This window comes from Parus major, chromosome Z (genome assembly GCF_001522545.3).
Source record: "Parus major isolate Abel chromosome Z, Parus_major1.1, whole genome shotgun sequence".
Lineage (NCBI taxonomy): Eukaryota > Metazoa > Chordata > Aves > Passeriformes > Paridae > Parus > Parus major.
In genome coordinates, this window is record NC_031799.1 from 7,032,927 (window position 1) to 7,103,943 (window position 71,017).

The window sequence follows — 71,017 nt, forward strand, 5'->3', positions numbered from 1 at the left end:
CCTGCAAATAAATTACATAAGAAATCTCTGATTACATAAAGTGCATTGCACAATGCATTATATAAAGCTCAGGTCATGGCTTAATCAACCATCACTCAGCTCTCTTACATCAAGAAAAATTAATCTGAGGAGCAGCAAGGAAAGGGGAGGAAGAGGAGGATGCTCTCCCTCTCTTAAGGAGGAGTATGGCCTGCACGTGGCACACGTGCCCACTGAGCACGCCTCCACTCCCCAGCCAGCCTAAAAGGAGCAGCTACCAGCCAAACTCTAGCTTTTGGCTCAAAGGCCACCTGCAGAATACCTGAACAGGGGGGGAGATTTATGCATCACTCAGAAAACAGACCCATAATCACAACCACCTCACCATTAACCCTGTCTGGCTCTAATGGGATCGCCCAGAGGCACACGGTGCCCATCAACCACTGTAATGCACCTTGGAGGGGAGAAATGAGAAACTCCTCATGAATGCGTTGCTCAAAAAGGCCTGGTTTTCTTTTCTGACACTTTTTGATTTCAAATCAGCAGGAAATAGCCAAAGGGAATGTTTCAATGCTGAAAGCGATAGAGAAAGTTTCACATCAGCAGATGGAAACCAAAACAAACTGGGAATTCTGTGCTGAATCTAGTGGCAGTGGTGCCCCTAAGATACATAACAGAAGCCAAAGGTCCCACATCTCTGCCCTAACATACATGTTTTTCCAAAAAAATAATTTGTGTTTCATAATTTTTAAAGCCCAAGAACGACATTAAATCAGTTCACTACATTTCCAATCAATCCACCACAGGGCTGGGTGGTGGGACCTGCCCCTTCTCTTGGAAAACTTTGCTCTTAGAGAGCCCTGAGGCAACCTGTGGCTTTAATACAACTCTTTCAATCAGTTTCAACAGGTCTTGTACAGGTTTTTGAGCGTGCAAGTATTTCAGGGTAAGAAACATCTGCAAAAGTTCCCACCACATCTTGCAGAATCAGATTGAATCAGCAGGGACATCAGTGAAAATCGTTTTAGCTACAGCAGGTTTCTGTGATAATAGCATCCATTAAATAGCAAAAGCAATAAATCTATAGGGAACATATGCTGAAAACAAACAGCAAGGTTTCAGGCATGCTTTGAAGTAGCATGGAGTGGCCCAGAGGCGAAGAATTGCTGAGAACTGCTTAGTCCATTGTGCCAGACAGGCAGAGAATTTTTGTGCACCAGGGGAGAGGCAGAAAGTTGCAAGAAGAGGAGAAAGGCCCTCTTTGATGGTTGATTTTGCAGCTGGGATGTTTCATGGAAGGTGAAATTCTGAAAGGAGAGATGGGGATGCAGGAAACAGCAAGGGCAGTGCAAAGAAATCCTCATGGAATATTTCTGAGCTTTGGAGACAGACGTTTTCCAATAGTTCTTCCCATGAGGATGGCCATAAAGGAACCTAAGAGGAGATAGGATTTTGTTTTCTGTCACCTTTCCTTTTGGTCACAGGAGCACCAGCTGTCGCCAGGGGAATACAAGAGATGGGCCAATTGTATAACACACAGATGGAGAGGTGTTATACCTCCCTGGCACTTCCAAACACAGCTGTCAGCACATTTGGGGGGGAAAAAAAGCAAAAAACCAAACGAGAACCTTGCCCTGTGTGATAAAATCCTAAGGGAAATCATGAGAGGTGAGAGGGGAGCCTGAGCACATTCCCTGTGACCAGCCATTCCCAGGGAGGGAGTTCCCACCATCTCCTGCAGAAAGAAATGAGTCAAGGAGAAGTTACAACAGACACGACAGGGCATGCAGGTGTGCACATGGAGACAGCTTTCCTCCTTGGGTGATTGGAATGGGGAGCATAACTCAGGAGACTTCTCTTGCAGCCAACATCTCCATGGGTGAGGTCAAACAGGTCCTCAGGAGCCAAGGATTCTGCAGACAGTTCAATGTGCTGAAACCTGGATGTGGCATTAGGAGAAATTCAAACACTTGGAGCCTGCCCATGCCCAAAAGCCATTGCAGTAGCAATGGGTTTGGGTTGGAGGAAGAGGATAGGGAGTTGCTCCTAGCTACTCCTTCCACCCATCCTTCTTTTCTTCCAAAAATGGTGCTATCTAGGGGTTATTCAGTACACAAAGGCTCTCTGTGCCAACGCTAGATTTCTGAGTCACTAGATGAAAAGCAAACCTATGCCACCAGGGAGATAATGCAAGAATGAGAGGGCTCTTGCACAAGGCACTGGGTTCCCAACAATCACTGCCCCACACCTGGCCAAAAGCTGTGGGCTTTAGTGCTCCACATAAAATACCCTGGGTAGACACAAGATGCCAACCGGGACGCTCAAGCTGGCTACATGTCCTGTTTGTCCAGTTGGGAAACTGGTTCTGCAGGGTGACCAGGGAACCCTGGCCCTGGCAATGCCTGCACCAGATCCTCCCTTTGTGTGAAATGGCCTTGAACAGGTGCCTCCACTCAGGCTTTCTCCAAAGAGTCTCTGCCACACACACCTCTATCCCACATAAACTGTGTGTTCAGGGAATCCCAAATAATCCCCAGCACAAACAGACTTTGCACTGTGACCTGGGGAGATAATCACTTACAGAATTCTCGTTAAGATCAGGCTTTGCTGCTTGTATTAACACAAAGGCTCCATCAAAGCCACATGAAAGAAAACAGAATTTGACCAAAAGGTCTCCTAGTTGATCCTGGCAAACTTCAGTTCCAGTCAGGCAATACAGAATAAAATTTTTGATGCACAGGCTGACAGCTCACAAGGCTTTTTGTCACTGTGGGTTGTAGCACAGGATTGCTCAGATGCAAAAGGGAGGTGAGACCCCCTGGCTGCAGAGGAGCCCTCCATGGGCCATGCAGCACCACAGAATTCCTGGGTCAGGGAATGGATGGGGATAAATACACTTTGCACCAAAGAACAGGGCTCAGAGGAGAAATCTGCTTAATCTTAGGGACAAACCATGTGCCAAAGCCAAGTCACAGATAACACAAATGGCACTTTCCTGGCCAAGAAACAGCTGTGTTGATACAAGATAGGCACTGCACAGTTAGGGGTCCTGGCAGTGCACTGGCCTGTCAGGCAAACCCTTAAAGTTTTGTCAGGCCTCAGATACAATACTCAGATACTCAGGGGAGTCAGCCCTGACCTCCTTCAGCCTATGGTTTTCTCCAGAGGACACGGGGTTTCCATGCTCAAATCCCTTCTCTCCCCCAAGAAATGAGACACAAAACTGAAGTGATCAACCCCCAAGTAAACAGCGCCTGTGAGTGTCAGACACGGCTGAGATATCCATATCTCTCCTTTGGAAAGCTCTCTCACTTTGCACAAAACAATCTGAAAGAGAACATACAAATGTTCCATTGTGGGCATAGCAGAGGGCTTTCAGCAGGGGAGCTGGCAAGAGCCCTTGACCTCTGCCCCCTCTCACCTAAGCATATATGAAAGGTTTGAGTTCTGGCCTCTCTGTGTGGGAAGGGAGCCTGACCTGTATCTCCTGAACCACAGGATGGGATAGAGAGGTAAAAAAGTAGAAAATGGTAAGACAGCCAGGGAAGGAAAGGAAGCCAGCTGTAAGAGAGCACGGACCAGGACTACATACCTTCCCCTTGATGGAATAAAAAGGGATAGAAATGGTAGATATTTGGCTTAAAGAGTGTACTCTCAGCCTGCAGTATTTTGGGAATGTGGAGGATTCCCCTGTTGTGCAGTGCACAGAGTCCAGGACAGCTAATACCATGTGAGTAAAATCCACTGGGGTTAGAGGTGCTGTCCCACAGCAGTCCCCTTCCCCAGGCATCCCAGGGAGCACCATCCCCAGATGCACCCCAGAAGCCCCACAGTGAAGTCCACCCCTCCCCAGACTCCATCATGATGAAGAACGTGGTTCTTCCTCCCCTTGTTTGTGGTGTCCCATGCCTGGCTAAGGAATGGCATTGGAAAGTGATATATGTATACAGAGGGAGACAGGTAACAGTGACATTCTGGGTGATAGCTACCACTGGACTTAATCACACAGGCATGATTGTACACTTTTGGCCACAGTAAAATATTTACCAGCACTTTTCTGTCATGTTTGTTAGTTGCCATGAAACTTAAGGCATTTTCAGGGTCTGATCAATATGCACAAGATCAGACACAGCATGAAACTGTGATGGAAACAACCCATACCATGTGAAAAGAGGGATCCCAACTGATTTGCACCAAGGAAGAGCTGGCCTGCCTGGCTCAACTCAGCCAACAGATCTCTGATTTTAGTGACATCCTGCTGCTCAAAAGCTCTGTCTTAGAAAGGATCCATTGCTTGGGGAACACCCTTTGCTAACAAGGTTGTATGTCAGGTTTTGGCCAGAGGAGAAACAGCAATGTTGACCCAGAGCTCAGGTGAGAAGTTCCACGGAGCCAGCCTGGGATGCTGTGTGCATGATTTGAGACAGAGAAGGCTTTTCTGCACCACCTTTCCTTGTTGCCTTCCTTCTAAAGCAAGGGAGAAACACCAGCACAGTGCTGAGGGCCAGAGGAGGCAGGTTGTCAGGCAGCTCAGTAAGTGGGCCTCTTCTTCGTAATACTTTTCAGCCTTTTACCTTTTCAAATCTATTGTTTATCTGCTGGGAGAGCTTTGGGGCACCACTTGCTGCCCAGCTGTCTCCTTGTCTTCCTTTGTATGACCTCTTTGTTCAAGGGCAATGAAACAATCCAAGGCAAGGGAAGCTGACATCTTGGAGGCATGAACAGAGTACAGACCATGAAGGTAACATGGGAACACTCACCTTCCTGTCCTTGGGTCACCCAAGCACACCTTGCACCTTCAGCTGTTGCTGTGTACTCTCCTCTCTCTGCTTGTGGGGGTTGGCTCCATCTCACATCAAGATCAGTGATAAAAGCAGGGAATAAATAAATACAGTAAATTGAGAAAGATCAGCTCACCAGGCCAAGTGCAAATGCTACAGAGTCATCCAGAAAGCATCCTGTAGCATGCAAACAGGAACTGATAGAGATCCTCTTCCAAGGGCTGAGCTTGTTCATAACTGATGGATTCCCTTGGCCAAAACCACCTCCTGAATATCTGGGTGTGAGCACTGCTATCTGCTGCTGCATCGTGCACAGCCCAGATGTCTCCTGGGCCGAGGGCAATTCTCAAATTGGAGAGAATGGAAGCCTCAACAGGGGCAGATGTGTTGTCCTCATTAGCCCTTCCTGTCAGGGAGCATTTCAGGATGAAAGTGAGGGAAGAAACATGCCTTTTTATCTTGTCACATTCTTGCATATGGAAGGGAATAACTGAATCCCTGTGGCAAGTTCTGCCTAGCAGAGCAGAACCTCACACTGCAGCCTACATAAACATCATCCAGCAAAGATCTCTTGGGAGTCACAGCACAAAAGGGCTCTGTGCCTGGCAACAACTACAACAGTGGAAAAAACCCGTCACTATGGAGCCTGGGTCTCAAGACACTGTAATCAATTAGTCTCACCAACTCATTTCCTGACCCTGGGGAAGCTACCTGAGTCCTCTCGTAGGAAGTGCTATGATGGGGAGGGTGCTCAGCAAATCAGGTGGTACCCCACCTCACCTGCACTGCACAGGGCATTGCTGAAAAAAAGGACATCTTAGGAACTCCTAAGGAGGGGTAATGAGGCAAGACAGCAGCAGGATGAAGCAAGAACTTGGGCAGCAAAAAACATGAGCAGGAAAATCTGCTCTTGGGTCAGATTCCATAGTCCAGGCCAGATCATCCTTCTCTATTCCATTCCTGTCATTACTGCTGGTCATCTTTCAGAGCAAGCTCTGGCATCCAGAGATCTGCAAGGCGGATGGACAGTAACCATCAAAGCTGGCCACTGGCATCACTCAAGCTGAAGAGCTCCACACCCTGTCTGTCCAGTTTGCATGGCCAGCTTGTGGTAGCAGAGGGGCTACAGCAGCAGCTTCTATGAGGAGCTTCTGGAAGCTTCCTCCATGTCTGGCAGAGCCAATGCCAGGCAGTTCCAGGATGGACCCTGCACTGGCCAAGGCTGGGCCAGCCAGAAATGACAGTAATGCCCTTGTGATAACCTATTTAAGAAGGGAGAAAAAGTTATTGTGCAGACACAATTGCATCCAGAGAAGACCAAGGTGAGAACATGTTTGAGGAGCATCCCTGCAGACAGGCTGGGCAGGGCAGGGCAGAAGGAGGGGCAGGAGCTGCTCCAGGCTCTGCAGCTCAGATTCCCCTGCAGCCCCTGCAGCAGCCCATGGTGAGGCAGCTGTGCCCCTGCAGCACAGGGAGGGCACGGGGGAGCAGAGATCCAACTCAGCCCCTGCAGGAGCCCAGGCTGGAGCAGGGGGATGCCCAAAGGAGGCTGGGACCCCATGGGAAACTTGTATTGGAACAGGTGGATGCCCAAAAGAAGACTTTGGACTTTTGGGAAACCTGTGGTGGAGCAGGCTCCTGACAGGACCTGAAGACCTGTGGAGAGAGCCCAGACTGGAGCAGGTTTGCTGGTAGAACTTCCCCTGTGGGGGACCCATGCTGGAGCAGCCTGCTCCTGATGGATTGCAGCCATGGAAGACTGAGCCACAGCCACAGGATGGACTCACATTGGAGATGTTCATGGAAAACTGTCTCCTGTGAGAAGGTGGTCACACTGGAGCAGGGCAAGGACTCCTCCCAGGACCAATATGTGATGAATTGGCCATAATCTCTATCCCAATCTCCCTGCAGCACTGTGGGAAGAGGTAGAGCTGGGAAGGAGGGAGGAGTGGGGGGAAAGGGGTTTTAATATTTATTTTACTTCTCATTATCCTACCCATAACAAATACTATTTATTAATAATAAATTCAATTAACATTTTCAGTTTGAGTCACATTTTGCCTGTGACAGTATTTAATGAATGATCTCTCTGGATCCTTAGCTCACAAGCTTTTGTTATATTTTCTCTTGTCCAGCTGAGTAGTGGCAGAGCAGCTTTGATGGGTGCCTGGCATCCAGCCAGGGTGAGCCCACCACCCCCTGCAGTTCCCAGCCCAAGCCTGGCCATCCTCAGGGGTAGGATTTGGTGAGCTCCTTGGTGAGGCAGTAGCGTGTGCTCACCACCTCAGAACGGCACCCAAAGAGCTTTTGCTGGCCAGGGTCTGCCTGTGGGTATTCAGGGTTCTGAGGGATGGCCCAACAAACCCTGACTCCTTGCCTTTGCTCCTTTAGGATTCTGTGCTTTTCCCTGCTGTTGTCATCCCGACCATCCCATCTCCCCACAGAGTTACCTTTCCCAGCATGGCCATTTCTCACAGCACATGGGCAGGGCATGGCGGGACCAGAGCTGGGATTTTGGACACAGGATGCTGAGGCCTGGGAGCAGGGGATTACCCAGAGATGGGGTAAGGGTGGAGAAAAAGGGTAGGAGGTACGGCTTCCCCATGCCTTTTACTTGAGCTGTTCCAGTTCAGATGGCAAAAAAAAAAAAACAACAAAAGAGCCATAGAATGCAGAACAGTGACCACAGCTCCACTGTGAGTCATCTCTGCTTTGAGACAGGACAGGAGGGCTGAAGTTTCCCACAGCTTGAACATACAGGACAGTCTGGCATTGGTACTCCATGTCAGGGAAGCATCTCCCACAGGGTCAGAGACACACAGCCCTTAGGGACAGCCCAAGCCAAAGCTCAGCCTGAGAGGAGCTAACATCATGATACATGATTCTCAGCTGCTTGTTTTATGTGACATTCAGCAGGATCCCTTCCAAGACTTATGGAAGCTGTGTCTGCCTGTGGTAGATCACCTGGGAAACAAGATGATCTTTTAGGTCCCCTCCAACCAAACCATTCTGTGAAATCCCAGCTTAATGTGGTCAGGTAAAATCTCTGCAGAGCCAGGATCCACCCTGTGCATAGAGAGCACAGCTAGTATCTGATATCCACTGGAGAGGACTCCTTGCATGTGTTACTGCTGAAATCCCCAGATGAATACAGGAACTTCTCACACTGGTGCCACAATCCCACTGGAAAGACTAAAGGCAAATTCTACCCTTGGATCAGCCCATGTTCTTTATGCTGCTGTAGAGAGAGCAGCATGAGAAGTTTCCACCTGCCCTGGCCTTTCCAACATTTCCCTGTGTGTCCCTGGAGATGTAACATGGCACAGAAGCAGTACCAAGGATGATAGTGCTTGTGGGACCCACTAGATTCAGGATCCCAGCTCGAGCCTCTCTGCTCCCATCCCAGAACCAGATAGTGGTCATCCAGCCCTGCTAGGAGGTGTGCAGGGAGGTTGGTGCTGCCCTCCAGCCCTCCCAGCTGGTTTGCCAGATGCATGAACTGAAGGCATAAGCTGAAGAAGTATGGCTTGTGCAGGAAGTTTCCCTCTGAGTGCTTTGCAGCCCTTTTTTGGGGTAACACGGATTAAGGCTATCTTAGTGGGCAGTACAAGGGTAACCTCAAGCCCAAGGGTTTCACTGGATATGAGTACACTGTAAAGGACAGCATGGAGGCAGTTTGGGAAAAGCAGGGGGCAGTGCAAGCCGTGTTCCTCTCAATGCCACATCCATGCCCATCTATCTCCTAGGTCAGCTATTTTGTTGACAGTGCACAGGGCTAGATCCTGTCTTCTCAAGAACTTGGTGTGGGTGTTCCCCAAACAGACCTCAGATTCTCTGTCACCAGTGGGCACAACATTCCTGCTGTGCCCACTGAGCTCTGCCTCAGCAGTGCTCAAAACCTCAGCAGTTCAGGGACAAGAACAAGAAATTTCTTCTCCCAGGATCCCCAGAGAGCTGCTTCGGTGGTTCACTCACCTTTGTTGTCTACAGCAACTCCCAATGGAGGCTGTGCTGATCTTTTTCCTAGGAGATCCACACCTTCTGGAGGGCAGCAGCGCATGCGTTGGCACGGCCGAGGTCTGCCCTGACTCACACCGAGACCTGTTTGCCCCAGGGGTACCAGCTCCAGCCATAAATCCCAGCCTGAGTGAGGCCTGCCAGTACACTAGGCCCAGCCAAAATTCCTGTAGAAAAGCTAATACTAATAAATGAATGTTTGCTGTAAGTGTTGGCACGAGCCAACAGGATGTCGCTGAGCTGTGCACAGAAACCTACCAACAGCGTTGTGGTTTCAGATGAAACTCAAGACATGTGAGTCCTCCGGCCAAATTTCACCACTGGGTTTCAGTGTCTCCCTGAGCAACAGAAGTCAGCCACCACTGCAGGACACCAGGATATTGGGCTGCACAGCCAGATTCCCAGCACATCCAAGGCTGGAGCAGTGGGCTGGTTCAGGAGGCAGAGGGGAGCTGGTCTCCCCTGTACCAGCAATGACAGGGTTCCCTGGCAGCCTGCAGGTACCGGATTTCATCTCACTGCCCAGAATGTGGTAGGCCACACTATGCAGCTGGGACCTGGGTGGGCGGCCCACGGGCCTCCACACCAACCTGAACTGCTGCAGTGACTACTGGACTTCAGGCAGCCTCCATGCTGAGTGACCTCTCCATCCCTGTCAGCAGCACTGCCACTGGCTGCAAGCCTCCTCAAGCCTCTCCATCCCTCACCCTGCATCTCCAAGACTGCAGCTTGTGGATTCAGGGCTGCTTGCTGCTGTGGAGGCTGTTTTCTCCAGTTGCCACCACCAATAGATTTTTGCCCATGCAAAACTGCAGACAAGCCAGCCCCTATTTCCAGGGCAATAGGTTTGGGGGGGAAATCCCTCCAGTCAGGCAGGGCTCTTCTGTCCTCATCACAGGAGGGATGGCAGCTTTGCAGTATCTCCCATGGAGCTGCCTCACTGAAGAAGTGTGTCACAGGCTGATAGTTTATCTTGGACCACTCCTGAGCACTGGAAATACCTCAACCATTGGAAGAAAACCCTCATAGCTGCTTTGAATATTATTGTTCAAGCATAGCAGCAGGCACATGGAAATAATTTCATGCTCAGGAACATGTCTTGTTGGAAGAGGGGGAAAGAATGGCTGGATTCATGTCCCTGCTTCCACCACTGCTGGGGATTCATCCTGTGACTTGGGTCCCATTGCTCCACAAACCACACCACATTCAGCTGAGATGGGAAGATAAAGGCAGCCATATCCCCACACTGCCAGTCCATGGCTATGAGGCATTTTTACAGCACTTTACACACAGGTGGTAAAGACTGCAGCCTTAGAAGGGAACTAACAGGTTTGTCCCCCAGCCTGGCTCTGGGTAGGTGAGGGAACAGCTGCTGCACTGTGGAAATGGTGTAAGCCCAGCCAGGAGCACAGGAAAAGGCCTATATTTTTCCCCAGGGTGGATGCATCAGTGACAGAGCTCCACCTTGAGATGGACAGCATATCACTGGGGTGAGCAAGGGGTGCCAAATGCAATTTTGGATGCTGCTTTGGCTGATGGCTGAGATCCATGTGCATGACATGGAAAAAAGCAGGGGAAGGAATCCTGGCAAGCCCACATGGCTGTGTATCAGCATGCCAGCCATCCTCCTGCCATGCAAAACAGGGAGTTGACCCTCTTTCCAGGGTCATTCCCAGACCCATGGCTGTGATGTCCCACCCATTCCCTGCCCAGACCCCATGCTTCCCCTGAAACTCCCTCCGCATGTGCTGCTCACACCCTCCATGTCTCATCCTTCCTGCCTCCAACCGTCAGTGCTTGGGGGTAGGAAAAGTATCTCATTGCCTCCTTTCAATGGGCTGTGGCACATTGCTGGTGCTAAACAAATTGCAGTTCCTGCCAAAAATCATCACTGTTGTGGGGCAGGAGCTGGGAGCATTAATCACCCAGGGAATTGTATTTGCCTGTGTCCAAAAGGGCTGGGGGCAGTAGCTGCCTCTCTTGCTCTCTGCTACAGGCCACTGGTGACATGGCACAGGCCACCAGTCCTGCAACTACATAGTCAGAGAAAGGCATGTCATTCCCCAGGTCCTCACCACCCTCCAACAAGTACCCAAAAAAGTGAAGGGAAGGCATACCTATACAGATACATGGTATGGGGCAGGCATAAGGCAGGGCATTGTAAACATGCAGGGGAGGGCTATGAAGTCTACTTTGAAGGGCATAAGGGACAGGAAATGTCCTTGGGATGGGACCACCTGGGGAAGAGGTCCTGGTGCTGTGGCAACAGGAAGAATGTTAACCATCTACAGCCCCAGGCTGTACTGGGAGGGAGCATGGGATTTGGTTACCAATTATTCCACCTGGCTGAGCCTTTAGCAAAGATAATCCCCACTGACAAGATCTAACAGCAAGGGCTGGCTCAGCCCTGCAGTGTAGGACACACTTTGCACCATACAGTCCTGCCCTGTGAGCCCTGATCCCACTGGATGGAGAATCAGGAGACCAGAGCCCCTCTGATCTTCCTTTGGTTTGGGGAATGGCCTTGTTTTGGGACAAGGTCTGCTGATCCCTCATATCCTTACAGAGCTAGCTGCCCAACTGCAATACATAGCCCCTCATCCCTTCCCTGTAACACTGCTAGGGTCTCCCACCATGCAGAAGGACATGGTTACCCCATGGCAGTATCTCCAACCCACAGCCATGGTCCTGCCCTGAATCAACACAAAGCAGGTCAGCATTCCACCAAAACAATCCTGGCTATCATATGTGTTCACAGAATCACAGAATAAGCTGAGTTGGAAGGTGCCCAAAAGGATTTTTGAGTCCAGCTTCTGGCCGTGCACAGAACCATCCCAATAGCCACACAATGTGACCAAGAGCATTGTTCAAATACTTCTTGAGCCCTGGCAGGCTTGGTGACCCGTTCCTTGGGGATCCTGTTCCAATGCCCAACCACCCTCTGGGTGAAGAACCTTGTGATGATATCCAACCTAAACCACCCTTGACACAGCTTCAGGCCATTCCCTCAGGTCCTGTCACTGGTCACAGGGAAGACATCAGTGTCTGCCGCTCCTCTCCTTCTCATGAGGAACTTGTAACTACAATGAGGTCTCCCCTCAGTCTCCTCCAGGCTGAACAGACCAAGTGACCTCAGCCTCTCCTCACACAGTTTCCCTTCAAGGCCCTTCATCATCCTTGTTGCCCTCCTTTGGACACTCTCTAATAGCTTCATATCCTTGTGTTGTGGCACCCAAAACTGCCCCCAGCACTCGAGGTGAGGCTGCCCCAGTGCAGAGCAGAGCAGGACAATCCCCTCCCTTGCCCAGCTGGCCTGATGCCCCCAGGACAGGGATGTCCCTCCTGGCTGCCAGGGCACTGCTGGCTCATGTTTAAGTTCTCATCAACCAGGACCCCCAGGTCCCTTTCCCTGGTACTGCTTCCACATCTCATTCCATAGTTTGTCTGTACATCCAGGGCTGCCCCATCCCAGGTGCAGAATCTGGCACTTTCCCTTGTTGAACTCCATGTGGTTGGTGATTGCCCAGACCTCTAATTTGTCCAGATTTCTCTCAGGGCCTCCCTCCCTTAGAGGGAGTCAACAGCTCCTCCCAGTTTTGTATTATCTGTGAACTTGCTCCAGTTCTGCATCCAGGTAATTTATGAAGAGCAGAGTGCCACAGATGGAGCCCTAAGGAACCCCACTAGTGACAAGTCCCCAGTCTGATGTCACCCCAGTCACTATAACCCCTTGTGCCTGACCTGTGAGCCAGCTGCTCTCCCATCCCATGATGTCTTTATCCCGCCATGGGATGGACATTTTGTCCAGAAGAGTACAGTGAACTAGAGTATTGAAAGATTTACTGAAATCCAGGAAGATTGTATCAACTGTCTTCCCCTGATAACTAGGCAGGGAAGAGCCAGAAAATGACAAAGCCTAGTTGGGCCTGCAGTTTACCTCCCAGACACTCTGATCCTCAGTGTTTTAACATGCATGAAACAATGTGATGTAGCCAAAAAGGAGAGACTCAAGGCTAATAAATAAGTACAGCACCAGGTTCCTGCCATGCCCTTTTCTGGCACCTCCCTTAGACTTCCCATGCATATCCAGGAGCAACATTAACAGGAACAGTCTGTCTGGCACCTCCAGCAGTGCAGGAGTCACCAGCACAAGGCACAAGTGTTTCTCTGCAGGCTCACTGCCAACACAAGCTCTTGGCACCTTCATTTGTGACAGCAAATGAAACCCTGGGGAACAGATTCCCCCTTTCTTGCACTCTGGTGGGAAGAGGCAGAGTTTTCAGAGCCTGGTCATGATGCTCAGTAAAAAAGTGGAATAATGGGGATAACCCTTGATAAACCCCCAGTTCATTCCTCTGCCAGAGCTCACCATGGTATCACCAGCTACCCAGCACCTCCCCACTGTACTTTTGGCCAATGTTTATTTTTCTTTTAGTGGCTGCTGAGTCTTTAGCACTTGAGTCTAGTGCAAAGCCTTCACAGCACCAGAGAGTAAATTTTCTTTGTGACAGCTCATATGGTCTGAGCAACTTGCAGCTTCGTTCTTCTCCCCTCACTCCAGCCCTGGGATGCTAACAACCAGCATTACTTTTCCCACTACCCCTTGTGTCTCAGCCCAGCCTCTTTACAGACTGCATTTCTCCATTTTGCAATTCCCCCACACAGCATCTTGATTTCCCTTTCCCTGTGGTGCACCCTGCACGTACTAAATGCCACCCTCACCCCTTCAGCTGCATCACTGCCTTTCTGAGGAGACCACAAGCACTAAAAGCTGCCGCCTGCCAGAGCTGCTTTGCTGGGGAACCAGTACTTCCCAAAAACTGCTGCCTTGGCTGGGAAAAATCACTTCAGGTCCAGAGTATTTTCCTGATAACAGAAACTGCAAACAGGTCATTCCTCAGCATAGCAGAATGGTCATTGTGGGAACTGCAAACTTAGGGGAGATTGTTCCCTTTCTGTGTCAAAAAAAACCCCAAATCACTCCTTCCCGAGCCAGCTGTGGAAATTTAAGCTAAGGGTTTTCAAAAATTAGTAGTAATTATGAATGTCTGAGCAAGATATGTCTTTAAAGGCTCTTTATTTCCAGGACACATGTGCTTCTTGCTTTCAAGGGGTCAGCCTCACATCAGACAGCCCCACAGAGACCTCAAATAGCCTCTGAAAAGATCTCAGCAGTCCCAAAGAATGAACATCAAAGTCTGAACAATTCAGTAAGCACAAAAAACTCACAGCACTCAACCTGCTGTGGTCATCCCATCATCCCAGCTGTGTTTCATCAACCTGTTTCCCCTGCTCCCTTTCATAAATCTTGTTATGGTCACTCAGAGCTTCCAAGGGCACCCAGCAAGCAGGGTTTTGGTGCCAGAAGGCTCCATACATCTCCCCTTCTCCTGAACCTCCCAACAACTGCTGTCTGAGACATCCTTGCAAAGCATGGGCTGATCCTTTTAGGAGAAAGCTGCTCAAAGGGTGACTCAGGTAAAGGCCCAGGGGGACCCACCAGCTTTTGGAAAACCCTGCAATAAAGCAGAAAGCCTACATAAAGCATGCACCACTTAAGCCTTGTCTTGGCTGGCTCAATCCATACACTAAGCATATTCAACTAAGCATAACACCAGCCCAGTTTTGCATTCAGAAGCACTCCCTTGTTTGCACTGGCTCCCCATGCACAGGAGACCCCCTCTAAAGAGTTTCTGAGGTGGCTTTGCAAAACCAACACATCAAAGCCCATTGCTGTTGCCTCAGCTCTCCCTTTGCCCTTGTCCCAGCTCTTGCAACATGACACGGCATGGGCTCCCCAGGGCAGCTCTGTGTTTGTGCAGCTCTTGTTTATGGCTGGGACCACAGCTAATCAAACAAGCGAGTGCCCACTCACTGCTCTGGAAGTGGGAGCCTGGCATGGTTGTCAAACAAGTGCATTCTGAATAACCCAGGCCCTACCCCAGCTTTCACAATAGGAATTAGTCACAGTGCTCCAATGAGAGCAGCAAATCCAGCAACAGGAGATAAAGTTACAGCAGAGAACTCACTTGTCCTCTCTTGTGTACCTAAAACACCCCTTTCCCTTGGATCCTGCCTTTCCAGACCCCTTAGAGGTGCAGGGACCCTCTGCTCCTGAGCAAGGTGTTTTGGACTTTGCTTTAGGTAAACTCTCTCATGAAGTCAGAGCACAGCAATATCCAGACCCTAACAGCAACCAGTGGATGTCCAGGAGGCCACCAAATTGATTAAAGGGATGGAGCAGCTCACCTATAAGGAAGGGTGAAGAGAATTTGATTTGTTCAACCTGGAAAAAGAGAAGGCTTCACGGTGACCTAATTGTGCCTTCCAGTACCTGAAGGGAGCCTACAAGAAAGATGGAGAGGAACTTTATACAAGACACATAGTGACATGACAAGGGGAAATAGCTTCAAACTGAAAGAGAATAAATTTAGATTAGGTATTAGGGAGAAATTCTTCCTAGTGAGGGTGGTGAGGCACTCAAACAGGTTGTCCAGAGAAGATGTAGATGCTCCATCCCTGGACATGCTCAAGGCCGGGTTGTGGATGGAGCTCTGAGCAACCTGGTCTAGTAGAAAATGTCCCTGCTCACAGCAGAGGGTCTGGAACTAGATGATCTTTATGATCTCTTCCAACTCAGGTAGTCTCCTTAGATTCTATGGCTTTATGATCCCCAGGCTTTGATGAGAAATGGCAAGGTGGACTTTGTCCATGTGCATTGCCCAGAAGAGGCTGAGTTTAGCAGATGATAAAACATGACCAAAAGATTTGCAGTCTTTGACCAAGGTCTTCAGAACAGCTCAAAGGTGCCTTTAAATATTTGGATACTGAGAGATTTAAAGCAATGCAGAGTTATCCTTCCCCTGAAAGTAGAGGCAGGAGCCTGCGGATCAACTGCAGCTTTGGCAACAAGAGTATTGCAAGCAAAGCTGGGGTAATTTGTTATCTGGGTAACTTCTGCTGACACAGGTGTATCCCTTCCAGGTGATGTAATCTGGGCTAGCAGTGGTCAATATGGTGAGTCTTGGGTGAATTCACAAGATCTTTGCTGAGGTACCTATGGTTGTCAGCAAAACTGGGCTCACATCTGGCTGCTGGGCACAGTGGCACCACCTCATGAAACACCAGCAGGACTTGTACAAGGGTTTGCTTACCAGTTTCACTTATGATCACTTTATTGGGACCAGCAGATTTGCCTGAACATTTCCTGTCCTTTTGCTGCACACTGCAAACGGAAGGTGGAGGAGCACTTTTATGCCTTTTTAAAGGCAAGGAGGAAAAAGTAGAAATACAATACCCAACAGAGTAAAAGCAGCAGGTAAAAGCAGAGCTGGGCTGGGGAGAATAGGGCACAGAGGATTACAGCATTGTTCAGCTGAAAATGCAGAAGCCACCATCTCATAAATATTTACAGGCAGGGAATAAGCCACTGAGGGGCCACATCCCATGACAGCCCCAAAGAAAGGGGAGTAGGACCTTCAAGCCTGCCTGGTGAAGAAGGTGGCTGGAGTAGCTCTGCTGCCCTGGAAGCTAATGCAGGCTCTGGCACATGCCTGTGCCCTGGGGAAAAGCAGATGTATGCAATGGGGAGAATGTTACAGCATCTGCAGCATACAGCAGGGGGAAAAGCAGAGGCAGGATGGGGCATGGAGGCAACAGGCAGAACTCTAGCACAAGCAACTAGTGCACCAACTCCTGTGGTGTCCAACAGCTGTGTTGGCAAATTTACGTGATTCAAATGTGAAACTTCATGTTCAGAGTGAAGGCAAATGGACACAAAAAGCAGGAACAATCGAACTACTGAGGAAAGTTACAGCCATCGCTGAAGGCAGGTTGGGCAATTCCAACATCTAGAGGATGATAAAGCAGAACAAATAGAAGATTAAGAATTAATCCCTAATTAGCTGCTTCTGAAACCTGTTGAAATCACTGCCTGCATCGTTTGCTAATGGACTTGTCAGCAAGTTCTGAGGCTGCAGGGGTCACAGCAGCAGTAGAATATGCTTCTTTTTTCTCAGGTGAGAGGTTTGTTTTGCCCGTTAAGAGCTTTTTATGTTTTCAGTTTAGGTGTACTCAGAAAACTCTTTCCAGGCAACAAGGGGCAATGGATTCCACATGCAGCCCCCCTCAGCCACCAGCACACAGGAGAGAAAAATGATCCTTGTAATTTAAATATACCAGACGTATCCCAAAACCAGGGGTGCCGTACACGTATTCTTACCCCATAGAGCACACAGTGCCTCCAACACCCATCAAAGGGCACTAAGCAAACAGCACCAGCCCAGAGCTCCATCTCTGCCACAGCCCACTTAAAAATGATTCAGAGAAAACATCTGAAAAACAAGTTGTGAATTTCCTCAACAAAGCCCTGGGCTCACTACCAACAGCTGGAAAGGCCAGCAGGTCTTGAAGCAACACACCTAATATCCCATCTGAAATGCTCCTAAGCAAGCAACAACTGCCTAGTCATCAGGCTGTCTAATACTCACTTACCTTTCCAGGCTTGATCTACTTCTGATTTCTGCAAAATCTGCTGTCATGAAGTCTGCTTTGTTTGCTCTGCATCTGATTCATTCGTGCTTTGCTGTTGGAGTATGTGATCTGCCTCCACCAGAAAAGGGTATGGGACAGGTGCATTTGCTCCAACTTATTTTCTTCTCTTCCCTTATCAGGAGTCCTCACACTCATTCCACATGGGAGAAATAACTCAAGATCCCTGCTCTGAGTAGGGTCACCTGAAGCAGGTTACCCAGGACTACGTCCAGCTGGGTTCTGAGTATAAAGTACCAAGACTCCACCACCTCCCTGGGCAACCTGTGCCATTGTTTAACCACATTCATGGTAAGAAGAAAGCATTTTAAGCAGAACTTTCTGCATTTCAATTTACCCCTCTCACCCATCATTTGGCACCAATCCATCTTCTTTACTTCCTCACCAGGTATTAAAACACATTGGCAATAGCCCCTGGAGCCTTCTCCAGGCTGAATTAGTCTAGCTCTTGCACTCTCTTCCCTACATGACAATCTTCAATTCTTTTATTGTCTTTGTTGCCTTTCATTGAATCTGCTCCAGTATCCATGTCTCCTTTTTACTGGGAAAACCAGCACTGAAAACAGCATGCCAAATCTGCCTCACTGGGCTTCAGCAGAAGGGAATAACCTGGTCATTCTTTTAACTGTTTTTTTGGTTCTCCTAACCCTTACAGCAGCAGCATCTCATAGAAATTCCCTACCAAACCAGGAAACTGCCTTTCCATTGCACACCTTACCTATATTTTTCAGACCTTGACATTTTCATGTGAACACAGCTACACTGAACACAATTCCTACAATGAACAAGAAACAGGAATATTTTCAAAAACTTTATCCCATCTTTATGTTTTCTTCAAAATAAAAACACATTTGTATTCTTGAAAACAATAACAGATGCCATTGCTTTTCTGAACCATATATATAAAGATAAATAAGAGTAAAATACAGTTCTGGGATTAGAAAGCTAAAAGGCTCTTCTAGGACTGATTGATAGAAAGGAACAGACCCAGAGGAAACACATTGCTTCAGGACAGGCCACTCTGACACCTCTCAGTGGTTTCAGATAGTCCATTTCTCTGTATGAGCTTCCACACTTCTGACCAGGCCTTCTCCCAAAATCTCAAAGTCCTCCAGAATTGCCTCCACATTGGGAATGCAGACCAGCTCGTTGTTCAGAGTTGTCACCTTCCTTCCTTTCATGCTGGAGGCCTGCAGGACACAGAAAATATTGCACAAATGGGAGCACCTGCTCAGAGTTGCATTGCAACCTCCATCAGCCCCAAGCAAGAGAAGTGTCTCTCCTGCCTTGTCACATCCAAACCCTGCTTCACCACTGCACCCAGTTCTACAAGTTTCACTTCTCAACAATATCAGTGCTCATTTTTAGAGCTAACAAAGTGCAAAAGTGACCTTTCAAGCCCCTTTCAAGGTTTACCCTGGAGTCACAGTCCAAAGACTGAAAGGAATTCAGGAAGCAAATTAATGGCCAAAGGTATGGTGGACTGACAAGTGTGCAGATGCACAGCAGAGCCTGGTAAGCAGGGCACAAGGAGTATGCAAAAGGGATCATAGCACAAGGCTGAATAAGAGCTGCTTCTGCTCTGCTCTTTGGTGGGTGTAAAGACCTTGGTTCCAACAGTGGCGAAAACAAAACCCTTGTGTTAAATCCAGCCAGACTCAGCTCCGATGCAAGCATCTCCTCCTCTGCTTCACCACTGTGAACAACCGGGTTTCACAACAGCAGCCAGGCAGAATGGCCAATGCCTTCTGGCCATGAAGAGAGGGGAGATAAATCACCCAGAGACTGACAGCAGAAGAGCCTGGGCTGCCAGCTCCGAGCCATGAGTAACCGGTTTCTTTGCGTCTTTCCTTCATAGAAAGCAGCATGAATCACTCCAGCGTGCCTCACACCTGGTTTAACCACCCTCTAGGGTTTGCCAGCCCACACAGTGCAGCTGGAAAACAGCTCCATACATCAATGAGGACATGGGCACTCTGGACCTGGGCTTCTTGTGTGTTGGGTATTTCTGGTAAGATCCCAAAGCCACAAGAATGGGATAGTCTATTTCCCTTCTCAGTTCTGCTGATGACTGGAGGCATTGTGGCCGCAGCCCTGTCTTGGTTCCTCCCCTTCTAAGAAGCAGCAGAACTATGATCTCCACTTTTCAAATGGTTTTGGGGCTGATGAGAGCTGGACAAAGCAATCACCATGCAGGGAAAAAAAAAAAAAGCCCTTCAAACTTTCAGGGTATATAGGTAACATGAAGCTTAAAGCTTAAAGTAGAGACAAAAACTAACCTTAAAAGGCAGAGGCTTAAAGCTCAAAGGTTTCCACAAAACTGCAATCACTTCTCCACCATGCTTGTCATAGAAGAACAAGGCAAGATCATCAAAGGCATCCTGGGTAGAAAACAAACACAGGTTAAGCACAGTGACCCCTCAGAGACAATCCACTGAGTGTCCCTCACTGTGGACCTCCATCAGCCGATCTGGCACTACCAGGTTGTACTTTCCCAGTGTCCAGCAACCATATCCAAGATTTCACAATGCACAAGACAGAAAAAGCCAGGCCCTACCTGCAGGCAGTCCTGCCACAGTACATTTCATGGCACCAAAGACAAACCTTAAACCAGAGGCCAGCATCTCAAACTGCGATCCCTGCAACCAAAGTATCAAAGCTCCTTCTTCCACCAAGACAAAGCATGAGCTGTCAACACTTCATCCATAAAAGGACACATAAGAGCAGAGGTTTTAAGTAACACAATCTACTGTGGGGTGCAAAGAGGTGGAAAGGTCAAAGGAAGCACTGCAGGAATCTGTCCTCCTTGCCCCTTCTGTTTCAGCAGTGGTTTCAGTGAGCATCTCCTTTGGTGGTGCTGGGCAGCAGAGATCAAAGAGAGATGTTGCACAAAGGGATGACTAAAGCCCAGCCTGGCTTCCCCCAAAACCACACGAGCTGGATTCCCAGGGCTGCAAGGAGCATCACAGCAGAAGGAAACAATGCTGTGTGCAAGCAACTTCCCAAACCCAGAAGTCTGGCCCTACAGCTCATCATCCAACATGTTGAGATCAAGAGGTGTACCCTGAAAGAAGCTGGCAGCCAAGGAGTTGCTCCCTGATACATGTTTATCTCTGCGGAGATCAACATGAAGCAAGAAGACATTTACCAGGCTGAGAAAACAGTCCCCAGCATCAGTACAGGAAAAGCTTCTGCACAGGGTTTCACCAGCCTTAGAACAAACTATTGCCCAGAATACAGAGCCTCTGTTCCCTCTTCAGCCCTCTTTCTCCACCACTTTAGCTTCCCAGCTTTTACCAAGAGAGGTCTCAGCTGGCATCATTGTATCATGAGGTTTTCATGAGGATGTGCATGAAAAGAAAATCAACATTTTGATAGACAAAGACAAGTTTTGATGAGCTCTTGTACAGACATACCAGGATTGCAGTAGGGAAAAAAGGTGGACTGGGTTGGCGTTACCAGTGATCCTTGATAAGCAAGGAGGGGTGGTGGTGTCTGCAATCTTCAGATTGAGTTTGGACTGTTGATGCCCTCACAAAGGGCAACAAAATTAGGTCATCAAGATGGAAAGATCCCAAGAACTGCCAACTCATCCCACTCTATGGGCTTGCACAGGGGCAAGCCTGGTCAAGGCATTATTTCACTAACTGGCTAGAAACACCACTGTCTAAAAATACATTCAGAAAGAGTCAATTCACCCTGGCATTTCTATGCTGGGAGCAATGGGTTATGCTCAGAGCCCAGTCAACAGGGAAGACTCCTCCTTTATCCAAAGAGAAAAGAGCAGGAAGGAGGGGAAGCTGGAGCAGTAAAGCCCAGGGCACGCTGACCGCCAACGTGCAGCTTTCTGAACCAAAGGGGAGCAGAGCATGTGAGAACCTGAAAAAGCCCAGCTACTCTGTAGGGCGAGGTCTTCAGTGCCATGCAATGCTCCTTATGAGAACACTTTTTTTTACAGATGCATCTTGCTGGGCAGAAGCCAGGAGCATTTGCAGTAAAAAAACCCTCCCAGGCTCAGCTGATTTCCCAATAAAACCACTGTTTGGCCTGACACTCAGGACTTTTTTTTTTTCCCCAGACAGCAGGAAGTAGAGGGCAGATGTTAAAAGGATGGCATTCATTCCAAAATCCCAGCATTTGTCCTGCTCCCAGCATCATCCATGTAATAGCTTCAAAGTGGCCTGCCAAGCTGTGGAGTTCTTGGGAAATTGCAGCATTAAAAGGGTCAGGTGTATTAGTCACTGCACTCCTGTTTGTTCAGAGGCTTGGGGAGTAAAAGCAAACAGTTCACCCTCCTTTCCACATCCCATGATCTCTTCCCTGTGTCACTGGACTTGTTTGAGCCTGCAAACACCTTCTTCCAGGAAAAAAGTTTCAGAGAAAAGGGAGAAAAGGCAGGTACTACATTTGTTCCCTTCTTGAGCTGCTCTCTCTTTGGTTGCAGTTCAGTTTTCAAGGCCCAGGGAAATCCCTGCCATCAACAAAACCTACAGCTGGTTCCCATCTCAGACATACTGGGGGATCTACAAGCTCAAGGCTTCAATTTGGAAAGGCCTCATTGTCCAGGGAGAAGATGTACATGGCACCTGGAAAAAGATTATAACAAGTTCTGTAAGAAACCATCTGGGTTATCAGGAATGGAAAGGGTGGAGAAATGGAGTGTACCATTTCTAAATACAATGGTACACTCTAATACCTGTATCTAAAACGGGATTACCAGATTAAGCAGCTCCATGTGAAACCAGGATATTGCAAGGACCTCAGTGTAATTTAGTTAAGTATCTGCTAGGTATCTATATTGTTAAGTATCTACTTGTTGCTAGTTAAGTATCTATTATTTAAGTATCTACATTGTTGTTTAGCGATAAGGTTTTTTCCATTTGACCCTTTATCCACCCATTTTTTTCATTGCTCCTACCAAGAGATTAGGCTCATTGCATCGCAGCTGCTGGAAGAGCCTTTTAGGGAGGTCTCTGCACACAGAAATGTGTCCTAAGTAGAATTTCCTGGTTCAACAGCAGCTCAGAAGGCAAATGCATCAATAAACACTTGCTCAGTGTTCAGAGCATTTTAAGTGCTGTTACCAAGGAACCCACCAGTGTAAAGCCTATTAAAGCTTCCAACTACCTTTGTGGTTAACATTTTGAGGTCTCTGTCACCTTACTATGACCTGCCCTGATGCTCTTAGTTATGTGACACAGGGAGAGCCTCCCCCACAGCCCAACACAGCAAGCAGCACCGTCCAAAAAACCCCAGGCTGGGGCTACCTTTGTGATTTTCTTTCAAAAGACAAAGGAAACCATTAGCTTTGGGATTCAAACTGATTTCAAACTAAGCAGACTTTTTCATCTGAGAGCCAAACACACATCCTTGTCCTGGGGGTTTGGGGCAGCAGGAAAGAAATGTGTAAAGGAAAGAAGCAGCCATGTCCTCCTGGCTGCATGAGCAAACACATCAATCCACCAAGACTGAGACAAAAGTCTTCTGTCACTTCCTGCACAACAAAACCTACACAGCCTCTGTGAGGGCATCACCAACATAGAAGAAATGGAGCCACAAGTCACAGGACACATGGGGCTGATGCCCCTCTGAGCAGTGGGTACACACACATGTACATGTACCCTCTCCTAGCCCTGGGCACCAGGCTAAGGGTCTCGTGGCAGCTCTGCAGCCCTGAAAGCAGGTGATTGATTTCCTGACACCTCTGCCCTTCCAAGGGCACAGATGTAGACAGGAAGTTTCTTGCCTGACATGAGAGCCCACAAGAGTTTTTTCATCTTTTCCCTGTCTACCTGGTGCCACCATAGGAAGAGTCAGCCCTGTCAGACAAAACAGGAAGGGAGGAGACTGACCTGGAACGATTTCACCAATTCCAGCTACATCACATAATCATGGCTTACATATTTTAGGAGACATAGAATTTTTATTGTCATTAATTCTTTTCTAACATGAGCAAGAGACACATTTTTACACCATGGGAGGTAGAAAGGGTTCCAAGTCTTCCCGATAGGTCTTGAGGTGCAAGAAATGCAAAATATTACTTTAGTAATGTTTATAGTAAAGCAGGAAACATTTTCCTGTTCATCCACACAGAAAAGATCTCACAAGATGGACAGCTCCTCTGCCACAAGCTCTTTCTCATGTGCAGCCCAAGAAACCTAAATCTCAGTGAATGACAGCACATCCCATCAGTGACTTGGTGAGACCAAAGACCCAGTAAGAAATGTGAAGTCTGTTAACAGCCATAACAGACAGGCAGATGGACATGGCACAAGCAGCTTCACCCAATTTACCCTACAATGAGTGAACAGCTCAGGGAGGTGACCAGAGTCTTTGGCTTTTGTGAGCTCCAGAATGCAGGCAGATGGGCATGGCAGGCATATCCACAAGCCCTGTGTCCTCTGGATGGTCTCGAGTCCAGAGGATGGCCAAGTCACCCTGGAGCAAAAGCTGCACAGATTAAGCCCTTTCACACCACAACCCCAGCAAACAAGGGCATTCTGCAGCTCCACGGCCACCACAACACAGATCAGCAGTCACATCAGAGCCTCAACAGGAACCTTATTTGAGACACTTAAATTTAGCCTTTTTGGAGAATTCCCACCAGAAGCCAATCCAGGGTTTGCTCAACAAGGTGCTCTGAACTGCAAGTGGCAGGGAGGCTGTTGATGGGCTGAATTTCCAGGGAAACCCTCTCTGTGGGATGTCTGGCACCTGCTTTCCCTCAAAAGTGTCTGTCTGCAAAGCCTTCTTATCTGGACAGGATCACAGAACAGGCCTTTTCTATCAGATCTGTTCTGGAATGGAAGAATTTGCTGCCTGAATCCCACAGCCAGCCTTTCATCTCTACCCAGGGCATCCCAGGCACCCTGAGCAACTCAGGCCAGATCCTGCAGCACACCTCCTTGAAGCAGGAAAAATTCAAGCAGCCAGGACTCAACATCTCCTCTCATTTTCTACTCTGATTAAGCTCCCTGGAAGAGGCATACAGCAATCCTACAGCTCCAGAGGGCTGCTGCCTTGCTAAACCCTTTGACTTTAGAGGAACAGGGGCAAACAGGCTGGACAGAAGAGTGGATTTCCCGGTTACTAATCCAAACTAGGGGAAGAAGCTACTCCCTGCCCCTCTCAATTCAATCAAAACAACAAGGCATTTAAATCCTGTTTTCATGTGGAAATTTCAGTACAGGGAATATGTTTCTTTTCTGCCCACAGAAGAACACAAAATCCCAAAGCATCTGTGTGGCAGATGTCTCCTTTTGTCGCTACAAACCCACCATGGCTACAGCCCAGTTGCTCAATTCTGTGGTCTGTGCTGTTAAGAGAGAGCAAAGTACTCTGAATCAAGTCCAGTGAGTTCTGCATCCAAACTGCCTTCTCATCCAAGATCTCTCATAAGGATTCACTGCTGTCACCACGCTCCTTTCTGGCACCAGCTTCTTGCAGGGTTTGGATTACCCCCAGGGCACCCAGCCCACAGGACAAGGAGGAACTGAACACTGCTTAGAGCAGCAAGAGCCAGGGAAGGAAAAATAAAAAGGTGCTGGAGAGGCTACAAAGCCAAAGCTGATGAAAAGCTCTTGCCTTTAAGCAACAACATCAGTATACTGAGACATGAAGCCAGATGATTTCTAATGGAGGGAGTAGTTTCTACTGACAGCTCAGCATCACCAGCTAGCAGTGGTCCTGTAGTGCAAAATCAGCTTTTGAGGCCTTCTAACTTAACTGGATACAGCTAAGCTCTCTGAGACCATGTGCAGCATCACCTCTGCGATTTTTCCAGGAAAAGAAACACCTGTTTGCCTAGAAAAACAGATATTCATCCTCTCCTTCAGGACTGCCTGCTACTGATCTGGATGCTATGACTGACAAGCAAACTGTTACTGTAGGATATCTCCAAGATGATACAAGAGAACAGAACATATCTAAGAGCCTTAAAGACAAAGTAAAGCCCCACAGACAGGGATGCTGAGGCAGATTTCAGGCTCTCTGCCCCACAGCTCACTCTTCAGAGAAAGCAGAAACCAATTCCTGATCTGTTCCCTCCTAAGACCCTCAGATCAAAAAACAAGGGACACCAAGAGAATCAGCACTGCTTCCAACAGGCAATGTGACCTTTGCTCATATCCATCTTTCTTCATTTGGATGTTAGCATTCTGGACTTGGGAGCAGCTGTAATTTGCAACCTGACCAAACCCAATTCCTAGTCTATCATAAACTGTACTAAAAAATAACAGGCAGTGGAAAAAAAAAAGCAAAATGCAGGCAATTTGGATGTCACTATTGACTGGACCAAGTAAATCATAATTTGCTAAAGTTTAATGAAAGCTTCTTTCCAGGAAAATTTCTACCTTTCACTTCCAGAGCCACTTACTGACATCAATTTGTAATGCATAAAAAATCCTATAAACCCCAAGGAGTTTCCTGATTGACTGCCTCAATCTACAGCCAGACCTGCTGCAAGCACTTAATGGCCTCCCCAAAGAGATAGCTCTCCCAGTCAGCTCATCCAGCATCCTCCAGTTTCTCAAGCAAGCAGTCTTTTTTCTATCAGGTTTCCATGAAGGTTGCTTAACCCTGACCCCTTCAGAGATACAGAGGCTCTGTCCCCAAGCATCTCCAGTGCCCTGGCAGCTGCTGAAAAGCTCTGTTCAGTTCTAGAACCCACTTCCAGCACTAGGTGGAGAAGGATTTCAGACTTAAAAAACTCCATTTCCTACCCAAATCTGTGCATGGTTTCATGGCAGCCGGTCAAACATTCATCACTGAAAAGGGAGGGGCTGGTCTTGATATGACACCTCAGACACCAGGAAGGAAAGCGAAAGAGCAAATAGTTCCAAACCTGTTTCATACCCCCTTTTAAAACCCTTGTGAAGGTTGCTTCTTCCCTTCCTTCTTGCCCCAAGAAATCTCCCAGTGCTTTCTACAACATGCCTGCAGGACCTCCAGGTCCACCTTCCTTCTCAAAGGGAGGAAAGCACTGGGCACCTCCTCTCCCACATGTCCTTCCAGCTAAGGAAGCAGTGCTTTTATCAGGGAAACAAGAGGCCTTTCACACATCCCTGTCTGTCTCTTCCACACCACCCAAGACTGCCCCAAGCTGCTGTGGCTGACAGGAGGACTAAGCTTGCCCCTTGGCAGACCTTGTGGCACTGCTGAAGCCACAGCAGATTCACATGGGCACAAGTGACCATGCACTTGGGGGGTAACAGGGACGTTCCCAGGAAGAGGAAACCTTCAAAGAAACCCTTGCAAGTTTTCTTTGTCCTAAGGTACATAGTTAAGGTGAAAGGGGAGCTTGAACTGAAAGGGTCCAGAATCTTCCTGCCTAAACTGGACTTTCAACTCAGGCACCACTGAGTGGGGAACAGGGTCAGAGACCCCCACAGCCAGCCTAGATCCCCATGCTTACAGTTCTGACACTGCTCACAGCACTCCTATCAGTAAGGGATGATGGCACTTCAAAGGCAGCCTTTGACAAGAGGGCACCACAACCTCTCTGCACACCTGACACTAACATTTAACCCATCTGCCACATCTGAAGCTGCGAAGGGCCAAAGTGCCAGGTGCTGCACAACAGGCTCCAGGGAGCATCACTGCTGTCATCTAGCACCTTGCATATCTCTAACCTGCTTGCAAGGCTTTGGCTTGGCCTCATGGAGGAAAAAAACACAGCCGATGACTTTGGGTACTGATGTTCTCCATATTCCCACATTACCAATTTCCTCTGTTGCTATGCATGTGGCCAGACACAGAGAAACCACTCTGTGACCAATACAGATCTCCTTTGGCTCACACAGCCATTGGCCTAACAGCAGAAAGCTTACTGGGACCACATCACGGATACCTGTACATGCCCCCAGAAATTGTGTGTGCTTACTGCCAACATGCACAACACACAACTGGTGCAAGAAGCCATGAAAAGTGAATTAACTGACTGGAGACAAATGGATTAAAGACACTTTTGTGCTGAATACAAACTTCTTCAGCAAAAGCTCCTGGTGGTTTGCATCTGCATTCATACTCATGTCACAGCAGCACTCCCATTTCCATGGAGGAGACGGTGCACTCACCAAGACTTCTGCTGGAGAAGCAATGCCCATCCCATGCAAATACCTAAAGATGTAACCAGCCCCATCCTGCAGCAGCAGGAATCCAAACACCAGCAGGGAGCTCCCCCTTAGACAGCCCATCTGCCTCCCCAGCAGGCCAAGCTTACTCTCAGCTCCTGGAGGTACAACTGCACGGGGTCATAATCCACCACAGGAAAGAGGATATTTGCGGCAGAGCTGTTCTTCACCACGCCACGGGAAACTGATTTCACCGGCCGGTCCACGCTTTCCAGGTGCCGAGGAATCTGGTTTGGATTCAGGTGGATCAGGACATCATAGAAGTCCAGAGGAGGGCGGAAGACCATCTGCAGAGAGAAACAAACAGTGCTACTCAGTACAGGACACAAGCAAGCAGGAGAGGTAAGAGGCATTTCCCAAGTCCCTGTTTGCATTTTGTCTCCTTCTCCTTAGGAAGCAGTAAACCAAAGAAAAATTTTTGTGAGATTAATGTTAGAAGTTTGCCACAGACCCCAGGAAGCCTACCTAAGTAAATGCTAGTGGGTTGGGCAACTGAGAGAGAGACAAAGAGGTGAGCTGAAATAGAAAACTGTGCTGCACATGGCAGAGTCTCAGGATAAAGAGGGGAATCGAGAAGCCAACAGGATCTGAGCAACAAGGAGCTGTTTAGTAACAGGATAGCCCCATCTGTCCACCAGGATTTGCCCCAGAAGGCAACAGCATCTTCCATCAAGCAGAAAGAGGGTGAGTGCAAAACCCAGTTAATGGAGGGGAGCAGTCCCAGGGACATAAATATTTGGACAGGCAGGATCTAGCTGTGGATACAGCTGCATTAAAATGGAAAAAACCCAAAACTATGTGTACATTTTCAAATTGAACAAATGATGCAAAGACGTGAACAGAGGCATGGGACACTGCTCAACTTGGCACTGGAAGAAAACCCACTGCCTGGAACTGGTTTACAAGCTGGGGAGAATACACATGAAGAACATCAGTGACCACCACTGGGTCAGTCCTAGTCCTAGTCCTATCCCACAGACCCCCTGTCCCACCCAGTGACCAAGTCCATGGCTTCCTGTGTGTGTCCTGGGAGCAAACCCACCTCTGCATCTTCACCACACCAGGCATGTCCCAAATGCAAAGACAATAAAACCAGCTTCCAGCACTCTCTTAGATACAGGAGGCAACTGTAAAGGAGGCAACTCCGAACTAAACTGGAAAGGTTTTTCCCTCCTCCCTGCCCCAAGCTCTGCTCTGCAAAAAGCATCCCATATTTATCCCTAAGCAACATCATAGGCCTGGGAGGACACTAGCATGGACCAGAAGAATTCCATGGCAATGACAAACATACCCAATACAATGGAAGGGAGGAAGAAGGAGGCCCAAGGAGGCTGAGTCAAGGTGTTGGGAGGTTGCTCTGGCCAGGTGACAGCTTGTTTTAGAAACAAACCATCTGAGCTCACAATGTGCCTCTTGAATTTCAGTCTTGGGCCAGCACTGCAACTGCAACACTCTGGACATGCCTTGTTCCTTCACAGCCCTGTAACACACACTGCTACTGCCTCAAGTACATCCTCACCTCATAATGCTTCCAGTGTAAAATAAAGCAGAATAGAAAGCAGTGTCAGTAAGCCCTTTTTATATTACCTAGGCAGAAAAAAAAAAAAAAAATCCACTGTATATGCTGTTTTCTGGTTTTGGTTTTAGTTTGGGGTTTTTTGTCTCTAACATGAATCTGCCATATCTAACCACTGCTTAGCTTCTTTAGTCCTTTGAGCTTCAATCTCCTAGCTCACTACCTGGTATACCACCGAACTACCCTTCAAAACACAGGTAATCTCCTTTCAAAGGGCAAATAAATATACATCTCTCGGGTCCATTGCAGTAATGGATGTTTTAGTTTGCTTAAAGAATGAAATCACTGAGAAACTGAAGAGGATTAAACTACATAGGGCTTTACTCCTCCACTCAAACCAAAATAACACCATCCTCAAGTGCCTGGGAGTGTCCTGCCAAAACCTCCAACACCCTGAGCTTGGTTAGACTTGAGCACACAAGCCAGATTTCCACAGCTACTCCAAAACAGTCTCCCAGAAGAACCATTTGATCCAGTTATGGACAAACAACTGGTTTGGCACAGGAATATTGTAGGTTTGCTCATGCCCTGAGAAAACCAGAGAATACAGAATAAACTTGTCCAAGTCACTCCAAGCTGCGCTGCAGAGCTGGGTCCCCCAGAAGCAGAGGGTGTGGCACCAGCCTCCCTCCTCCCATCCTTGCAGCTCTACATCCCAGGGCAACCACATGGCCACAGCCTGAAGCCTCTTAACAACCACCAAAGTCCAGTCTGCTCAGACAGAGCCTGAAAACTCTTGTGCTGCTGCCCCAGGGGTTACCTTCACATCCTGGTCGCTGAGTGGGGCCATGAGCTGCTCCTCCAGGGCACGGAGAGACTCCAGGGCGAGCAGGACAAGGCGCTGCAGGATCTGGGGAGGGAAGGAAGTCAGAGGGTAAAACTTGGCAGTCTTGCATGTAACGGGGACACCCCTCCCTCATGGGGCTGTAAGAGCTGGCTCCAGCACCAGCAGCAGGCAACTGGCCCAAGCCAGCAGCCACAGGAGGCAAAGGGACAAAGCTCACCTGTGCTGAGGGACGCTCCCGGGTCCACATGGAGCTCCCCTGGTCTTTGGGGGTGGCCAGGAACATGACAGGGAGGTGAGAGCGAGCTGCTACAAACTTGTTCTTGATTTCTGTGCACTCAGAATCTGGAGAGGGCAGGGAGACAGGTGAGATGCTCTGCCCCATCCACAGCTCTCTGACCTCCTCACCCCCATCACAGCCAGAAAAGGGCAGCACAACAGGATTTATCCTCTCCCACCCTCTGATCCCACAGTCCATGTGAAACCAGGGTTCCTTCACCGTGGGCTTGTACCTCACTCCCATTAAATGGACGTTTGCTCTAAACCCACTCACGTGGGCATGACAGGTACTGAGAATGACACAAGCTGGAAATTCACATTATAAGCTGGTGACAGTCTGTATTATCCAAAGAGTTCTATCTTTTGTCTTTTATTTCCCCTCAAGTGGGGAAAAAATAGCTCTTTAGTTCTTTAAAACAAGTTGGAGGGCACTTTAGAAAATACCAGGTTTCAAAACCCAATTCTCTCCCAAACACCTTTACCACTTTCTATAAATCAGCTTTAAAAGCTGAGTGTAACTACCTCCCTCACCCATGACTTTGCAGAGCCAAGACAATTCCATGGTCTCTTGTGGCTCCAGCATGTATCCAAAAGACAATCAATAGGCAAAACACTAGAGGGCAGGAACAGAGGGCTTCAAAGACAACACCACATCCAACACCACCCACGCTTGTCACAGATTTCAACAAGACCAGAAGCAGCAGAGCACCATCACTGAGACCCACCTTTTCAGAGGCAGGCAGGGAAAAATAGAAAACCACACAAGGCACAACCAAACCCATCCTGCAGGCAAGTGAAACATGACAGGACAGGAGCACGGGAGTGGAAAATCTCCTTGCCCCTAGCACAGGCTATGATGTCTTCCTGTACCCAAGAGATCTGGAGCCAGGCACTGACCAAGGAATGCTCAAGAATCTCATGTTGCAGCTCTCCTACCTGCTGCCCGCTCACCTGTGAGGCCAGTGTTTAGGTTGACAATCAGAGGGTTGTTTTTCCAGTCAAAGGTTGCCAGAAGGTTAAGGAAGCGCAGGAACCCCACCTGTGGAGAGCTGCAAGAAGGACAAAACAGTTCAACATCAGCATTTGCTCTCCTGGCAGCAAGAAGGACTGCATTTGGGGGTGCCTTAGTGAAGGCCCAACCCACATACATTCCCAACAAAGGATATGTGTGATGGGAAAGCAAAGATCAGAATGAATTTAAGACATTTCCCCTCTTCCAAATCTCCAGGGAAAGTCTCTCCCCCTTTCTCCCTCATTCTTCAGAAAAAGAAAACAGCAAAATGTAATCACAGTGCCCCCACCCAAGTTGCCTAATCTCCTGATGCTCTTCCCACCCAGACTGCTGGGTCTGGAGCAAGGAAGAGGTGGAGAGAGGGCTGCTCCCATCTCTGCTGCAGGTCTGAACACCAGCCAAGTTCCCAGTGTGCCTCTTCCCCTGCAACACAACATGTGCACAAAGCCAGATAGCTGGGAAGATGGGGATTCTGTTATTTTAGGAGACAGGAAAGCATTCGAGGCATCAGATTTATTCCTGCTACTTTGGGAAAGGAAACTGCACCCCAAGTGCAGGGCAGAGTAACCTTCTGACTCCACACAGAACAAAAACATTTCCTTTAACTTCATTTCACTTCCTCTGGGCCCCATAACATGTCTGCCAGGGGCCAGCAAGCAATTGGATCTTTGGGGCTATTTACCAACACACTGCTCCATTCATTTTTCAGGGCCCAACCCCTCGTCCTTCCCCTGGAAGTCTTCTCCATGAGGAAAGGAGACTGGAGCTACCATCATGACCATAACATCCTTCCTAGGGAACCCAGGAGCCCCAGCACGCTCGTAGCCACAACACAACCCTCACCCTGCTTATCCTGGCCACCACCCCCAGAACAAGGGGCCTCACCTGTCCTCCAGAAGGCACAAGGCACCCTGCAGTTGTACCACCAGCACCTAGAGGCCACAAGGACACTTGCTCCCAGCCTTACCTGCCTTCCCCCTTTCTCTGTAGTGCACAGAGTAGGGAAAGCCACAGCCCTGCAGTGCTAAGCATCTCCATCTCTTCTAGCAATGCCCAAAAGGATTTGGGGGAGTATTTTGGCAGCACAGGGGCCTCATGCTCCCTTGCTGTGAACCCTCCCAACACCTCCCACCTGAGCAGCATCCCACCCTTCCCTCCATGCCAGGTAGTGATAGGCACTAAATACCCATCAGGCCAGCCTGGGCTCCTCCTCCTCACCTGGGTGGTGTGAACGGGGCTGGGTGGAGGAAAAGAAATGCCACAAGGAGGTCGACACACTCCTCAGAGATGCTGTCACTCAGGAGCTGGGCACTGACCCAGCGCTTGGCCAGCCGGGAAGTGCTGCCGAAAACAGGGTGCTGCTGCTGGAGCCTGTGAGGGGGGAGACGTGACACTGCTCAGCCCACACACCCCAGGACCCACAACCTGCCTCACCACAAATGCCTTTTGGCATTTGGCAAGAAAGAAGAGAGAGGCAAAAATCTGCAAGGAACACTTACACAGCATCACAACCACAGAGACTTTCAGCAGGTGCTGAGATTTTGGAGGGAAGAAGGGAAAATGCTGCCTTTTGCTCCTCTCTAACCCTACTGTATGTCAATATTTGTCTCCCCACACCACTGACCTCAGGGTGACAACTGGTGCCATCCACATCCACATTAATTCTTCCAAAGAGCCTCTCACAAGGTTGTCTGAAGGACCACTTCCCACAGGAAACTCCTCTACCCACCATCACCCTCCAGGACCCAAGGGCACCTCCGTGCTGGTTTCCAGCCACGTCCCACATTCTGGCCCCTCAGGCACCTTCTGCCTCTCCTACCCATGCAGTGAGCTGGTTAGATAGGGCAGATGCAACGTTTCCAGCTCCAGCTGCCGAGATTCTTCTGTGTCCTGGTACTTCAGCATCCCTTCTGGAGTGACCACTTCCTTCAAGATCAGGGGCTCCCGGTGGTAGGCTACTTGGAGACGGAAAACGTAGCCGTCCTGAGATGGGAGCACATGGCAAGGTCAGGCTTGATGGCAACATAAGCAGCATGTTGTGAGTTATGCTGCCGCTCAGGAATACAACAGCAGCATCCTGACATCAATGTAGTCTCACAACACTCCTTCCTGTGCCCACCATCCAAATACTGGTTTTGTCCAGTGGGACCTCTGCCACAGCCCCCCACCTCAGTAAGGTCAGGCCTGGAGAAGGTTGTGGGGACCCCCCTACCTTGTACACGTCAGTGTGGGTGACTGCAGGTCTGCAAACCAGCTGGTGCTGCTGCTGGAGGAGCTCAGCCAGCCGCAGGTGGAAAGCGGCCTTGATGCGCTTGATGGCTCCTTTGTCCTGTGGCCACTGGCCACTGCCTTCCATGTGGCAGATGACTGGGGGCAAAGGAATAGCAGGAGGTCATTGAATCCCACACAGAAACAAGGTGATGGATGTATGGAACTACAGGTTACAGCAGGAGGAGCCAGGGTTCTGCTCCTGCCTGCAGCACACCAACACAACAATAACAGAGCCAGCATTGCTGCTTGCCTCCACTTCCCTCCACCAGACCACCTCCCACTCACATCTCACCCCACTTACTCTTCAAAGGGGTTATGTAGGCTGGGCAGGGCTTCTCCTCCGAAGGATACAGCAAGTGCTTGCTTTTGTTATGGAAGGAATAAACTGGCTTCATTGGAATGGGAGGAAAGACCTGAAAGAGAACAGCCACCCAGGAACTGAGAACAGGGAACAGAAACCTTTTGGCAATGTGTATCTCCTCACCCAAACCTCCCACACCAGCAAAGCCTTTCAGTACAGGGGGTTTGGTCAGGTCATGCATAACAGCCCAAAGGATGGAACAGCAAAGAAGAAGCACCATATTGCCCCAAGAGCTCTCAGGAGCCACAAAACCAGGGAGTGACTCATTCTCTCGGTCCTCCCTCACCCCAGCTCCCTGCAGACCCCCAGGAGTGACCATGCCCCGGGACACTCACATCTGTGTACCGCAGGGCTGGGTGGACACCCTGCACAGCCGTCACCGTCAGCGGCAGCTCCTTCAGGTTCCAAAGCTTGCGGCTCAGGTCATCGTAGGAGCAGACAACACTGACCATGGCCTCCTCACCCGTTCCCTGTGCCTGTGGACACAGAGAGAGCCTCTCCATGTACCTCCCCTGCTCCTGCACTCACCTCACCTCCCTCATGGGCTGGCATCACAATCTAGCTCCGAGGAGCCAGCACTGCCACCCCAGGGAGCAGCTTCTGACAAGAACGCTCAGCAAAATGGGGAGGTAAGAAAAAGAACAAAGACAAGGGCAAGGCTGTGACTCCGTAGCAGCCACAGGTATCCCAGAGGCAAATAAAATTATTTCTTTTGCAAGACACTAAGGCAGCACCAAGAGCTGTGCTGCCAGCAATCACTATAGTAAAGGAGAAGCCAAGAACAATCTGGGAATAGAGATCACACATTGGCAAGGTGAGAGCCCTGCTACTGCCTCCCCAGCAGTTACCATGACACCAACAGAGGCAACACTTAACAGAAAACTCCACTGACTACATCCTTAGCCAAGGGAGAACTCTGGCACATGGCAGATGCAAAGACAAAACATTCAGAGCATCACAGGAACCCTGCAGAGGGCAGCGGAGAAGCACCAGAAGGAGAACTGGTGTTGTCCTTATGCCTCTACCTCCCCAAATAACAGCAGTCTGAACAGGGAGGACACATTGGTGACACCAAACCACCCAGCTCAGAGGCAGCTGAGAGTCACACAATGAGCCAACCTGCCTGGGGTTTTCCAGCTTGGGCTCTCTGGCAGAGCAGCAGCACCCTCTGCGGGGTGTGCCACGAACGGCAAACCCCGTCCTGCCTGTGGCTGCACCCTTTCTCTGCCTTCATCACACACATCCTTGCATTGCTGGCTCCCCAGGCTGCCTGCATACAAACAGCTGCAGGAGCAGATACCCCTATACCCACCACCCCACACTCATCAGCAACTTTCTCCCTTGTTCCTAAAAGGACCGGCAACAATGGAACTCCTAAGAACCCCTCAGGCTCCAGAAAAATGCATCCCCTGTCAGGCTGAGGTGTTACTAGCCCTGCTAACCCCAGACCAGCATGAAGGGACACAACACACAGATCTTCCTGCCTCACCACACAATAGGCTGTGAAAACCAGCATCTCATCCCAAATCTGACACCCAACTCTTCCCAGACTACAACTGGTCCTGACACAGGAGTCCTTTCCATCAAATGTATGCCACTTTGATCTGAAAAAATGGAAAGGAAACAATTTCTTCCTCTACTCAACAACCAGCTAAAGAGATGCCTTCTTGGGACTACCTAAACACAGAGGCCACACAAAATTAAGGAAATAAAAAGTATAAATTATATTTATTGAAGGGCCTTCAGGTACATTTTTGGGCAGATGAAGCCCCCCCAGGGGCTACACCCAAAAATGGATGATGGGTCATGGGTTTTTCATACTTTTGTAAGTTTGGTTCATTTGCACATTTGGGATTAGTCTTCCAGCCACAGCTTCAGGTAATGAAGTCATTTACCCCAAGTTTGCTCCCCTGCAACTCACTTTTGTTTACATTTCTCAGGGCATGAGACAGTGAGGTTTCCTTGATTCCCAGGCCAAGAAAGGAACCGTTTTGCCTGACCAAAATGTGAAGACAGAAGCTAACACTCTGTATGGAGTTTATAGTTATACGCTAAAGAATTGCAGGACTACAAACATATGAAAGAAATAAACACTAAAATTTTAAGACATCAGTACAAAAAGACCTATGAAGTGTGTCAAAGTGCTCATGGCTCATCTCCCGACTTTAATTTCACAAGCTGGAAAGCAGAAGTTGTGAGGAACACTTCCCAGCCAATGCATCTCAAGATGCATCTTTTCTGTCTGAAAGTGGAGCTTCTTTGTTTCAGCTGCACATTCAGATGGAGCCCAATCTAGCACTTTGCAATATGCCAGGAAAGGTCCTTTACCTGGGTTTGCCAGCTGGACCTAAGGGATGGCAGCACAGAACTGTCTAGCCCATGTCCTGAAGGATGCAGTACCTCAGAGGTGCAGACAGAGGAGCACTCTGAGACAGTAATAGATCCTCAGGCACGTGGACAGAGAGACAAAAGCAACAAAAACAGGACAGTGGGGTGCTTGCAGGGGAAAATGAGGTCTGGGGGATGTTAAAGCAATAGGATCTCAGCAGCTATGCACTGGCTGCCATGAAAGACTCGGTAGATCCTTACCCTTAGTACATTCTCTTGGGAACCACCCAGCTGTCCCAGTACCACTCAAATGACCTCCCTACAGCCATTCCCTCACTGCTGTTCCTGGAGACAGCCCCAGCCCCACCAGGGAAGCAATCGTACCTCTTTCCCAATCTTGATCACAGATTCCAGCAGGGCTCCTGTGTAGCAGATGGAGGACTCAGGAATGTCCGCATGGCTACATGGGAGAAAACAACAGAGAATTAGAGCTACAACACTCCAGTCTATTGATCCTATTGATACTACATGGGTCAGGGATGAGCAATCCCTCTCTAAAGGAAGGTCCTGGTGAAAAGACCATTCCTCCCTGCCCAAGTAATCCACCCGAAGCAGACCAGTAACTCGTGCAGCTTCACAGGATGGAAAGACAAAGCCACCAATGAGCAGCCTTCCCTCAGAAGACCCATCCTCAAGTCAGGACAAAGAGGCACAGACAAACCCTCCTTTCTGTGCAAGAGGGCCTCACTTTTGGCAGATGGTATAAACTGCTGCAGAGGCTTTCCAATGCCATAGGGAAGACACAATCTTGTGAACCAGTACAAGGTCCCAGAGGACTTCACAAAAATGTCCTGCAAGGTCCAGACAGCTTCTCTTCCAGCTCTGAAGAGTGTCCCAGTATCCCATCCACATGTAAGGGCAAGACTATGCTGCCTCCTTGCCCTGTGCATTACATCCAGCAGAGGCTATAGCACCAGGTACCTGCCCTTCCCACCCGCTCTTGGGAAGCAGCTCACAATGTAAGGACAACTGAAACGACTCCCAGATCTCACAAATCTCAAACAACCCACAACAGCCCACAAAGCATGAAGTTGACAATGGGGTCACCAGGGACAGGACACATGACAGGAACAACACATGGAGCAACCCACAGCTGCTGCTCAGTGCAACTTACAGCTTCAGCAGGTGCTTGATGATCTGTTCAGGAATGAGGCGCTTCTGGCAGACAGTGCTGGCCTCCCACACCACAGCCTCACAGATGCTGCCATCCTGGAACCGACGCAGCTCTGACTTCTCTCCCCAGAAGGTCCGGAACTCCAAAGCCTGTGGGGACACATTGACCAAGTCAGAGCACAGACAAAGGTCACTGCTGGGCCAGACAAAACCTTCCCAGACCACCAGCCAGCCTCCCAGCTGTCTTCAACCACAGCACAGCACCAGCTTTGCTCTTACTCAGCACAAGCAGGGCTCCCCTCACCTCGGGGTGATCAGCCTGAGGACCCTTCTCCAGTGTGCTGGCAGCAAACTCTGGGACAAACAGCAGACCAAACGTCAGGGGCCCAACATCCTTGTGTTTTGGGGGCTCAGCATCAATTGGCCACTGTGGAAAAATGAGGAACATGAAGCACAAGGTTACTGGAGGTTTCTGGAGCAGCAGCTGTTGGGATATTGGGATGCTGGATGAACCTCCTGTTATGTCCTCCCAGGTGCCCAGACAAGCACAGACAGGGAAAGTCTCATCTATCAGGTCTCCCCAATGGTAAAAAAAGTTGTCTTCAAACTGCCCCATTACTGGGCTAGGACTTGTGCCCAGACCACGTAACACAGCTACATCCCACAGCCCAGTGCAAGGGCCTTAGGCTCCATATTCCCAACAAAGGAGACACGCCTGTCTTCTTCTTCAGTAAGCAGGGATGGCCTCCCTGTGCTCTGTAGTGCCACAAGAGACAGTTGAGCCCCACAAGCTACAAAGGATGCAGTGTCATTGCCAAGCAGTGTTACCTCAGGGATCTGGGGCAGGGAGTGAGCCACAAGCTGTGCTCTCTGGGACAAACCACGTGCCAGCAGCGAGACAACGAAGGGCAGGGCTGCAGCCACGTAGTTCCCACCCCGATCCATCAACTCATTCAGCAGCTGCATCTTCTTGCAGGTACCCTGCAGCTTGGAGACATGCTTCAGGCTACAGAGAAAAAGAGAAGCTGGTCACCTACCTCTGCCATCAAATCCTTTCTGAGAGAGGGATATGCTAGAGGATGGATAAAATGGGGAACTGAGGGTCCTAACCCAGGATAGGTGCTACAATAAAGCCCCCTGGCATCTCAGGAGATGCTGGTCACTGTTTCCAAGGCTTAAACATTGCTCCCCTCCTCTGTGAGGCTATCCAGACAGTAAGAGTAGAACAGGCCAGTGCAAGAAGGCACCAGTGCCTATCTCAGAGCTTAGCAGAGCTACTTCCCACCAGGTAAGTTCAAATCTAACCCACACCAAAGCCAGAAGCAGCTCACTCCTCTTTGAGCAGGCTTCCCCAGCACTACCCCACCAGCACAGTGAGACTCACTGGAACACGTGGTCAAAGGTCCTGAGCATGGGCTTTGGGGTCATGAGCAGCACCTGAAAGCCATCCACCATCCGGTCATCCAAAATCTCCATAGAGTGTTTGGCTTCAAACTGAACCTGAGCAAGGAGGGAAAGCAGTGCAGGAGCATGAATGCAAAGGGAGAAGGAAAGCAAATCCCTCCAGCAGTGATCACTTGTGCTCTCCCATCAGCCAGAGCCAGCCCAGTTCCATGGTCAGCAGCACATCCTGATTCCTTAGTATGAAACCAAGTTACAGCTCTCACTGCTGGCCAGACAGTCCCTTCTTGGCATCATTGACATCAAGATAATTTTTTTTTCCTCCTTCAGAAGAGTTATAGCTGCTAAACAGCTGCCTGGCTTCACCCAAAGGTGCACACAAAGAGGGGAACAACTTTCCCACACCACTCAAGCAAGACTGGTACGGCAGCACTACATCTAAGTCTCTGAATTCACTTCCAAGCTTCAAACCCAGAGATGTTAAAAGCTTAGAAAGCCAAAATGAATGCCCTCCCTTATTCCTACATCCTCCTTGAATCTAACCATTCTGTATCTGTCTGAGCTCACTCCTAAGATAGCACCTCAAGAAGCCACCACAACCTGCTCAGTACCTGATGGTATTTGCTGGCAGTCATATCAGCACAGAGATTCACCAGTCCAGAGGGATCCACAAAGACCACTTCAAATGCCTGGTGGAAATCATCCAGGGTAGGCTGGAAAAGCAAACATGGTCCTTAGTGCTAGAGCACATCACACCAAGACACTCCAAAACTGTTGCCATCTGCCATTCCTGCAACAGGCACATCCTGGCCCCCAGGAGCAGAGGCAGCACAGACAGACACAGGCAGAAGACCCTTCAGAGGGCTGCTTACCAGGGAGGGATCAGCATCCTGGGCTAGACTGATCCCTGTCACACTCAGGTCAGTTGCAGCTGTAGACAGACAGGAAGGAACAAGTCACACCACCATCTACATCTCTCCCCCTGGTGACAGTGGCACAGTTATGTGTCAATACCACCAAGGTCTCACAATGTCCACAGTGCTACAATACAATGCTAGCCTTCATCTTATGATGGGACTTACCCACCTCTCTGCAAACTGCACCATCCAGTCCTGCTCTATTGACTCATCCCCTCCTTTCCATCCCACCCACAGGGGCTCAGCACAAAAGAAAAGTCAGAGTGACCTCTCTGCCTCTTCCCCCTCTGTGTTCAGCCTTTGTGCAGAAACAACAACGTTTCACTGCCCAGAGAGGCGCCTGGAAACTCACCCAGGAATTGCAGAGTGCTCCTTAACACCTGGTACCCACTCATCATCTTGACAATCTTGCGCTTCATCAGCAGGTAGGCAACAAGCATGGAGACCAAGAAGCCACTGAAGCACCCCAAGCCCTGTGAAAACAGAGGTACCACAACCCCATGGCAGCACAGAGGTTAGGATGGGGCCTCCATGAAACCCTCAAAACCCATGAAACAGCTCAAAGCAAAGCCACAAGCTGCCACCCCATCCACCAGGACCAAAGCACCACCCTTCTGCCCTAGGAAAGAAAGCAGGCCAAAGGCAGGTTAGCCAGGTAAGCAGAGCCCACCTTGGCACAGGACATACCTTGCTGAGCTGCCGCTGGTTCAGCCAAACTTTGAGGAGGGCTAGGCCATCTTTCATGCCTGGGAAGTCTGTGGCTGTGTTAGACAAGAAATGCAGGTGGGAGTGCATCACTGTGTCACAGAGGATGGAGTTGTTGTAGTGCGGGGTCGGGGGCTCGGTGGCTCCTGTGTGGGGAAACGACAGCATGTTGGACCCAACCACCAACTGCCTGCACAGATAAGGACTGCAGTGAACCCACCCACAGGTACTGGGGGCATTCTCTGCCTGAAACAAATAGCCTCATGTTCCCCCAGCCCCAGGCCATACCTTCTTTGGGGGTGCTCTGCTCCATGAACCAGGCAGTCCGGACATTGTTCTTGCTGGGATAGAAGCGGCTGGGTTTGAAGAGACCCGAGTCAGGACAAGCATGGAGTCGGACAGTGACCATCTTCTCATCTTTGCCTGTAAGCACCCGAGGGGAGATGTACAGGAGGAACAGATGCCAGAGATTAAATTAGGAAAACACAGAGCATTCCCAGCCTGGGAAAAGGCAAAAGCTCCTGCCCAGCAAAATTCCACAGCAGTGGAAATCATCTCAGAGCAGAGAGTGACCACATCCCAGAGCCAATGATGACTTTGAGGTCACACAATTCAAGCCCCAGCCCCATCTTCCTCCCCACTGCCCAGTCTGGCACCCCCGCCTGCCCTGGCCTTGCTATGTCATGTCTGTGCCAGATCCCAACCCACTATCTCCTGAGGGCTGTGGGAGCAAGCAGCACTTAGCCCATGCATCCTACATCATCTCATCAGGGAAAAGACAGACTGCACACAGGTTCCTGGGGAAGACAGGAGGACAGCCAGGAACAGGACTGGGGAGAGCAGGATGGAAAGGCAGTGCTGGATACACATGTGTTTTGTAGGGTTTACTTTTTTACTCCAGGAGGTACCCACAGGATGTGCTAGCCACTGAGACCAAGGCTAGAGAACCCAGCCAAGCTGCAGAGGAAGACTGGGAAGGGGAGAGACCCTGAGGACTAGACTCTGGGTGAAGAGAGAGATCAGCTGAGAAGCACCCAAAATTTATCACAGTTGTGATGGCAGCCCCAGACTGATCCCTCTCCAAAGGGCTATTAAATGGCATGAGACCACCACCACTCCCCTCCACCCAACACCAGTAACCCAGTAACACCCCACACCAGAGCAAGGCTCAAGTGTCACCTTGAGGCCTCAGGAGGAGGATGGGCTTCAGATGGTTGCTGTTCATGTAGGCAAACTTCACACTGCCAAAGAGCTTCTCCTTGGAGAAATGCTGGGCGATATGGGACAGGTACAGGGCTCTCTTCCGGTGGTAGCGTTGATTCAGGTTATCTTTGTCCTGAAAGATTTCCTGGGAAGAGAGGGACAGGACAATGCCACTTCACCTGTCTGCTGAGTTCAGTTCAGCCCAAGGCACTCCACCACCTACAGCACTCCCTGGTCCCAGAGGCAGCCCTATCTCAGTCCCAAGGAGCTCCAAGCTGGCTCACCAGGCTCCAGGAGATGAGAGCAGTCATGCAAACAGGTGCTTGGTCTCAGGCTTTTCTTACAAGCAAGTCTGGGCAGCAAGGAGAGGTAACCAGCATTCAAACATCTCCCTCTCTGTCACACAGTCTTGGGAGCTAGGTTAGAAGTCCAATTGTGCAAAAAAACAGACAGCATGCATCTCCCTGGTAATCCAGTAATTCAGTCCAGTCAGAGAGAAGGAAGATCCTGATGAGGAGCTAAGATCAAAAAGCTGCAAGCTCTGATAGAGCAAGAGGCCAGACAACAGTCCCCAGCTGCTTGTGGGAGTCACCCTGCATATTCAGATGCTGCCATCTCACTGAGGACTGGAGTGGGCAGGGGTCATGAAGGGCAGGAGAGGACAGGGCTCTGGTAGGCCCCAAGCTATTTAGGAGGTTTAGGTGGCCAGACTCACCCGTGGCATGGTCATTGCAATGTCCACATTGATCTCTGGCCTAACACAGGTGCCCAGCAGGTAGCTGCCCACCACCTTCAGCTCAGCTGGGGGCACAAAGTGGAACCTCCCCTTGACATTGAAGGGCACTTGCAGGAACGGGACCTTCACATCCTTGGAAAGCCAGGCCTGGTCAGTGAGCTGGGAACAGATACGAGACACAAAACGCTCTGAGCATCAACAGCAGCAGGTCTGCAGGGACCAAGACCCCGCTCCCCACACAGCTGCACTCAGAGCTTAAAGACAGTGTCCCGCCTTTTTCCTCAAAGAAAAAGCAAAATACTGGTTTTTCAGCCCCTAAAGGATACAGGCCATGAGTAGCTCTGCTTGCAGAGCAACAGCAGAGCCAGCTCCTGCTCCATCCAGGACAGGGGTTTTGCCACCTCCTCCATAACCTTGGAACATACTTCAGTTTCTGAAGTCTTTGGGATGGTGCTCAACAGGCTGTTAATTTCATGAAGGAAGGCATCAATCCTCTTCTTCTTCGTCTCCTTCAATGTCACCTCTTTCAAAAGCTCTTCAATCTGCAGAGGGAAGCAGGACCATCAAAGGCAGCTGTAACACTGGAATTGCTCCTGACTTTTACTTTGTCATCCAGCACCAACCATGAGCCTGGTGCAAAGGACAGCTGTTGAGCTAGGGAACACATCAAATTCTCCATAAACCCTGCCTGGAGCTGGCAGTTTGATCAGTTCCTGACATTTTCTGTGAGCGCTGGACTACAATCATCTCCATGCCAACCAAGGTCAAGGCAAAAAACCCTCATGTAATTCACACAAGCATAGCCCTCAGGAAAGCTGTCTGTAGGACAGAGAATCAGCTGCAGGAAACCACAGAGGTTCTCACCACAAATTAGCCCCTAGAGATGACACTGACACCAGCAAGGAGCAAGGAGATCAAAGCTGCTCCTCATAAAAATCACCGATGTTAGAACCACCTGAGGGATGGGATGCCATCCAGAGGGACCCAGACAAGCTCAAGGAGTGGGCTGATGAGAGTGTCATGAGGTTCAACTCAACAACACCATGTGCAAGGTATTGAATCTGGCTTGGGGGATGGACAGACCCAGAGCAGCCCTGCCCAGAAGGACCTGGGGGTGCTGTGGGTGAGAGGCTGGACATGCCCCAGCCATGGCACTCACAGCCCAGAGAGCCAAACGTGTCCTGGGTTGCATCCAGAGCCCTGTGGGCAGCAGGGGAGGGAGGGGATTCTGCCCCTCTGCTCTGCTCTGCTGAGACCCAGCTGGAGCATCGAGAGCTGGGGTCCCTGCACAGGAGGGACAGGGACCTGCTGGAGCCAGCACAGAGGAGGCCACCAAGATGATCAGTGATGAAAGATTTCTCCTATGAAGTAGGCTAAAAGCACTGGGATTGTTCCCAAGAACAAAGAAGGCTCTGAGATTTACTGTGGCCTTCCAGTACTTAAAAGAACTACAAGAGGGCTGGATAAGGGCTTTTTATGAGCATATAGTTATATGAAAAGGGGCAATGGCTTTGAACTTAAATAAAGTAGGTTTAGATTAAAAACTGGGACAAAATTCTTCCCAGTGATGCGCTGCCAGGTGAGGCGCTGGCAGAGGTTGCCCAGAGAAGCCGGATTTCTCAAAGTGTTCAGAGCCAGGCTGGATGGGGCTCTGACTAACCTGGTCTAGTGGTAGGTGACCCGGCGGGAAAGGGGGGGTTGAAACCAGATGATCTTTAAAGGCCCCCAAACTTCTCTATGATTCCATTATCTAGTTACCAGCTGATCTTCACCGAAAACAGCTCGGAAACTCAGGTCATCTCCGGGTCCCCCCCGGGCAGTGCGCGGCCCCCCGGCTCACCTGCAGGCGGAGCAGGCTGGAATGGAACAGATCCTCCGTCTCCTTCAGCTGGGTCAGCTCCTCGCTGGTCGGCGGCTTGTAGAGCTCGGCGCGGCTCAGCTTGGCTGGCTGCGGGGCTGCGGCTGTCGGGGCAGCCCTCTTCCCCCGCCGCACCGAGTCCCCGGCGGGGGGCTCTGGGCCCTGCTCCGCCTCCTCCGCCGCTTCCGGAGAGCCCTGCGGGGAGAACACAGCACGGCATGGTATGCTTTGGTTTGGTTCGGCTCGGCTCGGCTCAGACCAGCCCCGGGCTCCCCCCGGCCCGGACCCGCCGCCTCTCACCGCCATGGCCGCCGCCCACGTGCTCCCTCGTCACCACGTGCGCCGCCGCGCGCCCTGCAGGTAGCCGCGCGCAGCTTGCTATTGGCCACGAGAGAAGCGCGGCGTTTCCCATTGGTCGTGCCGCCCGTGCCCGCCCATGGAGGCGTGTCCACAGAGCCGCTCTGCTTCCGCCGCAATGGCGGCGCCGCTGGCAGGCAGCGTGGGCTGAGGGCTTGCCGAAATCACTGCATTTCACCCCAAAACTGCATCTCTCGGGGCCGTGTGACGGCCTTTCGCCTTCAGGCGGGCGAGCGCGGGGTCGCCTGTGCGCTGCAGATCCCAGTTGTGGTACTTGATGCTTAATCGGGGTGGATATCCTGGATGTGGCCTGGATGAGACCCTGAGCCGGCCTGGCCGGCAGGAACGGACACCGGGAGCCAGGAAAACCCTTCTGGCCTGGAGGAGCAGGCACCGGCAGCCGTCATCCTCCTGTCCAGCTTCCGCTGTCAGGGATTGGGAAGGACACCAGGAGCCAGTGGCGTCCTACGTGCAGATTACTGGAGTGGGAGGAATATCCCCTTTATATAAATTAGATAGGTACGCCTTTACAGAAGCAGCTTTCAACACCGGGTCCGGTCAGATTTGGGTTGTCAGGGTATTCAAAAGACCACGCCTTATGTATCCCTGAACAGAAAGACACAGATTTGGGACACAGGTAATTTTAATTATCTTTCCAGCTCTTTGGATGGCTTTTGCATAACTGTAGTCAGTTAATTCACTTCTCTACACCCTACCTTGAAAAACAGGGACACTGTGTCCCCAGTGGGACCATCCTCCAGAGAGACTGCTCTGGGATAGCACTCTCAGAGTCTTTCATCCCCATGCCAGGTCCAAATTCTCCCTGAATCCTGGCCACACTCAGTACCACTTTTTTCCTGCACTGTGAGAACACTACAAGCCGAATCTCTTCAGGAGGAAATGTGTAGGCATGTTGAGACAGAGAGCAGAAGATCAGGCATCCATCCTGAAGGTAAACATGGGAGTTCAGAGAACTCAGTGAAGTAAGCTGGGCTGTGTCCCCCTCAGAGGGACCCCTAAGCCAGATCAGCTCACTGCTCATAGGCTGTTGGGGGAAAACAAGCAGCTTTAGGGTAAAAGCTAAGCTCTGCTGGAGGAAGGGGGTAGGAAACAAGCTGTTTTCAGAGGATGTGTGTAGCTGATACTCTCTGCCCAGAAGGTCTTTCCTGTGTCAGACTTGCCTCAGAGCAGGACAGGCTCTCACCCATCCCTCTGCCAGGGGAAGCAGAGTAATACCATGTCCTGCCCAGCTGCAGAGCTCATTTCCACACACTGCAGCATCTCTGCCTGGGACATCAAGATGCCAAGTTCATGCTCAAGGCATTGCTTCTATTCCCAAAGAAGGCTGCCACCTGACCTGCTGTTTGGCTAGGGTGGCCACCAGCATCGTTGCCAGAGCCCTCAAGCCTCTCATCCTAAATACGAGGTATTTAATGACTTCCGTGCAGGGAAATCTGCTGGAAGTGAGATCTCAGCCTTGTGTCAACTTAGCTACAGGGACTGCTGGCAGTGGGTTTTTGGTTCCTACTTTCCAAGGAGAGTGTCTGGAGACAGAGCTGCTGAATTTGAGGAGCACCTCCCTCACATCAAGCAACTTGTGGCAGGGATGCAGGTGGTGGCTGTAGGTGACATGAGGCTTCTGGTCCCCATTAGTACTTGGCAGTTCCTGCCTGGCTGCTGCATTACAGCCTCTGGATCCTAGCCACCAGCAACTTCCCCAACCCTCTCCAGAGGATCCCAGGAAATAATTTTTGCTGATTAGAGCCTCCAAATAATTTTTTCCTCCATCCCAGTGGCCTGGGTCAGATCCTTCAGGCTTAACCCTGAACCTTGAGCTGGGTAGACACCCCCTTCATCCATCTGCATCCATGCACACACTCCCCCGCATTCCAAAGTTGCCTCCAGAATTGACTTCCACTTAGTGTCGATATTTAGCTCCTGTTCAGTTTTGCAAGTAATTCCTGAGTGCAGCGTCAGTGATTACACCAAGTAAGAATTGGGTCCTAACTTTGGATAACTTTGGGTAATCCTAATTTATCCTTCCTGTTACCAAAACATTCAGTTTCTTGGCTGCAGGAGCTCCTGTTCCTCCACATTTCTGGCAGGACCAGGACATCCCAGCTTTGCTCCACTCTCCCAGTGATTCACCGCGAGACACCTGCGGGTGCTGTGGCTATACCTGCAATGTCAGACTCCTCTTTTTTAAGGGTAGGGTAATTACAGCCCTATGCAGGATTTTTAGGAAGGCTGGGAAAACCAGTTTGGTCATCTCTGTCCCCAAGGACACATCCTCATAATTGCCTGCAAGCAACAGAGGAGGAGGGACTCGGACAGGTCCAGGGTGGGTTGCTGGAGTGTCCATTGTGCAAATCCCCCAGAATTCCCTATGCACCCCAGCTGTTCCTGGGATGGCATGTAATGCCCAACTGGTATGGAAAAATGAGTTCAGTGTCTATTCTGGGGGCACTGGCAGGAGTTTAGGGGACTGGGGGGAAAGGACAGGTCAGCTCCTGGATGTGTCACCTCAGGGCAGCCCAGGCAGCTGCGTAGTGGGGAGCAGGACCACTAACGCTTGCCCCAGAACAGGTTCTTTAATAAAGCATTTCAGCACATAGTGAGTCATTAATTACACACAATCCTACAATGCTAATAGTAGTAATATTAATAAAAAAAAAAAATTACTGCATTCCATACCATGTGCCCGCCCTTGCAGGCATCGTGCCCCTCCTCCTATCCTGCCTTGACAAAGAGCTACTGCTGAGCTCTTGCTTCTTGTTATGCTTCATCCTTGCTGCCCAGAAACACCTGGGACATTGGAAGAATGTTCCCTGTACTCTGTCCCTAGACTGGGACTTCCCGGCTCAGGTGAAGCCATTCCCAGGTGGGTTTTCAACAATGGTGAGCATCCCCAAACTCTGTGTACGAGCACGTCCTCAACATGATGTTTTGGGAGCTCCAGTTTTCCTAACAGGCACAGACAGATAGCAATGTGGCATCAATGCACCCCTGGGAAAATCCCACTCTGCCAGTTACAGAGGGACCACTGTGAGCATGTGGACCCACGTCCTCAGTGCTGGGAGCAACACCCAAGGATCTCCAGCCGTCAGCGCACCACAGTGGTGACACCCTCCTGCACACGGCTCAAAGCACACGAGTGCAGCCCTGCACGCACACCTGTGTACACACATCCCTGCTCCCTCAGCTCTGGCCTCAGGAATGCTGCCGGCATCACATGCAGCTGCCAGGACAGGGCTGCGGTCGATGCGGCTGCCGAGCAGGTTTAGCGGTCACATTGATCCCAACTTGTGCTGTGTCCATTTAACCCCAGCACCAGCTTGTTCCCTCCTGGGGTCTTCCCAAAAACACCACTGCTGTGGAAGTGCTCCACTCCCTTGGCAGGTGTGGAGAGCTAAACTTGCATCAAAAACCTTGGCACAACCCTGTAGCTTGGTATCACCTGCAGGCAAAAGACAGCTCCTGTTCAGAGCTCCCCCCTCCAAGACTTTTGCATCCATCCCCTAAGTCTCTTTGGCAACCCCATGGCCATGGCTGGGGTTTTCTTACCAAGTACCCCAAAACCTCCTCCCAGTGATAACACCTGGATGTGGCACTTCTCACTGTCTATGAGCTTCATCCAGATTTGATGGAGTTTCTTGCTTCTGCAGAGTCAGGGCTCTGTCCCACTTCAAAAAATCTGCATTTCATTGTAGGATTAAATAGTTCCTCCTTTTGGTTTCTGCAATATTTTGAAGTGTTTTAAATTCTCAAGTGTTAACACATGACAGAGTCATTTGTAACTCCCAAAAATAACCTGGCACACAGGCTAATGACACACTCCCATAATGTTTGACTATCTATCCCAGGTATGGCCATATCATAGAAACATGTAGCCACTTACGGATGCTAAATATGAGCAAAACCAGGGAGCACAGTGCCTGTGGAAAAGCAGGCTGCATAACTTTCTCAGTCTTGCCTGAGGAAGTGGCCTGAGAAATCATGAGGAATTAAAACAATCCTCAGAGACAGAAGACAGCCTTGCAGGTGCTGTTTGTCAGTTTCTTGTTTTTGTGCAAGAGAAGGTTGAGTGGTGGTGAACTCCACTGACCAATGATGGTGATGGGTTAGTTCACTAACCAATAAAAGTTTTCTTTTTTGTACTTTCGTGTATCAGTCTATAAAAGAAGATCTGAGGTAATAAACCTTAGAAGCTCTCCTGTTCAGCTCACCAGAGAGTCTGTCATTCTTCTTGCCGTTCCCAAAAGAGCAGCAGCCACTGAGCAATCTTCACAGTGGCCAGAGGTGGGGGACTTCATCAGGGCAAAAGGGTAGGTTAAGGTAGATGTTTGTAGTTTTGACTTCAAAACATTGACATTTTAAACTAAACCTCATGGGCTTCACCCCCGGGTTCAGGCAGACACTCAGCACATTCCTGGCAGCCAAAAAAATAAGGTCCAAGGAGAGCTGGATCCCCGACACTGCTTTTGGGATGGGTTCAAGGAGATTTCCAGGTCCATCTTGGGGCTTAGGGACAACCCAGGCAAAACAATGGTGCATCGATTAAAACGAGCCTCAATCATCACTCTTTTCTTGGATTGTTGATTGTTAATGTTAAGCCTCACCTGGTTCATTAAGGCTCAGTCATCTGCATTGAGACATAGAAGTTACTTGGTATCCCCCCTTACCAGCAGAAGCAGCAGCTTCAGAGCTTTACAAGGGCAATGCTGAGGATCACAGGATGGTACAAGAGCCGCTGCCCTCCTGGGTGGGTTAAATTCTGGGATGGTGTGTTAGACATTCTGTCTGATGGAAAAAAATAAAATAAAAATCAAAGCTTAATCAATCCATACATATATGTCAGGGACAGAAAGGAAGAGACTGATTTGACTGTCCAAAGTCAGTCTCTGACAGTTTTAGCTCAAAACTAGTGATCTCAGTTATATAAAGAGAACTAATGGGAAGTTGATATGCTTTGAAATGTACCGGCAGTTTTGCCTCCTCTTAAATTACCAATATGCCTTTTGCATAGATTGTTTTGTGTACCTTGTTTTTATTCTCTGGTCACTTTGTTTGCTTTATGCAACAGGCAAGAGAGCTAATTTACCTTCTTTCCTTTCCGTTGCCAGGTTGGCTTTATACGTAGCAACAAGGAGGAGAAAGCCTTTTCTTTTTTTCACTGGTAGTAAAAAACAACCTTCAGTCTCTAAAAATCACATTGGAGACACTGAAGGAAAGGAAAAGTTCTGCCCCCTTTTTTCTTACACTCTTTTTGTGTTTTATCAGTGATGAGTTGGTGTGCCTTGCCTGGCCCATGAAAGCACCCCTCAGCAATCTCCCTGCAGTGGAATAGCACTCTGTTTCCCAACCACAACAGAAAAAAATTCAGTCTTCAGGGCAGCTCTTGAGACAAGAGGGAGTGGAGAGAGCCAGGAACATGCAAATGTGAGTTTTATTTATTTATGGCTTAAACCTCTGAGTGCCAAATCACCTAGCAATGTGAGTGCCCTCCCCGTCTTTCATCCAAACCCAACTTGCATATTGCTGAGCAAACATCAGCAGAGGTGATGGTGGTGGTGATGATGATGATGACAACTTGATTAATTGAAATCTTCAAGCACACCTGACTCAGATTTAACAGCTCTGGCCTGTTTTATTCTTTGGTCTGGCCCTCCCATTCCAATGATGCTCCAAGACAGGATGTATCCTCATTCACCTGATGGGGAACAGAGGCAAGTAGAGGGTTTTGCTGGAATGCAAATTCAGGAATTCATGAAGAGCATTCAGGATATTCCCTCACAGTTCTCCATTTTGCATTTGCTTCTCATAGAAACAGAGATTAAGCAACAGTGTTGACTGTCTCTGCCACATCCCTCCTAGTTTGTGATTTTCAGCTCCAAAGGGCTGCCTTACCTCCAGATGCAGGCGTTTCAGAGTTGTTTTGTGGAATTTGGCATCTCAGCTAGGTGAAGGAGAAAGAAGACCAATGTCTTCCACCACAGGGAGGAAGATAGTGAGGCACTCTGAACCATATTACTACCCACTCAAGGCTCCACCTAGGATAATTCTTCCAAAAATCAGCTTCAAATTTCTGCCACTCTAGGAGCGCCTTGTAAAAGACTTATCCTGTGAGCATTGAATCCTCCTTTTGCACTGAGATGAGTCCCCAGCATGGTGTGCTTTTGGTCTGGAAGGGAGAAGCACTCTGGCTTTGGTCTAGGATGAACCCCTCTTTCCTGGCCCCTAAAGCCCCTGCAAGGCTTCTCTGTGAGCCAGAGCTGTCATCTGCTTAGGTCAGAGATATCTTCTTCCCCAGCAGTGAAAATACCCTTGAGGTCTACATGAAGGTTCTTCCACCAAAATAAAAACCAAGCATTGGCTTTGGGGAATCTTGGCAAATCTTTGCTGACCTTTAGCCTTGTTTGACCTCAAAAACTAGGAGTTACCTGTCCTGCTTAGAAACCGGGGAGAGACATGCCCCAAGATGAGTCAGGGGAAGAAAGGGTAAGGCCAGATGCTTCCTGGAGGTGCTGACGACTGCATAGAGAGCTGAGGGCTTTGTGCTGACATTCAGGTGAATCCAAAAGTCCCAAAACCCAGGGATGACAGGCATGCCTCCCAGCTGAATGTTCTCCCTCCTGTACGTCATCCTGTCCTGCTGTGTGTTACCAAGCTGTGGGCAAAAGACTTCCTTGCCTCATGGGAGATGAGCCTTTGTCCTGAAACAGGCTGGTTATTGTACCCAAGTTTTATGCTGGAGATGAATGACTCTGCTGTCATTTGGGGTTTCCTTTGCTTCCCCTCTACCTGGTGTGGGAGGAAACACAAAGAGACAGATCCCACAGGAAGCAGGTGTTGCAGTCTGTGTAAGGACAGCAGCAACATCCAGGGAAGAAAGTATGGGCATGGGACAATTTGAAGTCACCAGGCAGATGGCAATTTCCCTTTGGTTTGTCTTTACACAGTTTGTGGAGTTGTACCCAAGACTTATGGAGCTTTTAATGAAAGGAATGGAGAAAAAAGGAAAACAATTTCCAGATGATCATAGCTACAAGGTCTCTGTGTCCATGGGAGGAATAGCTGTGCAAGCTAGAAGTCTTCTGCAACAAAAAATACACCACAGAAAAGGTTATAGTACAGCCTGCAAAGTTATGAGGGGCAGAGTGTGACTGGATAGAAAAGGACCATTTATCATATTCTCCACTGTGAGGATGAGGGCATCAAAAAAGCTATCAGGTGGCAGGATCAAAACAAGCCCCAAGGAAATAATTCTGCACCCAAACAGGTCATTTGATTCGTCAGCTGCTTGGCACAGGATGTTGCAAATACTTAAAATTTATCTGCCTTCAAAAATAACTAAACAAGTTAATGGGAGAAAAATTTAGTGGCTATTATCTATAAGGACACTTCTGGCTCAGGGAGTCTGAGTCATAAAAAAATGTTGGAGGTTGAGGAAATATTCTGGGGAAGTATCACTTGTCCTTACACCCTTCCAAGGGTGGACTTGCAGGAAGAGAAGATAGGTCCTTGTGAGCTATTTCTAGATACCAGAATAGAGAAGCACCCATCACTGAAGCTTGGCATTGGCCATGACAAGCTTGCTATCTACCTGTGTGAGCATGCCCCAAGATCTCAATGCTGTGCTGTGCAAAGCACCTCCTGGAGGTTTGGGGGGGCAGGACATGTGGCCCCCAACAGGTGGGGACAGAAGATAGTGCCTATCAGGACCTGTGCAAGCAAGTCCCTGTAGATAAGGCAGTGTCTGGGGAATCACTTAGTGCAGTGCCTTGACAGAGCAGCAGCTGGTGGCTCTCAAGCCAAGAAACCAAGCCTGAAGGTCATGAGATAAAGTGAAGGCAGAGGGAAACCATGGCCTGGCAGTAAGAATTTACAAATTTCCTTTTTCATTCCTGTGACATAGGAAAATGAGATAACAAGGGAAAATATTCAAAGCAATACATACCTCAGGCAGGCACAGCTCATCCCAGCTGACCCAGACCCAGCTGCAATATCAGGCTCTGAAAGCTTGTGCAATATCTTTCACGGTCAAGATGCCCTGAGAGCTGTATAAGGAATATTCTGCCAGGAGCAGAATTCAATGTTATCCCTACAGTTAGGAGCACTTTTCAATCTTCTGGGCTGTTCTTACAGCTGTGTCTATAAAAGAGGTAAGTTCACTACCCCCAAAACAGCCTCAAGTCTTCAAGCCTTCAATTACCCCCATATTAGTACTTTCCATTTCTGTACACTGTACCCTGTACACCAAGGGCTCTCCAAAGCACTGTCATCCCTCTCTCTCTCTCTCTGTGCAAAGTATCTCTGGTGCAGCCAGAGTCAGTGCTGACAGAGAGCCTCAGAGTCTTCAGTCTCGCACAGCAACCACCTCCAATGTTAATAAAATATTACTCAAATGGCCCCATTGCCAAACCGATGACCACAAAACACAGGAAAGGATGGGATGCCATCCAGAGGGACCCAGACAAGTTAGAGGAATGGGTCTATGGGAACATCATAAAGTTCAAGGCCAAGTGCTGGTGCTGCACCTGGGTGAGAGCAGCCCCCGGTATCAGCACAGGCTGGGCATGAACAGACCCAGAGCAGCCCTGCCCAGAAGGACCTGGGGGTGCTGTGGGTGAGAGGCTGGACATGCCCCAGCCATGGCACTCACAGCCCAGAGAGCCAAACGTGTCTTGGGCTGCATCCAGAGCCCCGTGGGCAGCAGGGGAGGGAGGGGATTCTGCCCCTCTGCTCTGCTCTGCTGAGACCCAGCTGGAGCATCCAGAGCTGGGGTCTGTGGTATAAAAAAAGTCTGTGGTATAAAAAAAGACCTCTGTGCTGGTTTAGAGTACAGTGGCTGGGGTAGAGTTAATTTTCTTCACAGTTGGTTTTCTTTACAGTAATGGGACTGTGTTTTGAGTTTGTGCTGAACACAGTGTTGATAACATAGACATGTTTTTATTATTGCTGAGCAGCAACAAAGAGCCAAAGCCTTTTCTGCTTCTCATATCACCACACTGGCAAGAAGACTGGGGGTGCAGAGGATGCTGGGAGTAGATAAAATCAAGACAGGTGACCCCAGCTGACCAAAGGGGTATTCCAGACCCAGATATGAAATCATGCTCAGTGTATAGAGTGCAGGGAAGAAGGGGGTAGGGAGAGATTTGTATTTGTCCTTCCAAGTAACCACTATCTGTAATGGAACCCTGCTCTCCTGAAGATGGCTGAACACCTGCCTGCCCATGGGAAGCAGTAGATTAATTACTCATTTTGCTTTGCTTGAGTGTGTGGCTTTTGCTTTTCCTATTAAACTGTCATTAACTCAAGCCACAAGTTTTCTCACTTTTACTGTTCCAGTTCTCTGCCCAATCCCACCAGAGAGCGTGGCTGCCTGGGGCTTGGCTGCTGGTGGGGGTTAAACCACTGCAACCTGTCAGAGAGGAGGTGGATGCCCCTTCCCTGGAAACATCAAGACCAGGCTGAACAAGCCTCTAAGCATCCTGCTCTAGTTGAAGGTTCCCTGCTCACTGCTGGGGATTGGAACCATATGGCCTTTAAAAGTCCCTCCCAATCCAAGCCATTCTGATTCCATGATTCAATGAGAATCCTCTTGTTGTCTCCTGCTTGACAAGGCTTTGGAAATACCTCCATGGATAGGAACAGCTAGAGCTTCACAAGCTCCAGATAATTTCTGAGAGCCCCAGATAAAATATTAACTCAAATGGCTTTTATTATTTATTAATCATGCAAATATGAGGAGTAACAGCAGGGTAATTTCATTGTGCTCTGCTGTCAGAACTTTTGACAGCTTTTGCAGGTTTCCAAACAGCAAGCAGGTGTGAAAGAAGCATATATGTATATACATTTCATCTATATGTGAAAGTCAGTATGTGGTTGACTGTAAACAAAAAGGAGGTTAGGACAGTAGAGTCAATGGGACAATATTTTCACATGTATGAAAAAACTCAACAGAAAAATATCCTATGGCATTGAAAATTCCTCTGGAAGAGACAGTGTTATACTGTTATAGGACAAGCTAGATACACTGTTTGCAAACCCTCCCTTCTAATTTCTTTTGCTCATAAGTGTTCAAGTAAATGAAAATATGTCTCACTCTAGGGAAAAACTGCATTTCTGAAGCTGAGCACGTGTTCTGATGCTTAGGAAAGGATCAGAGTGTTCTGGCAGTGCTCACCACTGCTGCACTTAAAGAAAAAAAAAGAGATAAATATATTAAAAATGGATGCTGAGGGAAAAACATGCTTAAGGTAGAGAAAGGCTTTTATAGGTTTTGTGGCCTTTGTGGAATGTTGGCTGCTTGTTTGCAGAGAGAAGGATTCACTCCCCTGAAAGTCCTTACTGATTCCTCTGATTCCCATCTTGCAGTCCCTTCTCTGTACATTCTTCCGGAGGAGAGAGAGGTTTTCAGGCTTCCACTCTACAGGGTTTTTCTGCTTTTACCCCACTCTCATACTAAAGGAGCAGCATGAAGAAAGAAATAGCTAAAACTTAACCTTTTTTGGTTCTTCTTGACCACTGGCAAGTATGTTGACAGTTTTTTATTTTCCCCAGGGCAAAAGCAAAGAAAGGGTCTTTTGATTATCTTGGAGATAAGGAGATGCTGACCCACAGGACCAGACTACAGACAGCTCATCCAGCTCAAAGTCTCCCCTGCAGCACAAGTGAATGTGTCAAAGACAAGAAATAAATCATATTCATTTAAAGCACTGTGCAAATGAGGGTCCAGATGCAAAGGCTTAGCTTTTATACTCCCTCCCTCCTACTCTTCTAGATCCTTGAAATGTCCACACATAGGAAAAACAAACCCATTTGATTTACAAACCACAGCTTATTGTTTGGGACAGCATCAGAGACTTCTCCATCTTTAAAATGGGAATTCTGCAGAATGGACTGGCTCTGATGTGCATCAAGACACAAACATGGCTGTTGGCTCCTTTTGCACCCTTCCTTCCCTTGAATTCACAGCTAAAGATTAGAAGAGAGGAAGAACCCATCCTATAGTCCAGGCAGAAGATCTGAGATGTGCTAGATGGGACAAGGAAATGGGATGTGCCAAACCTACCATGGATTGAGAGCTTCAGGTTGGTGCAGCCAATGGGTTTCCTGCAGGATGGAGAAGCATGGGGTTAATTAATGGAAATCTCACAGCAGGTAAACAAGTCTGGAGAAGATTTATCTGGCCCTGCAGACAGCTGTAGATGGGGATTGAGATGTTGGCACAACAAAGCATTAAGGGACAGCACCTGCAGGGCACAGCCATGCTCTGCCCTGTCTATGTGCCCAAGGGACCCTTTTGCAGGTCTGAGCCCTTCAGCCTCAGTCTCAAAAACAAGTCAGGAATATAACTGTGGTTGCCCCAAGGTCTGCACCAGGGAGCTGACAGAAATGGGGTAACCAGCAAGGGGTGGTTGGAGGGGACAGGAATGCAGATCAGCTGGTGGAGCCAAGAGGAAGACAATCAAACCCCTGAACAGTCCCTGCAGGCTCCAATCCCTCTCTTCTCCAAGAGGGTGTGTGAGCAGTGCTCTCCAACATGGACATTGCTGCAGGGTTTCAGTCTTGTGAGCTCAGTGGTTTTCTATTTAAGACCCCATAGAATTTTTTTCCAAATTTCCATGGGACAGCAAGCCCCAGGATGGAAATGACAGCATCACTCAGCACGCTCAGGCCTGGCAGGAAGGCTTCTCCAGACTTGTTCACCTGTCTGGGAAACTCACATTAATTACCCTCCCAATGATTCAGGCTTCTGCAGGAAAGTTCAGCCTCCTCCTTTCTACATAGGAGTGCACAGAACAGTTTTCAAGACTGGGGCAAGGGTGTTCCCAATTCTGCTTCACACCCACCACAGAGAGGTTTCCAGAGCTCACAACCTATCAGTGCACACAGCAAAGTGAGACATTGTATGTGCCACACAAGCCCTACAAGGAGCTTTTCAGAGGAACATCTCTTTGTTAAGGAAGCTGGAGGTGGAGATGCTAAGGGAGGATCCCCTGCACCTAAGCCTCTCTGAACCTTTTCACCCAATAGATTCTGTCTGCTATTCAGCCACTCAAGCCTGCTGGCTATGCCTTGGGCTTGGTGCTTATGCTGCAGTTTGGTTTTCTTCCTCTGGATCTGTCCATATTTATTGTGGGAAGGGTCATGAAAAGGCCAAATTCAGCCTCAGCAAAGCAAGGTCCAATTCAACTCGCTTGACCCTCCCTGTTTCCTAATGGAAAGTCTTCCCGTGGTCAGTTTCCAAGGCCTTGGGCAGGACCTGAGCTGTGCATCTTTTCGTCTTGCTGGACCTGCATTTTTGTTACTGGCAGAAGGTGAGAGCATTGCTGCTGGAGACCAGACCATGGAGACCACCCAAAAGTATGGCAATGAGTGAGGGCATTGCAAGCTCAGCAGATAGCAGCTGATACTGTGCTATTCATCGCAGAACACGGTGCTGGTGTCCCCAAGACAGGAATTATGTGAGACCAGAGAGCTTCCTCCTCTGCCTCACTCACCTTCTGCAGCATGCTCTGTCCTCACCATGGTTTCTGCAGAAATACAAGGAGCTGCCTGCTCTGAGGGTAAAAGCAGGGTCTGGTGCATCCACCAGGCAGCTGCTCTGTGCATTCCAGCTCCTTCCTTCTGCTGCCAATGCCTGCCTAACAGAGATATCTCATTCCTGAGAATGGGGATAACTGTTAGTCCCTCCTTGATGGTCACCCACTCTCAAGGGGTGGACAGTCCCACAGGGCTTCACCCTGAAGGTGGAACGCCGGGGATATTGGATTGTGTCTCCCTGGGAGCAGTCCCCATGCTACCTTGTCCCAGTGATGCTGGTATCCATGCCATCTCAGCCACACCAGAATGCTGGAGACAGGAATGTCTTGTGCATCAAGAAGCACCTAAAATTCCAGCTCCCAACACAAGAACTATTCCTGGGACTGAACAATATGGATATCCCAGTCACAGCCCCATCAATAAAGAATAATGTTCCACAGATTGCTGCTTTGGAGGGTGGGTAACAGTCATTTCAGGGTTCAACAGAATCCTGATGGGTCCCTTCCAATTCAGCATTTTCTATGATTCTGTGAGATTGTGAATCTCTGAAGACCACTGCACATATCACCATCCCTGTGGGCAGCTGGAGGACTGTGCCCATAGCTGGCAGCTTGAAAAGGCTCATCAGATACTCTGCACACTGACCCCAGAATGGAAGGTGTAAGGTGACCTGAACAGCCAGGTACACAAACTCTTGGAAATTCAAGCCACTGCCTGGCAGGCATAAGGTCACAGTCATCACACTCCTCAGGCCCTAGAATCACAGCTGAAATAGAATTGAAATGCACTTATAATTTATTCAGCAGCTGAATGGGAGCAGCAGGCATTGTGACGGCACTCTTTTATCAAGCCCTTGTGATGGACTTCATCCATTTTAAAGAGCAAACTGGAGTCAAAAGGGGAAAAAAAAAAAAAAAAAGAAAAGCCAACTTTATTCAAATTAAAACAAGCAGAAAAAAGGCTGAATCAAAATAGGGAAAAAGGAAAAAGCTCCACTAAAGATCTGTTTTTCTCATTTTTCTTCTTCTTTGCTCTGAATCTTCCAAACTTTACATTACTCTGCTGCTGGCTACTTGATGTAGGAGGCTCCTGTTAACCCAGATGCTGCTGACTGACACTCAAAAGCATCTTTTCATCCCTGTGATGAGTTCTGCTTGAGAATCAGCTTGGCCATTTTCAGATGAAAGAGAGCCAGAATGAAAATTGCAGACAGACTTTTATTCTTAAATATTGACATGTACTTCCCTTGAGTACTCTGATGCTCTGCTCTTCAGATAAAGGAACCTATATAGGTGTCAATGTGAAGGTGAGGGCACTTGTGTGACTGGTTTTGGTGTTGGTTTTTGTTGTTTTTGTGGTTGTGGTGGTTTCTCACCACCACAGTGGTGGGTTGTTTTGGTTTTTTTTTGGCAGAAGGGGTTTTTTTTAGTTGGTTGGTTGATTGGTTGGTTGGTTTGGGTTTTTTGGATGTGAGACTCACCCCGTGCAGTAATACTCCATTGCTCACTTGGGCAGCCAACCAGAAAATCACACTTTGATTTTCCTCACTAAAAGCTCATGGAGTTTTATGGGAAAATCTTTCCTTGGTTTCTCTTTATGGACTTTTTGATTTGGGTTCTTTTTCCTTTGAACTGAAGACTGATGAGACGGGAGGTGAGTTTTTTCTCTCGTTCGTTCTCAGTTGTTTATTTTTTCTTATCAGCATTACAAGGTACAAGGAGCTATGTGCACTATGATAGAAAAGGGGTAAAATGGCTAACAAAGATCTTCTTCAAGGTCTTTTATATGTCTATTTACCCAACTAACAGGTGCCAACTAAGTTATTTTTATTAGTGACCCAATGACCCAACACCTTTGTGCTGCACTGCGGCATTTTCTACCCAATCACCTACTACTACCCAAAAACCTCCAGGAGAAGAACCTGAAGAAGAAAGAAGAAGGACAAGAGACAACACCCTAAATCCTCCATCTTGTCCCCTGCTCTCTAAACTACCTTAAACTCTAAACCTCAACCCATTCACCCAGTGATTCAAGAAACTTTCTAATCTACACATTTACACTTTTCTTATTTAACTTTAGCATTTGTTCTCATGTATCACGATGAAAACATGCCCATGAATTTCATATTATATGAAATTCAGTGTTTCTTTGAATTCTAAAACTAAGTATTAAAAACAAGGGCATACACACTGTATCTCAGACTCCAACACCTTGGCATCAGGGCATTTGTGTCAGGGCTGAGATACATCATGATGGTGCTTGTCAGTTGTCTGGTCTGGGACGGAGGTATCTAGTGTAAATAAAAGAAGTAACTCCAGATTCCTCTGTTACTGCCTGTCCAGGGAGAAAAACCAGCCTGCAAACCACAGGTGCTGTTTTCCCTCATCCCATGGGCAATGTGTGCTGCTGCTGTGGGAATTACGGGCTGCCAACACTTCTGTGGTCTCAGCTGTACATCTGTACCCAGCCAGGGCAATGGCACTCCAGGAAAGAGACAGAGGAAGCAATCCTGGCCCCACTCTCTGTCTTCCATACCCCTACAGTGGTCTCGCTAAGAAAAAACAGTACAATTTGGGCAGTGGAGAGGCCTATGAGCTCTCTGACAGGAAGAGGAATTGAGTCCAGAGCTGAACCACATTGACCTAGGAGCACACAAACTTCTGCTTTGGGCAGTCTGAAAGACACATACTACAGAACTGGTCAGACAAATAGGCTGTTTAGAACCAGCTTTGGGGTAGGACAGTGGTGAGGTGTCCTCATCACCTCCAGGTGCCCTGCTCTGTTTCAGTATAGCCCAAGGAATAGCTGCTTGTTCTTTGAGCTACAAAGGGCTCCTGGTGGGGTAGCTGTAAGCTAAGCAGAACTCTTTTCCCCTGCCTGATCTTCTTCATCACTTCACCATTTGGCTTGCTGGGTGTAAGAAGATATTGAAGTCCAGCCCAGAGTTCCCAGGATCCCTGTTGATGTTTCACCAAAGCACAGGAGTGGGAAGGAGGCAGAAGGAGAGGAAATGGTGTTGATGGTATTGTCTTTTATCCCAGGTGAACCCAGTTCCCCTGCAGAGGAACAGGTATGTTATCCTTTGTGCCACTCAGGAAAGAAATTAGATAAAGCAGTGGAAAGCATCACATGAGAGGATTCTGTCCTAAGAATGGAGTCACACAGGCACTCCCACATCTTCCCACCTCTTGTCCTCTCTCTCTGACAGCTCATGGAGCAGTAACCCTCTAATGTGACACCAAGACAGGTTTGCATTTTCAAAGCTTCTGCTGTTGCTAAGCAGAGGAGTTAATTCTCAGTTTGTTATTCTTTGTGAACGCAGCTCACAGGAAGAATGAAATAAATGAGGAAAAGAGATATTAAAAACAGCTGATAAGAACAAAGCTGAAAGGACTTAGAAGTTTTCAAGTCAGATTTAGCCCCTATTGCACTGGTGGCACCTTGAGGTCCAGTTTACAGTGACAAGTTCTGCTGCTAGGGACTGGATTAATGGTATGTATAGCCTCCTCCTCTCCCAGTGAGACTTGCCCTTCCTGGAGCCCCATGTTCTCACATCAAACTCTATTTCTTGTTCTTTGAGCCCAAAGAACAAACTGATTCATTCAGGTGAAAATAAAGGAAATTAGAAGAAGGCACAAAACTGTTTGTGGCAGAGCACACCCCAAGTAAAGCCCTGCTTGCAGGTAAGCAGTGACTGTCCATGGGAGAGCAGCTGAAAGAGGAGAAGAAGAAGGCTTCATCCTTTAATCATGATTTATCAGAGGGGAGAAATGCCATATGATTAAAAAAAAAAAGTTATAGTAGCCTCAGGGCAGCCTGGGTGCAGGGAAGGGGACACCAGGCAGAGCAGCTGAGTCTCTCTGGAAGCACAGCAGAAATGCAGGCAGGAGCCTGGGACGGGGCTGCCAGGCTGCACAGGCTTCAAAATGCTCTGTTTTTTCAACAGTTTCTATTTTCTTTGAGTGCTGAATGTTTTTGCAGGAAAGGGAAAAAAAAAATCAGAGGGAAAAAGACCAATATCTTTTCTAAAAGCAGACCTGGTGGAAAATTTGCAGTCTGCTCTCTTGAATACACCAGGATTTGCTTTACTGTCTGCCTTGCATGATTACATCTTGTGTTAACATTCAAGACAGGCAGCAGGCAGAGATAAATCCTGAATGACTCCAAACTTTGCTTCTTCCATCTCTTCCATCATTAGGCAGGTTCAGACAAAGCCTGTACTGGAGGCTGGCTGCAAGAAAAGAATTTTTGAGGGCAGTGCAACCAAAAGAGCTTGGCTCCTGTACATTCTTCTCCAAGCATGAGCAAATCCATGTTTTACCAGCGAGCTGGGATGCCCTATTAACAGAATAGGTCTTTGCTGGCAGGCATCAGCACAGAAGTCACAGCATGTGTTATGTCCATCAACTAAAGATAATTTAAGAAGCATGCAAAGATCCATGAATATGTCCTGAGGAGTGCAACAAAGGTGGTGAAAAGGCTGGACTAATGTCTTTAGAGGAGCAGCTTAGGACTTTGGGCTCATCTAGTTTGGAGAAAGGGGGCTCAAGGTAATGCTATCTACAGGTTCCTGAGGAGGGGAAGTACTGAGCTCTTCCTGGTATCTAGTGATAGGACACATGGGAATGATTCAAAAATGTGCCAGAAGAGGTTCAGACTTGGCATCAGGAAGCATTTCTTTGCAGAGTGGGTGGACAGACATTGGAATAGGCTTCCTAGTGAGGTATCTAATGCCCCCAGCCTGACAGTGTTTAAGGGACATTTGGATAATGCCCTGAACAACATTCTTGAACTTTTGGTCAGCCCTGAATTGGTCAAGCAGTTGAAGAGGATGATTGCTGTAGTCCCTTCCAATAGAAACAGTCACTTCTTTTCTGTTCTATTCCACTGACATAAATAAAAAGAACATGCAATCAAACTTCCACCAGGAAACACAGACAGCATGGTACTGCCCAGCCTCCAAGGAGTTTCTCTGACAGTGTTTCATGATCCAGCTCTCCAGCCCCTTGATGAGGAAGTGAGAGCTGAATTAAGCAGCTTTCAGTAAATCTGAGCTCACTCCAAGGTGGTGAAGAGCGAGCCATAGCCACTGACCTGTGCCAGTGGCTGACCTGTTCTCCCTGTAGGGGAACACACACTTTATTTCAGCAGTCAGTCAAGCTGCAGATGGATGAGGGATGTTCCTCCGTATTACCCCTGTGGCACTGGTTGCAGCTCCATGAGAAAATTGATGCCAGTCCCCACAGAGACATTGTCTGGGGCGAGATGAGATTTTGCAAGGGCTGAAGTATTTTACAGCTGAGAGACAATCACAAGCCCTGGAGCAGGACCACTGACAGTGCTGGGAGACCTTTGGAGAGGGTAATGGAGGCTATTGGGGAAAGCTAAAGAGGCAGGAGAAGGACAAGCAGAGCAGTCTCAGGGACAAGGGGGAGGATGCCTTGTTTTTCACTGGGAAACAGGGAAATTTGTCCTGGGAGCAGCTGGGGCTTGGAGAAAACCATCTGCTTCCTGCTCTCTTCCTTGGGCCAAGGTCTGGAGAAGGAGCCAGAGCCAAGGCTGCCAAGTGTCAGGGAGAGACTTCAAGGTCCCCCATGCAGCGCAGGCTGCCCCAGCTGCATGATCTCCCACCAACACATGGGGCCTTGGCTATCAGTCCTATGCCTTTGGGAAAGTCCATGGCTTTGGAAAACGTAAGAGATTTAACCTGCAGTCACCCATGTCTACGGCATTGTCATTGGGATGGGAAAGCATGGGAGGTGAAGAGGGCAAAGAAAAAGGTTAAAGCCATGTAATGACTAGGGATGGGACTGGATGATGGGACACATCATCCAATTTGTTTGTCCAAGGAGCAGGTGCCTCTGTGAGGTGGCCTAAGCCCTGCCATGCGCAGAAGGATGAAACAAATGCCAAGCAGAAATGGGTCATCCTCCTCCTGGACAATTATGGTTATTTTTCTTTCTTTATTTTTTTAATGAATATCATTTATGTTATTCATTAAATACTCACTAAGGGTGCTGGCTCATGTTTATTGGTTGATATATCTCTACATGTCTGCAAGAATTTTTCACCCTTAGCCAAACCAGGGAATGTCAGGAAGGCTGGAAATGGCATGTTCTGGTGTGACTACATCACACATCTGTGGAGAATGTGAGAACAACATGTTGAGGTGAGGGATGGCAGCTTCCTATTTGCGTCCTACTGCAGCTTGGGAGCTGCAGGATTTTTATGGGGCCCTGAGTCATGTGAGTTCACTCCTCAAAAACCATGCTCTGTACAAAACCATCTGTTTTGTGATCATGGGTGCCTGCCAGTGGGCCAACCATGCCCTGTTGTACCCACTCATGACCTGTGACTATCTGGACAGGCTGGATGGATGGATGGATGGACCGAATGTGTGAGGTTCAATAAGACCAAGTGCCAGGTCCTGTCCCTGGGTCACAACAACTCCTGCTGCTCCAGGCTGGGGTAGAATGGCTGGAAAGCTGCCCAGTGGGAAAGAACATGGGAACTGCTTGACAGAAGCTGAACATGAGACAACAGCAGTTTGCCCAGGTGGACAAGAAGGCCAGTGGTATCCGGCTTGGATCAATACTAATAAAAGCAGCAGGATTAAGGAAGTGATCCTTGCTGTGTACTTGGCACTGGTGAGGCACTTCAAGTGCTGTGTTACAGTTCTGGGCCACCCAATCCAGGAAGGAGATTAAGGTGCTGGAGCAAGTTCCGAGAAGGGCAATGGAACTGGTGAAGGATCTGGAATCCATCTCCTGTGAAGAACAGCTGAGGGTGTTTAGGGGATCTTTATCACTGCCTGCAACTCCCTGAGAGGAGGGTGTATCTGGGGGTCAGTATCTTCTCCTAGGCAACCAAAGACAGGATGAGTGGATATAGAATGACAGAATAAGCTGAGTTGGCAGGGAAACACCAGGATCATCGAGTCCAACTCCTGGCCCTGCACAGGGGACCCCAAGAGTCACCCTTTGTGCCTGAGAACATTGTCCAAATGCTTCTTGAATTGCATGAGGCTTGGTGTTCTGTCCCTTTCCTTGGGGAGTTTGTTCCAGTGCCCAACTACCCTCTGGTGAAAAACTTTTTCCTGATATCCAAACTAAACCACCTCTGACACAGCTTGATGCCATCCCCTCAGGTCCTGTCACTGGGCACCATAGAGATCAGTGTCTGCCCCTCCTGTCCCACTCATGAGGAACTTGTAACTGCAATGAGGTCTCCCCTCAGTCTCTTCCAGGCTGAGCAGACCGAGTGACCTCAGCCTCTCCTCACACAGCTTCCCCTTGAGGGCCTTCATCATCCATGTTGCCCCTCTTTGGGCACTCAGTAATAGCTTAATGTCTCAAGCTGTGCCGGGAAAGGCTTATGTTGGACATTAGGAAGAATTTCTTCACAGAAAGGGTCATTATACATTGGAATGGGCTGCCCGGGGTCGTGATGGAGTCACTGTCTCTGGAGATGTTTGAGGAAAGACTGGACATGGCACTCAGTGGTGGTGTTAGGTCATAGGTTGGACTCGATACTGTCATTTTTTTTTTCTAACGACTTGATGCCTTGATTTTGTGACCCCACGCTACACAACAGCCCCGTGTCCCCCTCCCATTCACACATGACTCCTCCCCCGGACGGCCGCAGCACCCACGAGCGCGGCCCCTTTAAAGGCACGCGGAGGTGGGGCGTAGCGCGCGGCAGCGCGTGCGGCGGGGCGTGTCCCGGGGCGAGGCAGGGCGTGGCCTGGCTGTGCGCCGGGGCAAGGCCGGGCGTGCGGCGGGGGCGTGGCCCGGTGCGCGGGGGCGTGGCTAACGGAGCGGCGGGGGCGTGGCCGGCGCGGCGCGCTGAGGTCAGCGCGAGCGGCGCCGTCACAAAAGGAAGTGGCGGCGGCGGGGCCGTCAGCGCGGGGAGGGGCGGGGGCGGCACCGGCACCACCGGCACCGGGACCACCGGGAGCGGCACCGGGAGCGAGGAGGCGGCCGCGGCGGGGGCCGCGCCGCGCCATGGCCCAGCAGCAGATGAGCAGCTCGCAGAAGGCGCTGATGCTGGAGCTGAAGTCGCTGCAGGAGGAGCCGGTCGAGGGCTTCCGCATCACCCTGGTCGATGAGTCCGACCTCTACAACTGGGAGGTGGCGATCTTCGGGCCCCCCAACACACTCTACGAGGGCGGGTACTTCAAGGTACGGGCCTTTTCCCCGCGCCGCGGGCCGCGGTGTGGGGCTGGGCCGGGGCCAGGCCTGCGGGAGGGGGCACGGGCACGGCCTGGGCAGAGGGAGAGCCGCGCCACAGCCGCCGCTGCGCTCTTAATCTACTCTTTTAGCCCCAGAGAGCCTCCTGGAGAAACCTCGGTGAAGGGTGAGAGTTCTCCCCTTCCGCCTCAAGTTGCCCGCTGGGCTCTGCTCTGTGTGTATTTCACAGAATTGTTACGGTTGGAAGGGACCTCTGGACATCATCTGTACCGTACTTCCATATCCTTGCAGTTCCTGAAGGGAACTTGGAGAAAAGATGGGGCAAGACTATTTACAAGAGCATTTAGGGGCAGAAGAAGCGGGGAATGGGTTCGAACTGAAAGAGAGTAGATTTAGCGTAGATACTAGGATGAAATTGTTCATTGTGAGGGTGTTGAGGCACTGGCCCAGGTTGTCTAGAGAAGCTGTAGATGCCCCATCCCTGGCAGGGTTCAAGGCCAGGTTGGATAGGGCTTGGGGAGCAACGTGGTCTAGTGGAGGATGTCCTTGCCCATGACAGGAGAGCTGGAACTAGATCCATCTTCAAGGTGCCTTCCAACCCAAACATTTTGTGATTCTGTGATATTTATTTCAAATTAAGTGGTTTCTGAGCCATTCCTTGATAGCTTCACTCATTGATGGCTTATTCAGGGTAAAGGCAGTGTTTTCCTCAGGGCTCCATGGGCTTCAGGGCTGTTTGACACAATTATTTTTCTACTCCTGTGCTCTTCCTCTCCCCACTTTAAGAAAGCAGCCTTCAAAGGGCTGTGGCAAGATATGATGGGTGAAGGTAAATTCAATTCCTTTCTCAGTCTTCCTGTTAATACAAAAAAACTTTTGTAGTTGCTGTTTCCACTCTTGTGAGTACAGCAAATAAGAAATCTGGCACAGCCATCCCAGAAAAGAGCTGAAGGGAGTGTACTTAATTATCAAAACTACTGGAGAAGGGAGTTGCACCTTTTTCTTAAAACAAGCAATTGGAAAACCTTTGTGCCTGCAGAAGATGTGTTACATTAGGCACACTCCTCTGTGCTTGATATCTGCTTATCTCTGGCAAAATACTGTCCCCATGAGCTTGCTTCTCCCAGCAGTTAACTGTTTTAGTTGTGGCTCTTGCATCTCCCATTTCATGCCCTTTGGCTTCTCTCAAACTGGAAAAAAAAAATCTGGGTGATGTCTTTGCTTGACTAACATGCACCTTTGGTGCCTCTTGGCCTCTACAGGTCAAGGTTTAAGAGCTTTGTTCCACAAAACCAAAATAACCTGTAGCTTGGGGAATAATGGATTTGAGTCACATTCAGTTTGGCTTCATTGTTTGGAAGGAAAGGAAGGCTTTGGCATAAGACTTGCCTTTTGTAATGAGTTGTCTGGCTTACTCATGTAGGTGTGATAGGTATATTCTTAGACTCACCTCCATTATTACTTATTCAGGAAGTCACTCTAGTCTTTGGTTGGTAACAGTGTCATCTTTACATCCGAATGGTCTGGTGACCTCTTCCTGCACTTATATTACTCATCCTTTTTTTTTCAAAGAAATCATGACTGATCAAAATAGTTTTGTTTGGATGGGGAGCTCTCTGGACTGCATATTTGCAGTTGCTCCTGAAAAGAAGCTGAAGCTGCCTGAGAAATAATTTGGGGATGTGTATTAACAAGTGTAGCAAGGCTCCCAGTTGCCTTACCACATCACTGTTACTGGGTTTTTGGGTATTTGATGTCTTTGAACTGCTGTGTCTTTCTTCTAAATTCTCTTGACCAATCCTGTGATAGTTGTTTTGAGAGTGGGAAGATGAGACCTCCCCAGCAGTGGGATTCCCTTCAAGTGCCATGGCTGAAATCTCTCATGTGCTGTTTCTGTCTCATCTTTGCTCCACAAGGAGCCGTGTGTGGCAGATTTTCATAGTGTCTGATCTTTGGTTATGCATCTTGACTTCTGAGACACTGAAAAAGGAAGGAGTCCTATGAGAAATGGTATTCTTGGCTCTCTTTGACTTAGGTCTTTACATGTGTTAGACTCTACTTATGGAATCATTTGGAGATAAGAATAATGCCCTAACTTTATTTGATGGGTGACTTCTGCAATATATTAATTGTACGTGCTGCTCTGAGCCAGTGCTCACCTTGCATGTGTTTCATTTTACAGATTTCTTAACTTGATGAAATATTTAGCTTTACCTTGTTTTGTATTTTCAGTTTGGTAAGGTTAGAGAAGTGAAATTAGAAAAAAGCAATTACAGAATGTAACTTTTTTAAACTTTGTGGCAGTGAGAGTTTGGGAATTCACTTCCCAAATTCACTTCAAGTGTTCCACTTGAAGTATAGTTTAAGGGCAGGAACTTGAGGGAAAGTACATGGGCTTCTAGTTAAGCTAGAGTATAAATATTTAAAGGAAAACTTGTGGTTAAGGTTACTTTAATAAAGAAAGTGTTAGGGATGGTTGTTTGGGGAATACAATTGCTTGATTTGCGTTTTGGGAGCTCTTAGAGGTAGTCATATCAACTTTTGGCACCTTGTTTGTTCTTGGAGAAATATGACCTTTGTCTCTGGGCTGTTGAGCTGGTGGAATAAACTGAAATGAGGGAAGTGCTCTCTCTACACCTCCTTGACAGAAGCTACTGTCTAAAGCTGGTTCAGCATTTCAACAGATTCTTGTTTCAGTTGCAAGTCCTGTAGCTCTAACATCTGATAAACTGAAGCAGTGAACAAGTCCCCTCAAATGTTTGTTTAAAAATGGTAGGTTGTCAACATGCTGGCTATAATAAAGTCAGAGACTTCTTAAAATTTCAAGCACAGTGTCTAAGCATATTTTATCACCTAATATAGCATGCTCAGATCTGCTGAAGTGCTTCAGGGTTTGGGACTGCCATCTAGATGGAAGTGGAAGCAGCTTCCAGAAGCAACAGCTATATGAAAAGCAGCTTGTATCAGCAAGGAATCATGCAGCACTCCCCCACCCCATTCATGTGATCAGCTGAAGGTGGACATCTGAAGTGCAACTTATATCATCCTTTGTCTTACCTAGTGACTGTATTCCCAGTTGTGCTGGATAGCTTTGTAATGTTTTGACCAACCCTTTAAGTTCCTGACTACCATCCCTAAGGAAGGAGTTCAGCTATTTGGCATGGGGAAAATAGTTCAGAGGCAGTGATGTTAAGTCCTTCAAAAAGGTTGTGATAAGAGCAAATGTCTGTCCCTCAGCTGCAGGCAGTAAGAAATGGCCAGTTTGACTGAAGTTTTAGTGGAATCAGTTTTGCTGGGCCACAGGTATTGGACTGCACTAGGTGAACTTGGTTTTTGGTCCCAGACTCACTCACAGAGTGTAAAGGTGAAATGTTGGTAGACCTTGTATGTCCAAGATGTTGCTTACATCTGTTTCACTTGCTGAGTTTTTTGAGTGACAAAGTGAAGATTTTTCTCAGAATGAACTGCTTCATGTCCAGGTCACAGATAGTGACAATTTCTTCTTTCTTACCTCAGCTGCAAAGGACATGGTGTGATGGGTAAGATGGGTCCTTGGATCAGATTCCACTGGGCTATGTGGTAGTTCTGAATTGCTGTGGAAGTGATGGAAATGTGTTTTTCTGGTTTTGCAGGCACTGCCTGAGCAGCAGAGAATCAGCATGTACCATAATGTGCAGAACTAAGTGTGAGCAGTTTGTCAGTGTCACCTTTATGCCACAGGCATCTTCTGTTCATCTGAGAGGGTCCTTTGCTACATGGCAGAACTTCTTCACCTTTAATTTTGGCAGCTGATACATAAAACATGAAACATACATGTTGTGGTGGTGTCCACCACAACAAACATTATGCTGTAAACTGGTGTTGATAGGTACTACTTGGGCTAGATCTCAATGGCTGAGGGCTGTGCATGGTGAAATCTTTACCATCTCAGGTGACCGTTCTTCTCTATCTTGAAATTTTCTTTAATGCTTGAGCCTTCAAAGCCTGGAGGTTGATGAACCTCTGCCCAATGCTTTGATCAAGTAGTGGACACTTGCAGAACTATTAGAAAGTGCTTACTGATGGCTTGCTTGAGGTCCTGAATGTTTGGTGCAATTGTACCTTAGCACCAGAGCTTTTAATTGTTTTTGAAAAAGACTGGTCTTCTAATTTTTTTAGTTGCATGGTATTCTTGTGCTGAGAGCCAGAGTTTCAGGGGAGGTACAAATGAGAAATTATACAAATAGAAACTTCATTAGCACTGCTCAGAAGCATGAGTTGACCAAGTACACTGTGTCAAGAAGCATGTTTAATGTAGACCAGAAGTCAATATTAAAAACCCCTTCAGAGGTGATTCAGGCTGGGTGAATTAAAATGAATATACCTAGCATGAAAGGAAACAAGAAAAATTAGCTACATTGTTAGAGTTACTATTTCATAGTTCTTAAGGCATTTTATTTCATAAGGTGCTTTTCCTACTTGAAGGAACAAGTCTTGACACATCAGTTGGAAGGGAGGAAAAACACCAAGCATTATGATTAGTTTTGTCAAGTAGTTTGGGGGCTAAATACTTGGCAAGGCATTGTTGCCCATGCTTTTTGTAATTCATTACCCCTATACTGTATAGAGTTCTGTATTGTGTTTTAGCGTCTTCCAGGTGATTTGATTTCAAAGTAACTTGCAAAATGTGTTAAGATCTCGGAGCAGGAAATAGAGAACCAATCAGTTACCAATAACTGAATGAACACCATGTTTAAAAGTTTCATATTGTAGTCTACTTCTCATAAAGCTTAAAACAAAGCAAATAAAGTTTTCTAAGCACTTAGAATTACACAACTGGTAGAACATTCAATTCCACAAAAGTATCCTTAATGCCAGGATAAAAATGTGAGGTACTCAACACAAAAACTGCCTTCCGTGGGCCTCTGCATTGCACGGTCCTACCGAGTTTCTCTCTGTGTACTTGATCTATTTTTGTTGCCTTTAGGTATCATTGATGCTAATAAGCAGTGGTTTGGTGCAGCAAAGGGACACAATTGCAGGTGAGTAGAGCCCTGCTTGCTCCAGGTCTGTGGAGCTCCTGTTCTGTCTCAAAAACCAAAGAGCCTCTAAGCTATCAGAAGGCAAGGAAGCAAAAGTTTTCTTCTGAGGTTTATTCATGGATCAAAAACACAGATACGATCCCAGGCTCTCAGGCTTGGGGAATACCTGCTTGTTCCTCACTCTGCTGTTGCGTATAGTTGTTTGGATTGCTGTGCCTCTGGGCTGCACAGACCACTCACCCATTCTGTAGCCTGTTCTGAACATCAGTGTATCATCAGGAGGCGATGGGTTAAGTCATGGTGGCACCTAGCCCCATCTTTTCCCTAGGGCTCTTTTGATCCAGGTAGGACTATGGTTTGTGCTGAGAAGTACAGATAGTGGTTTCCAGTTCTGATACTGCATAGGAGATGATGTGCAGTCGAGTCCTGTTGTACTGCAAGAGGAGAGCTGTAGCACAGCCCAACTCTTCCATCCCATTAGAGTAAAACAGAAAACTTTTCACGTTGGCAAATTTAACGCTGTTCATTTGCCTAATTTTTGTACAGTGGTCCTTGAATAAGGTAGACTACAACTTGAGTTGTAAGGTTTTTTTCTCAGGTAACAATTCAAGGAATCATGCCTCGTGAAACTTCTTGTCTGTCTGTTCAAGAGATAGTAACTAAAAGTGTGTTTCATATAATAGAAATTCATGGAAGTATGTAGCATTAGAAGAGTGGGGTATTAATTTTTTTTTTTGGTGTAAATTCTTTAGATCCAGTACTGTAGTGATGTTATGCCAGTGTCTGAGGGTTTTACACATTGTTACTTTTCAAAAACTCAAACATGTTTTTACCTTGCTG

The 71,017-nt window shown here is 48.6% G+C and overlaps 2 protein-coding genes and 1 long non-coding RNA gene across 3 annotated transcripts in view; 1 reads left to right on the forward strand and 2 right to left on the reverse strand.

Moving 5' to 3' along the window:
• Positions 1-5,288, reverse strand: part of LOC117245618 — a 14,292-nt gene extending 9,004 nt beyond the window's left edge. The window contains exon 1 of the long non-coding RNA XR_004500487.1: positions 4,740-5,288. This is a non-coding gene — a long non-coding RNA (uncharacterized LOC117245618). The remainder of the gene's footprint in view (positions 1-4,739) is intronic.
• Positions 5,289-18,125: 12,837 nt separating this feature from the next.
• NOL6 (nucleolar protein 6) lies at positions 18,126-44,445 on the reverse strand. The gene is made up of 26 exons (XM_015615302.1): positions 44,362-44,445; positions 44,044-44,256; positions 42,629-42,745; positions 42,183-42,362; positions 41,444-41,612; positions 40,553-40,687; positions 40,247-40,410; positions 39,912-40,032; positions 39,515-39,573; positions 39,254-39,355; positions 38,626-38,741; positions 38,070-38,247; positions 37,546-37,668; positions 37,243-37,391; positions 36,453-36,528; positions 34,076-34,216; positions 33,681-33,792; positions 33,321-33,475; positions 32,928-33,091; positions 32,327-32,479; positions 31,048-31,145; positions 30,038-30,162; positions 29,794-29,883; positions 27,547-27,744; positions 19,607-19,708; positions 18,126-18,517 (listed from the first exon to the last, which is right to left on the reverse strand). Exons 1-26 carry the CDS (start codon positions 44,365-44,367, stop codon positions 18,368-18,370), a joined length of 3,396 nt encoding a protein of 1,131 aa, XP_015470788.1. The 5' UTR covers positions 44,368-44,445; the 3' UTR covers positions 18,126-18,367.
• A 20,374-nt stretch (positions 44,446-64,819) lies between these two features.
• Positions 64,820-71,017, forward strand: part of UBE2R2 (ubiquitin conjugating enzyme E2 R2) — a 53,869-nt gene continuing 47,671 nt past the window's right edge. Inside the window, exon 1 of the mRNA XM_015615072.1 lies at positions 64,820-65,147. Within this exon, the coding sequence (XP_015470558.1) occupies positions 64,971-65,147 (177 nt within the window). The 5' untranslated portion in view covers positions 64,820-64,970. The remainder of the gene's footprint in view (positions 65,148-71,017) is intronic.

Coding starts and splice junctions, on each gene's coding strand:
- NOL6 (XM_015615302.1), bottom strand. Junction 40,033..40,246: donor ACCAGCGGCAGCTCAGCAAG/GTATGTCCTGTG, acceptor CTGTTTTCACAG/GGCTTGGGGTGCTTCAGTGG. Junction 33,476..33,680: donor CTACATAACCCCTTTGAAGA/GTAAGTGGGGTG, acceptor CTTTGCCCCCAG/TCATCTGCCACATGGAAGGC.